The sequence below is a fragment of the Cupressus sempervirens genome, chromosome 9 (assembly GCF_028749045.1).
Source record: "Cupressus sempervirens isolate cs-2001-9-10 chromosome 9, ASM2874904v1, whole genome shotgun sequence".
Lineage (NCBI taxonomy): Eukaryota > Viridiplantae > Streptophyta > Pinopsida > Cupressales > Cupressaceae > Cupressus > Cupressus sempervirens.
This window is the reverse complement of record NC_143126.1, coordinates 154,519,174-154,591,262: the sequence shown is the minus strand read 5'-3', so window position 1 is coordinate 154,591,262 and position 72,089 is coordinate 154,519,174. Positions and strand designations below refer to the sequence as shown.

Below are 72,089 nucleotides of genomic sequence, written 5' to 3'. Positions count from 1 at the left end.
GAAGATTGACTCGGAGAGGTTCTGATACTCGGCATCCACTATCAATGCTCGGCATCATCATGCACTTGGTAGACGTAGAAGCTTGATCCATATTGATCACTTCCAAGTAGTCTTGAACTTGATCTACACTGGTGACTTGATAGATACTGTGAAACTCATCATATAAACTAAGTCTCTTGATTTACATTGTATGACTCGGTGAACACTATCAATTTGAGCTCGATATAAACTGAGTCTCTTGATTAACACTAAGTGGCTTAGTTAATACTGGACTCACATCACATACACTACAAACTTGATGAACACTGCATAGCTTGGTTTGCACTGGTAAACTCGGCATACACTAAGATGCACGATTTACACTGCTGATCTTCACTATAATTGTGGCAGCCTGGTAACCACTGGAATTTGTCCAAAGGTCTCGGTAGCAACTGTAGAACTTGGCAACAACTAAAATACTTGGCAAACACTGATAGTTGTACAAAGAGCTTGGTAGCTATATACAATCTGAATAAGTGTGTGTCACTAATAAAACACTTGACTGATATGTCAACAATAACTAATTGGGGCTATTACAATTGTATCAGAGCTCTCTTGCAAAGTTTTTGATGAAATGTCAAACAATTGAATTAGAGAAGAATTTGGTGTTTGATGAAGTTATAACCGATTGGGGTTATTACATGGAGATAGAAGGAACAATAGAAGAAACTTTGGAAATAGAAGGAATGATGGAGGAAATGTCAGAAATGATAGAAGAAACCATTAAAGGAACTTAGGAACTAGCAAAGATAATGAAGATCAAAGAAATATAGTTAGTGAACTTCAAGAAGAACTTAATGAGGCATTTGTGAAGGGATTGAATATTTCTAAAGAAAAGTTAGATGATGTAAATATAGCAAAATTGAAGTTAGTAATTGAGTTTGATTCAACTAAGTTCACTTAATTTTAATCACCGGACCAGAATTTGAAACTTCATTTAGAGATCAAACTATGGGTAGCGAAGTTGGGAAAAGGTGTATAAAGATAAGTTTAGACTGTAGCTAAGCTCAATTACAATTTGGAGCTTATTAGAACTTGTTACGAAGGAATTAAGAATTACTATTATAATAGAGAAAGTTGATTCTATAGCAGAAGATGAAAACTATGTTTTTATAGTGAATTTTGTGGAGCGAAGTTCCTTGGAGCATTCTCATGATGTAAGGAAGCTATGGTAAACCTCGAGTAGCATTTGAAGATCGAATAAATATTTTGAGTAGATATTTGACTTCATAATGTAATTGATAGATTTTTCATGTTTACAAAGTATGCAGTTAACGCAAGTTCAAATTGAATGAATAAAATGGAGTACAGACTTGATTACCACTTCATTGCAATCAAATAAGAAGTATAGAGCACTCAAAAGTGACTTGACAAGGCAATTTTGAACTAAACCCTATTTTAGAAAGAGGTATTCTATCATTTCTCTATAGAATTTCTTCGATAAAGTTTATATTTGATAAAATCATGGATATGTCAATAGTTCATAATGTTGAGAATGAGGAGAGACCGAAAGTTGAGAATGAGGAGAGACTGAAATTGAAGGTTGTTTCCATAAAACTCATAGAAGGAAACCCTAATTCAATATTATCTATTACTCTGAACAACATAGTGTATTTAGAAGATGTGGGAAGTTATCTTAGTAGCAAGTTTGAAACTTTTGGGAGTGAGTATATCAACAAAGATATGGAAATTATCTTTAACCATGATATGTTAGTTAAGCCCAGATTTGAACATTTGAAAGAACTAGACCTATTCAAATATCACTTCTACCGAGAATTGGATAGCAAAGAATGGACTCAGATCATACTAAGTAGAATACATCATGGTAAATTATGGATGGAAGAAAATGTAGTTGACATTTTAGCTGACATTATTCATGAGGTAATTGGTCTTAGCAAACAAGGTAGTGTACCTATAGGTGAGAAACTAGTTAAGAAGAAGGTGGAGAGCTACACTAAGGCAGTTTGTAATGGTAAGGCCATGGTGATTAGCACCATTAAACAAGATGATGTAAGATTACTAAGAAAAATCATTTCCTATTCTATTTGTACAAGTTCTAAGATTAATAAATTATTAGCAGGATTCATCTATGCCACTTATAAGATTTGTGTTGAGAAAGAACAAGTTAATCTAAGTGAAATTCTAAGAGTGAAACTCCTTGAAAACTTAGAGAAAATCAAAAGGACCAAGAATGGTGTATTTAGATTCCAGTCATTGATCAATCATATATTCTTTCATGTACTTAAGTGATTTCCATACTTATCAGTTATAGAAATTGTGAGTAGTGAGAGATGTACCATAGAAAATATTACAGATGTATCTAGAAGACATCCAATAGACAAAATCTTGGACAATGAAAATTTGATCATGAAAAAATTTCAGAATGGGATGAAACAAAGATTCAGATTTGCACCTACAATTGTAGAAAGATTCAAAATTGATATGTGTTATGGTTGATATAGATTTAAATCATAATCAAGTAGTAGAACCTCAGGAAATATTCCTTGATCCCTTAGGTTATGAATTAAGTGATGATGTAGTAATTATATATATTGATCTATTGTTGAACTATGTAAAGAACCAAGATGAGTATAGATCTGGGACATATGAAGAGATTACTTAGTTAGCTTATTAACCATCCTTAGAGAAAACATCTCACAAAAAGATTGAGACAATAATGAAGAAATCTCTAACTGAGGCCAATATGATAGAAGGTGAGTCATAGGTAGTTAGGAAAACAATGAAATAAGGAATAATGTATGTGCAACCATTATTGGTTGGGCAACCATCTGGTGTGTTAATTGTAGAAACTTCTTTAGAACAGATCATTTAGTATGCTACAGTTTCAGTTGAACAACCATGTGAGTTGAAGAGAAAATTTGAAAGATTAGTAGAAGCTATGACTACCAAGACTAAAAGAGTCAAGCAATAGGCTACTATACCAGGATAAAGACAAAATTCATTGTTAATAGTTGTGGAATCCAGTAAAGAAGAAGAAGAAGAACAAGAAGTAAAATAGGCAAAAAAAGTTATTATTTCTAAACAGATACCAAGAAAAGCAAGGCAACCTTGGAAGGAGAAGCTTGAGAAGATCAACTCAACCATTTCAAATGAAGGGAACTTTGTTCAAATGAAAAAATTCTATGATTTATATAATGATATTGAGAAATGTTAGATTGACATCTCTACTATGAGATATATGATTGCTAACAATTTGAAACTTGAGGATATTGAAGGTAAAGTAAATCAGAAAGTCTATGATAGACTTATAAAGAAGAAAGCACCAGCTGGGGAAGAGGATATGAAACTTCAGAAGTCTATGTTAAGAACTATATGCTAAACAGATGATAAGGAAGAAGTCAAGAATTTGTTGAACAAGCTGGCATCCTAATTGAGGAACAAGATGAGACCATTTCTATTTATGGCAGGTGAGAAGAATAAAACAAGGAATGAAATATCTACAACTATTAGTTAGATGATGATAGAGTCAAAGGCAACACCTACGCCAACACCTAAAACTTCGAAAGTGTCAATAAGTGGTGACACTATGCAAATTGACCAGACCAATGTTACTATCAACATTGATGACACTAACCCTTTTGAAAGTTTTAATCAGCCTGAATCTCAGGCCAAGGTCATTCAAGATTAGTTGAAACAAATTGAAGAAGAAAAGAGGCAATTAGAGGTAGAAAAGAGAAAGATCAAAGAAGCCAAGAAGAAATTGCTTGAAGAAGAAATGAAAATGAGAGTAGAGGAAGAGAAGAAGAAAAGAGTAGAGGAGAAAGAAAAGAAAGAGAAGGAAATAAAAGAAAAGAAGGGGAAAGAGAAATAAGAGAGAAGAGCTAAGGATGTAGTAGAGAAAAAGAAAAAGAAAATGAAACTAAACCATCTGGTTCATCTACTCCACTTTCACTTGCTAGCCTAACAAGTGATGAATATGATCAAACTGACTTGATCTCATCTCTGACAAAACTGATTGAGAAGAACAAAAAAGTAAAGAGCTTACAAAGAACCTTAATGTAGGTAACTTATAGATTATACAGTACTATGGTAGTCAAGCATATAGAAGCAGACCCTAAATAGAGGGCACAAGTAGTGTTAAAGTCTTTTAATGAGGAATTTACAAATTTGTTGAATGTTGTAGAGTCTAAGGCCCATATTTCTCATGATGCTGATCTGTTTAGCACCATTTGTCAAAATATCAAGAATTATTTGCCAACAAGATGGAAATGTATTGTACCTTAAGTGTACTTTATATCATAAGTTGACCAAGGATTTTGACAGCAAGATTGAAGGAAAGCTAAGTGAGTTAGAAGCTCTAACAAACTAGATACAACAACCTTCCAACAAAGTTTAAGGCTTTGAAGGACAAGTGGTTGATGTTCACAGTGATATCAAGAACTGGAACTTGAGAAAGAACAAATTTTGAAGAGATTATCAGAATTCATAGAGTATTTCTCTAAAGATATCAACTATTGAGAGATAGTTGGAGGAATGTGTCAAAGCCAAGGAAACCTATTTTCTTATACTCTGATCTCAATGCAGTTGAGATTACATCATATGCTCTATGTGCAATTCTCACTTCTGCTAAAATAGCCAAGGACACATGGGTAAAAAGTTTGAACACTCTCAAGGTAAGTTTTCACAATTGCATGAAGATTTTCTCAGCTTAAGGAAGATGAACAAAGTTTTTTACAATAGATGAACAGTTTTGACAAAAAAAAAATTGGACATTCTAAACTTTCTCATTGATATCAAAGGGGGAGAAGATGCATAAGAAAATTGTAAGGAAAGTTATGAAATCATATTGAAAGGGGGAGCATGTGTGAGATGGACTAGTTGTAAAATATGATTAATGTATTGATACTGTAATGTTTTGGACAAGTTTTTGATACTTGGCCATTTTTTCCTATTTTGTTGCCATCAATGCCAAAGGGGAAGATTGTTGACAATTGGCTAATGAAGATATGCAATTATTGTCACTTATGGCAACACATGATGTACATGGTATGCTTGTAGAAAACCTCAAAAATAAAGTTACTTAGCTTTTGGTACCTAGAAAATTGTCTAAGTATGGAATTGGTTTACAATAGTGTATTGCTTTGTATGTAACTTGTTGCTGACATCATATAATGACTAGAAAATTTAGATGGTGATAGTATACATATTGATGATGATGTTTATAACCTTAGACATTAGTACAGATAGTACAAAAAAGAGATATTCATGTTTTACTAGTCAAACAGAACAACATAATTAAAGGTAAAGGAATTATTTTGTTTACAAAATAATTACTTAACCAATTAGGGCCAACATCCTAGATGTTTACTCTAAGTTGGAAAAGTATATTATGGTCTTAGTTGACCTAGTAGAAATTTGTGAAAAGGCATGGTATTTATGCAAATGACATCGTGTGAAAACAAGTGTGCAATTGTATTGTAATATGTAATATGTGAACTTTTTGTGAAGCAATATATGCAAAGTTTTTGAGAACCTAATTTTGTGATTTGAGATGGAGCTGAGGTTAGAGATCAATAAAGAAAGAAGTTATAGCACCTATATACCTGAAGACTAATTGCTTGTTTGAGCAGTGAGCTCTTCTTGTAATTGGAAAGTGTATGTTTGGGCAGTGGACTCATCTTGCGTCTACTATACTACAACTCCTACTAGGGTTGGAATCTCCTAATAGTGGTTCAAAGTCTCCTAACAAGGACTCTTTATACTAAATTTTCTCATTGACTCCTAACAAGGTTTATCCTCTAACAAGGAACATATATATCAGTATATTATCTAGTGGGTATCATTCCCACCAGGGTTTTCTCTTGGCCAGGGTTTCCCTAGTTAACAAAATATGGTGTTATGAGTTCTCTTTATGCATGGTTATTATTTATGTTCATCATTACTTTTTTACTTTCTTATGCGTGGTTAAAAGTAATTAATAATATCTAGTTGGTGACAAAAGTTTGTAGAATACTGATTCACCACCCCCCCCCTAGTATTCCATATTTCTAATACGGTTTCCTCTTTAAAATCTTGGTGTCAATTATGTTCACACTATTTCTTTTATATGTTTGCAACTAAATTAAAGTAACATCAATCACAGATAATATCTTAAGATTTTCATGTTAAGCATTTTTCAAGTTATTTCAATATTTATCGATTTATAATATTTTTCGTGTGTGTTTACCGAGTTACAATAGAGTTCAATTTTGATTTATATTGACATCTAAGGGATTTTGGAATTATTTTAGTGGTAACTAATTCACCCCTCTCAGTTACTCCTCTTATATTTCCAACAATTCATGAATACAATTAAGTTGATATTGCTGCTTCTAAATATTAATATGATTGTGATCTCAAATTTATAAATGTTAATAACTACTCTCATTAGCTGTGAGGCTTTACAATTGGATTAAGGGTTGCTAGAATCTGTGAAATTAAATTAAATATTTAAATAAAAATCTATGAAATTCTTTCAACCATAAACTATGGTCAAAAATAAATATTAAATTTTTTTATCAATAAAAGGCCGAAGCCCAATAGATTATATTATTATAAAATATAAAAAACATAAAAAATAATTATTAATTATTAGTTTTAAAAATCATATATATATATCTTGTTTCTATCTTTTGAATTTAAAATTTAAAAATTACAATACAAAATTATTTAAAAGATACTTATCTAATTTTTATTTCTATTTAGATTGATTTTTATGTATTTCTTACTAAATATGACAAAAATAATGAAATTAGAATAAATTATTTATTTACATGAAATAAGATTTTAGTTTTAAATATACATAGAATCTAAACAATTTTTTTATATTCTATTACTTTCTATTGCATGCATGTGTGAAATTTCAATGAAATAATTACTTTTTTAAATATATTTTTTGAAAGAATTATTTTCTTAATCATTCTTTTTTTTTTTGGAATTTATTACTGTTTTTAAAGGTGATTATCTAATTTTTATATCCATTTATATAATTTTTTATAAAAAAATAAATATTAAAATAACATATAAAACTTTTCTCATTTTTCTTGATTAGTACATGAAATTAGAATTTGCTTTCAAAATATAGTTAAATTATAAATGAAATTAATTGTTTTAATATTCTTTTCAGTATATATTTGAAAAATTGATTCAAGTTTTAATATTATTTTAATGTGTGAAATAAATGATCATAGCATAAAATTATTAGACACTATATTTAAATTAATATTAATAAAAATACTTGGATATTTGCTCAATTTTTTATTAAAGAAAAAATGGCACCCTCTTCTCAAAAAGTGAACTATGCGAATGTCAATTCAATCTAGAGGGAAACTTAGATGAAATCTCGAAAACCCTTGTGTGGATTTGCAAGCACTCAGGCCTCCCTCCTCCAGAGAAATTCCCCTATTTTAGGCACACAAATTCCTTGCCAAAATAGTTTCAATATCCTAGCAGGTCTCCATGCAGACAAAGACTATGAAATTAGAAGACCATGGAAAAACTCCAAAGAAACCAACAAGGCGACAATAAACCATAATGAACATCAGAATGACAAAGGTCATGAAACTCCTCTAAGAAATGAATGACATATATTGAGGAAGAAGAAAAGAAATCAACTTAAATATGTCCAGAATGGGAAGTTAGGAACTAATCGATGGCTTTGCAAAAAGCCATAAAAGGATCAAAACCCCAAAACCACATCAAAGAGCCAAGGTTAGAGAAAAATCAATAGTTCAAAGGCCAAGATTTTCAAAATTAGAGAGGTGCTTCCCATCCTCTTGAATTAGTTTGAATTCAAAAGCAACAATCTCTTTTCTCCAGAACCACCTACATCCTATATCATAATGGGTATCTCTGGAAAATTCCACCTTTGCCCTCCCCAAAACCTCTCCTAAAACCACAAGAAAAAGCCACTCATCTTACGCCTTTTTCAACCTTGGATCCTCCAAAACCAAATGTTTTATTTGTAGAAAACAACATACCAATAGGAAATAACCCTAATCTGCAACAAATCCAACTATCCTAGATCAAACTCCAAGCAAGAGCTTGATACCAACCAAATCTCTAACCCACAGACCAAATAGATCCCTAATCTTTTGAAACCCCTCTATCAAAAAAGTAGCAAATCCTCTCAATCCCCAACCAACCAAACCCAACCTTTACATTCCTCTCCACACAAAAAATCTCACCTTTGTCACTCCCTACCCAAGGTAGATTCCCTCAAATCTTAGTGCCAATGAATCTAGGAAGATCATTACCATAAGCATCGCCATTACTAAAATAAGATGGCGAGAATGGATTTATGCTTACTAGAACAGTCCAGAAAATAGAAAACAAAATCTAGGGGACTGGATTCGATCCTTTGAGTTGGAGCAAGTATCTTTTCTCTCTCTCCTAGATTAATTTATTTACACTATGAGAGTAAATTAGTTAGAAATGAATTTTTTTCATCTCCTCCTTATTTCTTTAAAGGATATTTGATTAACTTTATCAAATAAAAACCAAACTTCACTAAACTCTCTACCTAGTCTCTAAATCTTCCAACTTGGATAGCTTTCAAGGATATTCCAATGGAAATCCTCAACTCTCACGTGTTGGAAAGATTAGGCTCAACCCTACGCAATATTCTTTGTATAGATTTGGATCAAAGCAATCTTAAAACAAGAAAAAAATGAGTTATCTGAGTTTACAAGTCAAAACAAATGGATCAATAAGAATCATAATAAATAGATCAATTTATGATCTCCAATATGAAAAGTTTTAAGGCCACATTAAAAATATACCCCTCCTTAAAAAGCCTCAACCAACAAATCATTCAAAATTAGAGTTTATACCCCTCCTTAAATATCCACAAAGTAATCAAAGGGCATCCTTCAAATCTATCTCAACAGAAAGTTGAACACATGGATCAAAAAAATGGAAGGAAGATTCAACTACAAAGTATTATAACTTGAGTAGAAGAAATCATAGAAGAGGGTGAACTACTAGATAGAGAGAAAGAAATAGTCTTAGATGAAAATAAATCTCCTTCAAAAGAATTAATCCCGAGAAATGATGAAACACTTCAAGAATCAAAAGGAGATGAAGAAGGAGACAAAAAACTAGAGGACTACCTTAATTTTCTAAGCTCTAAGCATGATGATGGAATAAAGAAATTACAACACTGTGAACAATGTGTAGAACACAATATCTCAATTGAAGACATTAAAGATAATCTGCAAAAATATAATCAGCTAATAAATGAGTTCCTTCAATTCCATAACAATAAAATAGACCAACTAGTCTTATGGGAAGAAGCCCACCCTCCACCAGGAAAATAGAAAAAAGATTCTAGACTCACCAAATAAAAGAGAAGAAAAAATAGTAGAGGAAGATATGGGCTTAAGGAATAGTAATCCAATAACTATGTATGATAATAATTAGTATATTTAGAGCAACTCTCAAGATCAAAATCAAACTATGAATCAAGATAAAAGGAAAAAATCCCAAGGAACTCTTACACCTATGGTTTTAGAATCAAACAAAGATAATAAAATCAAGGAATCTAGCCAAGATAACCCAAAATCATGCAGTGAGAAGGAGAGAAAGGACTCTTAAGCAACACAGTTAGAAGCTAAATCAAAAAGATCAAAATTTGTTCATAGCCAATCAATAGACAACAAAATGAACCAAATATTTTAAGAAGATAAAGTAGCCACAAATTAGGTTGCTTCCAATGAAAATAAGGAAATAGAATCATTCACAAATATGAATGAATACCAAAGAAAAGTATCACAATATCAAAGAACCCCTCAGAAGGAAGCTATAAACTAGCAAGATAACCCTAAAGTTGCACATAGAATCAAGTATAAATTTAGGGAGATGCTAGAAAGTGGAAAAGATCCCTTTGCAATAATGGACAAAATCCAACAAGGAGTTGAAGAAAGGTTGTCTTCTAATTTACTCATCCCACTGGAAATAAAAACTCTTGTAAACAATTTACAAATTCTTAATAATGAATCTAGTAAAGATATAAAGGGAATAAAAAATTGGGAAGAATTTGGATTGGAAGAGCTCCAAGATAATTTTGAGGAAAACAATAAGGAACTTTCTCCTCAAACCCAACAATGGAGCAAGATGAGGAGAACATAAGAGAGAAATTGTTAAATGAATTCCTAGAAGAAGCAAAAGACCCTTCCTTACCTTAAATAATCTAGACAAAATAGCATATAAGGAAATTGGAGATTTTGAATTCCTAAATAAAGAAGGTATTGAAGAAACTAAGGAAGGCATGATTACTCTTAATTGTAGAAAAATAATTTAAAAAAGAGGAAACAAATCATTAGTAGAATTGAGGGTAGCAATAGTCAAAGATGATAGTCAAAGGAAAATAAATAAAATCATAAATGCAAGGAAGGGCAAGAACCTTCACACCCCACAATGAAGATCACCACATGGAATGTTAGGGGCCTCAATGCTTCTAACAAGAAGCACTTGTTCAAGTGCAATCTAATTTTATTTAACTCATAACTAATACTAATACAAGAAACAAAATTTAGTAAAGAAGAGGCCAAATTATGCAAATCATTAGGAATTTGGAGAACTGACCCAATAGAATCAGTTGGAGCTTCAGGAGGAATTAAATTAATATGGGGTCCAAGGAAAATAGACTACCTAAGATTAACATCATTCAAGAGATGGATGGAAGGAAAAATTCAAAGAGACTTATGGAAAACAATAGAAGCAACAAGAAATTTAGGCTATATTCTTAGAGAAACCAATAATACCTTCTTAACTTTGATCCCAAAGAAAGAATTAAATGAGGAACTAGGGGACTAGACCCATTGCCCTCTGTAACACACTTTATAAAATCATGTCTAAGTATTTAGCAAATAGACTTAAAAGTGTCCTATCAAAAATCATTTCAAAAGAACAAACTGGATTTGTCCCAGGAAGATCAATTTTAGATGGAATCTCTATTATCCAAGAGACAATGCACTCAGCTCAACTTAATAAAGAATCTTGTATGTTAATGAAATTAGACATCTAGAAAGCATATGATAAGGTAGACTGGAGATTCCTATACAAAACACTCAAAGCCTTCAAGTTTTCACACCAATGGATAAACTTGATTTTCAACTGCATATCCTCTCCAAAATTATCAACTATTTTCAATGGAACTCCTTAAGGCCTTTTCAACATATCTCGAGGCATCAATCAAGAAGATCCAATATCTCCCTTTATTTATATCATAATGGACTAAGCATTCAGTAGATCATTAAAAAAAGAGGAAGGAAAAATATAAGCTATTAAAGTAGCAAAGGGAATTCCCAACATTGCCATCAACTATTTGTAGACAATACCATTCTACCCAAAGAAAGTACAATGGGAGAAGCAAGAAGTTTCAAACAAATAATCAAAACATACACTAAAATCTCCAACCAAATTGTAAATATAAACAAATCCAAAATCTTCTTCCTTAACACTAAACCAAACAATGAGAGAAGAATTTGTAGTTATATCGGATACAAAAAGGGAACATTCCCTTGTAAATACCTCGACATTCACCTGGGAAAAAATCAAAAATCTCAAATTTATGGGAACACACCCTAGAGAAATTAGATAAGAAAATCAAAAATTGGAAAGGTAGATGGATGCCAAAGGCAGGAAGATCAACAAAAATCCAAGTCATCCTCTCATCAATCCCAATCTACCAAATGTCATGCCTCCCTCTTCCTAAAGTAACAAAAAGGAAAATAGATAAGAAAATGAGGAACTTTTTTCTCAAGTGGTCTAGAAGAAAAGAAAAAACAAGCATTCATAAAATGGGAAAAATTGTACAAACCCAAAAACCTAGGCAGTATAGGAATTAAAAACTTAACCTAGTGAAAGGAAGCCTCAGGGGGGGAAATGGTATGGAGAATGTATTAGGAACATAATAGAAAAAGGGCCAAAATTTAATATCATAAATATCTAAACAAGAATGATCTAATATCTCTATTCAGAACAAAAAAACTTCCTAAAGGTTCACAATCCTAGAACTTCGTGATGCAATGGAAAACCCTAATTAGTAAGAACCTAACCTAGGACCTAGGAAGGGGTGAAGATGCTCTCTTTTGGGAAGACTCCTAGGATGGTCTCCTCCTCCAAATAGTTATTAGCTTCCAACCAACATTATTGACACTTTAATAAACACCTAGGGAAAGAAAATGAGTGATTATATGGAAAATACAAATGGGAAATGGGAATGGAAAATCATCGAAGATTTGAACCTTTCCTTAGAAGAGAAGTAGTCCTTCACTAACTTCATCAAAACTAGACAAGAAAAGAAAAAAGAAAGGAAATATCAACTTATCTGGAGGGCATCCAAAGATAATAAGTATAGTGTAAAAAGATGATATGAAGCAATTATAAACTCACAAAGTTGGGACAAATTGGAGATCCCCCTAAATATTTGTAGGGATAAAGAATGTCTCCCTAAAGTTGGAATCTTCCTATGGGCCACCATGCAAAAAAAAAATTTAACCATAGATTGATTTACTAAAATGGGCTTTGAAGGATCATCCAAATAAATCCTCTACAAAAATAATGAAGAGATTTTTTACCACCTCCTTTATCACTGCCCCGTTGCCAAAGCATGCTGACAAGAATTATGTAAAAAGTTAAATTGGAAAATAACACTTCCAGCAAACTTGAGAGATTTCCTCATTAGGTGGCCCAAATCAACTACTTCAAAAATCTAGGATAGCTTCTAGAAAATATATCCCTCTATCCTTTTTTGGGAGATTTGGAAAGAAAGAAACATAAGAATCTTCCTCAATAAGACATTTCAAAAGGCTCCCTAATGAAAAAATAAAAGCAAGCATAACAAAACTAATGAAGAACAATTTCAGAAATGTATATAAGGAAGAAGGAGCCTTTAGTGAATGGGATGCAGAAATGAAAAATAATTGGCCTAACCTCTTATACCCACCCCTTCTACACATCAAAGAAAATGTGCAAGCCAGGAAGGACTATAAGTGGACAAAACGTCCTCCAAGATGGGAAAATTTAAATTTTGATGGTATTGCAAGAGGCAACCATGGAAAAGTAGGTCTAGGTTGCATTATAAACTTAGACAAAGGCATTTGGATCGCCAAAAGTTCAAAAAAAAATTGGGGTAACCTCAAACAATATAACAGAGCTAGTAGTGGTGATTCAGGGTTTAAAACTAGGATTACAAATCAGAATTAAAAAGCTAGTAATCAAAGGAAATTCTCACATTATCCTTAATGCAATTAGAAGAAGGAGTACCCCAAACGAGAAACTAAACTCTCTACTTGAGAATTCTCTCCCTCTCTTAGATAAATATGAAGAAATTAAAATCCAATACATTTATCGAGAAGGCAACAAGCTAGCAGATCACTAATGCATCAACTTCTGGTAGTCATAACTTTTGACTCGGATATGTGTTTTGGCTGAAATTTTACAAGTAGTTGCGTGAGAAGGAGTTATTTGGATTGCCTATTGAGCTTAGCTTGACAAGTGGCCATTTTGACCTTTTTTCAAGAGCCTGAAATTTCATCTTAACCTCCAAAATTGAGTTTTTGTGTTTTTTTCCAATTTTTTAGAAAGTTTTTTTTTTTAATATAGCCGAAATCATACTCTTGATTTCATAGATTAGTTGGCAATTCATCTTCCCTTAGTTGGGAGCTTTTCCTAGGAAAATTTGAGATTCATAGGATGGATTTTAGAAATTACCAAAAATGGAAAGTTCTATTTTTTCAAAAATTTGCCAAATATGGTCATTTTCATAATTGTAATAAGTAGGCATTTTTTCATTGTAAGATAGAATATAGTTGGAGAAGTTGAATGAAGAATTTGGTATTTTGAAAATCTGTGTTGTGTTATTATTTTCTTAGTATTATTATGAACAAGGTTTGGGCTACATTATTTAGTATCAGAGTGGGAAGATAGCTGGGAGAGGAAGAGGAAGAGGAAGAGGAAGAGGAGGTCTCACTCCAATGCAAAAAAAAAAAATGTTGGATATGCAAAGGCAGATTGAATGACTAAATGAGAGAATGGATAATCAAGGAATACCATTAGCACAAGGAGAGGATGAATCTTATGAAGAGGGAAATCGAAGAGGTGTTAATCAAAATGAAAAAAATGAAGAAGAACCCTTAGAAGAGTTGAGCTATAAAGATAGAGTGCTTCGGGCTTTAGAAGGGAAAAATGAAGGGATCAAGATCAAAGTCTCAAAATATGTTGGTAGTCTTAAGCTAGAAGAATTGATAGAATGGCTAAATGAGATGGGTAAATTTTTTGAATGGAAACCAATGGTAGAGGGAAAGAAGATGAAGTTTGCCTACACAAAATTAAAGGGACATGCAATGATATGGTGGGATCACCTCTAGAAGGAACAAACCAGAAAACAAAAGGAAAAGATCAAAACATGGAGCAAGATGGAGAAAAAGCTTTAGGAAAAGTTCTTACCATTAGACTACTCACAAACCCTATTTCATAAGTTCCAAAATTTGAAGCAAAATTTATCTTTTGTACAAGAGTACACAAATGAATTCTATAAGCTATCCATGAGAATAGAGCATCAAGAAGATGATGAGTAGGTGGTTGTTAGATATATGAATGGCCTTAAATTCTTTATCCAAGATGAACCAAGCATGCATTGTGTTAATATTATGGAGGAAGCCTACCAATTAGCTCTAAAGGCTAAAGAAAAGAAGAATCAACAGTACAATCAGAGGAATATAGGAGGAAGAAGGGGTTCCTCAACTCCATTTTGAGGAGGTTCTAACTACAACCAAGGAGAATCCTCCCAAGGATTTAAAAGAAATATAGATTCCAGACAAGATCTCACAAAATAGCAAAGAGGAAGGCAATTTCAGCGAGGATGAGGTTATGGTAGCGATAGAGGATGGGAAACCCAATGGAGGCCTTTTACCTGTTCCAGATGTGGAGAAGAAGGATATAGAGCCTTTGAATGCTCAAATTATAACATGCCATAAAAAAAACAAGGAAGATATCCTAGAGTGAACCTGGCTAAGCCAAAAGAGGAGGAGCAAGAAGTCTCACCAGATGTGGGATAAACCCTCATGATGAGGAGATCAATGATCATCCCAGAAAAAGATGAAGTTCCTGCAAAGAAATTTGACGATTTGTGGCTCCAGACCAACATTTTTAGAACTAGATGCACTTCTAGTGGAAAGGTATGTCAAGTTATTATTGATGGGGGTAGTTGTTTAGAATATGGTATCTAGTGAAATGGTAGATAAATTAAATTTACAATGTGAGAAGCACCCTCGCCCTTATCGTATTGCATGGTTTAAGAAAGGAAATTAAGTAATAATTGATAAAAGATGTTTAGTTGGATTTACCATGGGAAAATTTAATAAGGATCAGATATGGTGTGATGTTATGCCTATGGATGCTTGCCATATGTTGTTGGGAAGACCATGGTTGTATGATAGGAAGGTCATGCGGGTGAAAGCACAAACTTGTGTCACCATTTGTGATATTTGGAGGCGTTACGGCCGAAATAGTTTCGGCCGTAATGGTTATGGCCGAACAAGTTTCGGCCGTACATATGTGGCAAATTTTTTTGTCGACGTGGCACGCACAGTTACGGCCGAAACACTTTCGGCCGAAATAGTTTCGGGCATAACCCCCATGTTTCAAATGACTCAAAATATCATAAGAATAGCCAAAAAGTGATTGACGATAATTTTATACGCTAGGGGGTTACGACCGAAACCCTTTTGGCCGAAACTATTTCGAGCGGAACTGCCTATGTGGTATCCTAGGTGGCAGCCACACAAGCAAAAATAAGAACTTCTGCAAACTTCTAACTTTGAAGGCCAATTTGACTTACTAAATTGAAGTTTTTTTTAAAACTAAAAATATAGTTTTGTAGCTCTCGGAGTCAAGATTATGATTATATAATTTTTTTTAAATTTTGATTAAGGATAATATGTTATAATTTGAAAATAGTACAAGTAGGTATTTTAAGATTCAGGAAGATGTCTATTCAAAAATAAGAAAAAAATAGTAAATCATGTTCAAAAATTATTATTTTTTAATGCTGCACTAGAGGAGAGAGTCTTCTTCAAGAATATGTAATTTTTTTTTAAAAATATGTAGATTTGATGGAAAAATTTTGATGGGAGAAAAAAACTGTCAATTTCTGATAACTTTGACTTTGACTAGTTATAACTTAAAAAATATTAGTTGAATTTCAATTTTTCTTTTTTGGTGCACTAGGTATACATGTTGACTCTAACATATTCCAAAATTAGACCAAAATATGAACATTTTCATATATTTGTTTGACGGGAACAAAACTCTATATTTTGCAGTATTTAAAAAAAAATTAAAAATAGACTTTAAAAATTAAAAAATAGATAAAATTTTCACTCAATTTTTTTCAAAAAAATTACAAACATAAACTTCATCTAATTTTACACATTTCATTAGTTTACATCATCTTCAAATTCTAAGCACAAATGCCACTTTTATGTCATTAAAGTTAAAGACTTTAAATTCTGATATCACTTCTCCTTTATAAAAGGTGACACAGGTTTGTACTTTTACCCATGCATGACAAGGAGAAAAATACTCACACATTTTGGAAGGATGGCTCTAAAGTGTTTTTTTTGCCTCTTAAGGATGAATGAAACCATGTTGTCTACAAGAGAAGTTGTCAAAGAAATGAAAGTAATAGTTTGTAGTTATGCACTAGTACTAAAAAGAGGAGAAGAACAAGAAAACGTGGTGCCACCCAAGGCAATGAAGGTGCTGGAGGAGTTTGTTGATGTTGCTCCTAAGGAACTACCTGATGGTCTTCCACCCAAAAGAGATATTCAACATCATCTTGATCTTATTCCTAGAGAAACTTTTCCTAATCAAGCAGCCTATCAGTTGAATCCAACACAACATGCAAAGTTGAATAAACAAGTGACAAAAATAATGCAAAAGGGTCTAGTCAGGGAAAGCATGAGTCTGTGTGTAGTACTTGCATTCTTGACTCCAAAGAAGGATGCCACATGGAGGATGTGCACTGATAGCAGAGCAATCAATAAGATTACCATTAAGTACCAGTTTCTTATTCCTCAGATAGAGGACATGATGGATGAATTAGTGGGGGCTAAGTACTTTAGAAATATTGATCTCCGAAGTGGCTACCACCAGATCCACATTCAAGAGGGAGATGAATGGAAGACAACATTTAAGACAAGAGATGGTTTGTACAAATGGATGGTTATGCCTTTTGGGCTTTCAAACACACCTAGCACATTCATGCAGTTGATGAATACAATGTTGTAACCTTACATTGATAAGTTTGTTGTAGTTTACTTTGATAATATTCTAATCTATAGTAGAAGTAAGGAACAACACTTACAACATCTAAGGGTCATATTGATTGTCTTAAGGAAGGAGAAGCTCTTTGCGAACTTGAAGAAGTGTAGGTTCATGCAAACTAGTTTGACCTTTATTGGCTTTTTCATTTCTCAAGCTGGTGTCAAAATGGATTCAGAAAAGATAAGAGAAATCCTAGAATGGCCTAGTCCTTCCAGTATAACAAGAGTATGAAGTTTTCATGGATTGGAAACTTTCTATCGAAATTTTATTTGAAATTTTAGCAGTATTGTAGTAACCATAACAAACTATAGCAGAGGAAGGGAGTCCATATGGACACCAGATGCTGAAGAGAGTTTTAAATTCTTGAAAAAAAAGGTAACTAAAGCTCCTATGTTGACACTTCCAAATTTTGACAAAGTTTTCAAAGTAGAGTGTGATGCTTCACATGTTGGGATAGGTGTTGTTCTTAGCCAAGCATGTAAGCCCGTGGCCTTCTTTAGCAAGATATTGAATGAAGTAAGAAAAAATTATTCTACCTATGATCTAGAGTTTTATGCAATTGTTCAAGCATTAAGACATTGGATGTACTATCTGGTCCCACATGAGTTTGTGTTGTTTACTGATCATATTTCTCTAAAATATCTCAACACACAAAAGAAGTTGAATAGCCGACATGCCAAGTGGGTATCTTTCTTACAAGGATACATTTTTGTCTTGAAGCATGAATCTAGAAAACAAAATCAGGTTTTTGATGCCTTGAGCAGGTGTGCTACACTATTAATCACAATGGAAATTGAGGTCACTGGTTTTGATGCTATTACAACCTTGTATGAAACTGATGATGATTTCTGAGAAATTGTAGAACAGCTAGAGGCTTCATCTTCTAGTAAATTGGATCATGTGAAAGGTGACTATTTTATGCAGGATGGATACCTCTGTAACGGTAAACAACTATGTATACCAAGTGGATCTACGCGAGAAAACATTATCAGGGAATTTCATAGTGGTGGACTAGCTGGACACTTTGGAAAGGACAAAAAAATACACTTGGTTGAAGATAAGTATTATTGGCCCAAGATAAAGAGGGACATCACTAAATATGTGGCAAGGTGTAGAATCTATCAAGTGGCTAAAGGACATTCATAGAATATAGGATTATACATGCCTTTACCAGTACCCACTGAACCATGGACTGACATGAGTATGGATTTTATATTGGCTCTCCCACACACTCACTAGGGTAATGATTCTATTTTTGTGGTTGTTAATCAATTTTCAAAAATGGTCCACTTTATTGCTTGTAAAAAGACCAACGGTGCAACTAGAGTAGCAAAACTTTTCTTCTCAAAAGTTGTTTGTTTAAGTGAGCTTCAAAATACCATTACCTCTGATAGAGACACTAAGTTCTTGAGCCATTTTTGAAGACTCTTTGGAGGAAATTAGGAACACAATTACAGTTTAGTAGTGCTTATCATCCTCAAACAGATGGACAAACAAAGGTAGTCAATCAGAGTCTAGGAAATGTGTTACACTACATTGTGAGGGAGAAGCCTAAACAGTGGGACTTGGCACTGCCCCAGGCAAAATTTGCCTATAAAAGTTATGTTAATAGATCCACTAGAAAAACTCCATTTCAAATTGTCTATGGTCAAAACCCTTAAGGTGTTTTGGATCTTGTGTCACTTCCCTTGGGAGACAGAATTAGTGATGATGGAGTTGCTTTTATTGAACACCTTCACCAGCTCCAACAAGATGTCAGACAAAAGTTATAGGATAGTAATGTAAATTACAAGATTGCTACAAGTGCTACTTGGAGGCAACAAATATTTGATGTTGGTGACTTGGTGATGGTTTACTTGAGGCGTGAATGGTTTCCTATAGGCACCTATCATAAATTGAATTACAAAATGATTGGCCCTTGCAAAATCATCAAAAAGATTAATGATAATGCTTATGAGGTCAACTTACCAGCAAATCTTGACATTTCCCCTATTTTTAATGTTTTTTATTTATACACATTCCATCGAGATGTTCTCAAAATAGATGAGGGCCAGGGAGTGGATTGGCAACATCACCCCCCCAATAAGAAGAAGGAAAAGATTGCCAAAATTCTTGACAAGCAAATTACCTCCACAAGGCATGTTTATCATAACAGATACCTCATACAGTGGGATGGGTTACTTGAAACAAAGAGTACATGGTTATCTGAGTGGGAAGTAATATAGTTAGATATAGTAAAATTGCAGCAATTCATAGATAGTCACTTGTAGGAGCTATGTTTCTTTCAAGAAGGGGAGAATGATGTATCAACTTCCAAGAGTCATAACTTTTGACTTGGATATGGGTTTTGGCTGAAATTTTACAGGCAGTTGTATTAGGAGTTATTTGAATTTCCGATTAAGCCCAACTCAATAGATGACCATTTTGACATTTTTTCAGGAGCCTGAAATTTCATCTTGACCTTTGAAATTGAGTTTTTGTGTTTTGTTTCAGTTTTTTAGAAAAAAAAAAATTAATAAAATTTGAAATCATACTCTTGATTTCATAGATTAGTTGGCAATTCATCTTGCCTTAGTTGGGTGCTTTTCTTGGGAAAAATCAAGATTCATAGCATGGATTTTAGAAATTACCAAAAATGAAAAATTCTATTTTTTCCAAAAAATTGCCAAATATGGTAATTTTTAGAATTGTAATAAGTAGGCATTTTCTTTCATTGTAAGGTACAATAAAGTTGGGGAAGTTAAATGAAGAATCTAGTGTATTGAAAATCTGTGTTGTGTTATTATTTTTTGAGTATTGTTTTGAATGGGGTTTGGGCTACATCAATCACCTAGCAAACAAAGGAGTAGAAGGAGATAACCTCATCTTAATTAATAAGGAAACAATATAAAACTAACCCAAACAACTTAAAACAAATCTATTGAGCATAAACTATCCCCTCTCATACTTTTTATCCAATCCCAATTACTTAGCTTTATAAGTTGAATCAAATGCTCATTCCTCGAAAATAATTAGAATAAACCATTCTAATTGCATGCTATTCTCATCCTTAAAACAATCCATTAGCATAGATAAGGATGAATAACTGCCTTCCAAACATTTCAACCAAAATAGTTTAAAATAGACCAAAATCCTAAGGGTTGATATTTCTTGATAATCAAAATCCTTGCTCATGATTTCATGATAACCTGGCCTACACAAATTCGCATGCCTAAAGGATCAAATTTAGGGAAATAATTTCTCATCATATCCACCAGTCCTCTAAAAATTATTAAATAATTGGTAAAGCTAACAATAAGCCTCACGATCTTGCAGCCATATTAAGCCTAATATGAAATTTCTTTTCATGACAGAAACCTATAAAGTAAGGAGCAAGAAAAATAAATCATTAAAGATCTTTACAATCTATTATAAATTGGAAGTGACAAGCAATAATGGACCTCTAGAGATCCTGAGAAACTTCTAGCAATTCTTAAACTAAATAAGAAAAAGAAACAGTTTGGTATTAGTATCTGCACCCCTCTATGTATCCCCAATACCCTACTCTCAAATGGAGCTACTTGTCATTATGTTCCATTCCTATGAAGACAAAACTATGGCACTCTCAAGAATGGTAAAGCAAGAATGGTTTTTTTCACATTTAAAATCCAATCGCTTGATAGTATAGAAAAAGTATAAAAAACGAATACTCTGAAAAAGTTCCCTAATCACTTGAAACTAGTAATAAGCTAACAATATCCACTTTGAATATAATAACTGATATCCCCTTTTAAGTTTTACTTCCTCTAACATTGTAGTTCAAACCTTAGGTTGCTGGAAATTAATGAAAATAACTTAATACTATGCCCAGAGTAATTTTCAAAGTAGTCACCACAATGATATATCATAAATAGGTAGAATTGAGTTGAACCTTATCTAAAAACCCAATAAATTGACCAAATTAATTAGAAATCAAAATCTCTACTGGAAACTCATCCAACAAACTTAGACTTTTATTGAAAATTAAGTTAATAAGCATCTAATTTGGCAAGCATTAAGATATTGATTACTGATAATTAACGAGGGAAAGAAAATGATTTGAATAAGACCAATTGATAAGGATAATAATAAAGATGAAAAAATTAACATCTAGTTGTAATCTTGGAAGGATTATTTAGGCAAAAAAGATGGATTCGATATTAAAATACTGACAATTTGGTTTTTTTCGCTACTAATCCACAGATCAAGAAAGGAACCAAAAAATCAGATCAGAGCTCACTCCGGATAGGAAACAAGAACGAAAAGGACTGAACACAAAGATTTGCATGTAAAAATCATTAATGATATGAACAAAGAGGGAATGCCTTCCTAAAGTCCCGCAAAAGGGCAATTGTAATTTGTGTACAAGATCTTGGTCATGTGCTATACCGAGGGATTTCTTGCCCCCATTCTTTTTTTCCTGGTGCTCACAGTTGAATGAGGCAAAAATGTGTAAAGCTTTTTTTAGAATAATATATTACACATGCTCTTGCCTTTTAGCGATGTGTGTGTGTGTGTGTGTGTGTGTGTGTGCACGCGCGTGCATACGTGCGTGCGTGCGCGCGCGCGTGCGTGTGTGCGTGCGTGCGTGCGTGATACAATAATATCTAAAAATAAGTGACATAATCATCATGCATTAAATTTTGCCTTCATTTTTGTGTTTTGCTTGGTGAAAATATTTGTTTATTTAATATAATATATAATAAAACAGTACATATTTTAGTGCTGAAAAAAAAAAACACTCTTCTATCTCAAAATGACATGTTGTTTGATTCATCCAACAACTATTTTATCCTTGAAATCTCTTGTACTACTAATCCTACAAGTGAATGACCCACATTCCCTTTCAGAGCCCTATACTCGAGTTGAATTTAATATATCCTTCCTATGACACTTCCCACTTCACCACCCTGTTTACCCCTAGCTTGGGATTTTCCCCATTAGACTCGTTAATAGGCCTATTTTTGTCTTCATTTTTAATACAAAATCTATATGTGCGCTTTTTGAATTGATATTTTTCAATAAGCAATGTAGAATTTGCAATTTAAATGAGAGATAAAGGTAGAAAAGGAAAAGAGAGATTTGTTGACACTCAATCTTCACAAACCACCTTTATACAAAATTTATTACTTTCGAATGCAAATGTAGGGTTGATATGGGTCAATCATCTGGCATTATAAAGATCATCTTTGATGTAATCAATTAAAAAAGATGAAATGTTCTATACTTAAATCATTAACTCCTTTCTATCTAGCATGGTATCCCTTCCATTATATTTGGTAAAAGGATGCAAAATTCATCATTGACCAAAACATTTGGCACAAATCAATGATGATTTTAGTTACTCCATAACACAAAATAGAATGAATAGTATCTATCAAACCTTTGCTACCATGATTAATCTTGAAATTATCAAAATCTTATATGTTAAAAGTGCAACGATATGCTCAAAAGTTAAAACATAATGTGCACTTGAATTTAATTTCATCAAAATCTACCAACTTTATGCAATATTATAAATGAATTCTTTTCCATATTTGTCTCAACTTAAAATTCTAATTATAAATTACACAAAACTTATCATATACACAATCATTTATAAAACATACAAATTTATATAAACTATTCATTTCCTGATAAGTAGGAGATGATTTCCACAACTAGTCAAATTGTGATGTGAATATCAGGTTTTAACTGTGTGATTTTTGAGTCAAACTCGATGACCCATGTTTCATGAGTAGTGATTCAACATGAATCCATCTCTCATGAGAGTAAATGGAACACTTAGCACTCATTGGATCTAGGTGATGCTCACAGGGGTGAAGCACCGGGACTTCCCAGGAGGTCACCCATCCCAGTACTACCCCAGCCTGAGCGCGCTTAAAAATCACATGGGTCATCGAGTTTGACTCAAAAATCACACAGTTAAATCCTGATATTCACATCACTATTCATTTCCTTTTAATAATTTATTACCTTTATTTTAAAATTGCTTCCAATAAACTTGTAAATGTACGTCTACTTCCTTTTTAATATACTATCCATCAATCAATAAAATTAATGAATATTTTTTATAAAAAAAATATATATATATATATTATACTTAACGAATCAATATAACAAATACAGTAAACCAAAATTTAAAATATTAAACCGACAAACTTAAAACAGAAAGGTTCCGTTAGATTGCCACATCAACATCCAAATATTTGTTTTATTTTTAACAAAATCCAAATATTTTATGAGACTGATTTTTGAGAGCTCTTTTTTACAACGGCTATATTCGGTTATTTTGAAAATTCTAACGGCTATATTTGATTATTTTGAAAACTCGAATCGCTCTCACCCTGTTTCCTACAATTCCGAGGAGTCACCATGGCAAAGGCTCTGCTTCAGATCTTTAAATAACATCGCTACACGTCTTTGCTTGAATTCCATCTGTTTTTGTGAGAAAAGAAAATCATGATATTATGCTTTAAGATCAATGTAGGGCTGTAAAATCGTGATGTTGTGCTTTAAGATCGATGTAAGGGTGTAAAATTGCAGGTGCTCAGATCTATTGATGCCCATTTATGAGTGTGAACTCTGAGAAAGCAATGCAAAAATATATGATCATATCATGGTTGGAGGGGGTTCAGCATGGGAGGAGATGAGAAACTGGTGAATAATTCATTTACATGGCATTCGAGAAGTGGGTGTTGTTCCATAAAATGGGTTTATAATCCATGTCAAGGTCAAGCATGTACAGGTATGTCTGCAAGGGTTGTTAAATTCTTTTTTTGCTTTGATTTTGCAGTATTTCGATGGGGTTTTAAAGTGTAAGAGGAGTATGTAACGATTCAGAGTAGGTTGGAGGGTTTCTAGGTTTACTTAGAGATGATTTATTATTCATATTGAATCGATTGGTTTACTTCATATTATTCTATTTCCGACAGCTGCTGAGATTGCAGAGGCTATGCTGTGCCCAAGGTACCTGCTGGTAATACTCCATATGTCAAGGCCAAACATCTACAGGTATGCATGCTTGTTTTTTTTTGTGGGTTTCATTTCTTTAGAAGTTTGTAAGAGAGGGTTTTTCTTTTCCTTTGATTTTGCAGTGCTCTGGTTGGATTTTTTGTCTTATAAGAATGGGTGCATCTTTTTCTTTTGTGATTTGTGATACACATTTAGACTTGTTGCAGATGTTATCTTGAGCTTTGAGATAGAAATAACTCTGCTCTGGAATTTTGTGTACCTTAACTTCTTTTTTCAATCTTATATGAATAAATAGCCATATGCAATGAATCTTTTCTGAAAGAATATGACTCTGATCTGATCTACCTGATAAACCCAAATTTGTAATCGGAATGCAATTCTCATAGTACTTTTTTGAGTTGTCTTGTGGCCTTCATCTCCATTTTATCTCATAGTACTTTTTTTTCAGTTTATGGTATGTTTTGGTTGGAAATCTCTCCTTTCTGAGGTATACCATCACTTCATCTGTTATCACAATATCTATGTCTTTTGGTTTTCTATGCTTCTTGTTTGCATTCATCATTCATTTTCTCCAAGTGGGTTCACATTGCTTCCTCATCCATTCTGCCTTCGTGCCCCTGTTTTCTTCCTTACCAATATCTCTTACTTTTGATATGTTCTTCCTACGTACGATTTATGGGATTCAATCCAGAGTCTCTAATCTGATAAGTGAAGATCAAAGAATCCTTGCACCTCTGAAGATCATGACCTGCAATGATTTGATTATCTCAATTTTGCCAGATTTTTTGATCCACCCCTGTAAAACTTGATATTTAAGAACAACTTTTCCCGAATTTTTGCTTTATGTTTGTGACTATCCTGTCCGAACAAATCCTTTTCCAACCATACAATTTCAAAAGGGACCAAAGTCTGACTTACGTCTGTATGCAGCACCATGTATAAAAGATCTCGTCTCAATTAATCATTTTTATGTTTCATTTCCTTAATTATTTATGTGTTTACTTGTGCTACAAGCTCAGGAAATAAATTCAGTTGCCATATTATGGTCTCTTTCCAGCCTTAAATATTATGCTAGAATAAGCTACAATTTAACATTAATATTTCTTCATATGGCTATCAGATCACACTTTTCCTTTTTCAAAACTAAAAACTAAATATTCTATGAGATCCTACAGGCAATGATTTTGGGACATAACATGATTATATTTTCATAGGATGGGATATAAAACTATTTTCAGTGCACTAGTTATCTATCCACTTATGAGATACAGTAATAAACATAACATAAGAGTAGATATAATTCTCTAAAGTTAGTGAATGTTTCGTCTGTATCAAAAGAAAAAAATGCAGCATATGCACCATTAAATACCCATTAAACAAGAAAAAAATGCAGCATATGCACCATTATATACCATTATATTTCATTATGTAGCCACAGATTCAAAAAATAGGTAAAAGATGGCAGTAGGCATATAAAATCCCACACCAAAAAAATTATATTCTTGTCTGGTCACACTCATTGTCTTCTTGATAGAATAGCTAAAAGCCCACCTTGATTCTTGTCTGGTCAAAAAAAATTATTTCTAATAGCCGCGGCTTAGATCTATTGCTCTCTTTGGGCCTAGAAATCGCCCCTTCTATCATTTGCCAAACTAAAAATTTCCTTAAAATGCATATGTTTGTATATAACTAGCATGCATTTTCACAAAAGTACAGCTCTGAATTAAGGCGAAAGATTTATCAATTAATAAAGAATTTTAGACATTTTGATTTTAAACTGGATATTGATCAAGATTTGATTGTAGTATTGCCAGGATTAGATTATGAATTTTGTGGTTGAAGCATTTATTATCTTTCTGATTTTTCCATTAATGTCACTCCATAAAGTAAGTCCTTTTATATTTGTTATCACATATTTTGTGTTGTTTCTCTAAATTCAACGTATTTTTGTGTTGTTTCTCTAAATTCAACGTATTTTTTTTCATACGAGGATATATTTCAATAGGTGAAAAAGACTGACAATGCAATAGCTATGTCTTGGGCTGAAATTATTGCAGGAGAGCTAGTAGATAGTGTTCTAAAATACATGGCACATGAAGCCAATCAAGTCAATGAGGAACTGCTGCATGGAGGTAGGTAATCCATTATAGATCTTTTATTAATTTGCTCTTTTCCCTTGTTTACTTTTAAGTCAATCATACTTAAAGTGATTGCATTTTATTATTTTGAATAAAAAAATTCTATTTTCTTTAAAAATGTATCAATGATTTGTCTCTTTTCATATTCAAATATAATAGATTCAGTTCTATTTATTTATAAATTTATAAGGTAAATGATATTTTCATAAATTATATCATTATTATTCACTTGTTACAAATTTTGAAATATATATTTGATATTTGTTTCATACATAAAAGTTTCTCTCTATTTCCTTCTAGATTGCAAATAGTTCAAAAGGATTATGGTACTTCATAATCATTTCTTAAAAACTAATGCAAAAAAGTGCAAAAATAACATTTATCTTTTATAAAGCTTGAAAACATATTTCCATTGAGTTCTCCCTAACATATTTTATAGAATGCTTGTTACCTAATTCATGCTTATTATGTCCTCATAAGTTAGTTATAATCTAAAGTTGGTAGACTAATTTGTTTTAACTAGTTTATGAAACTTTCTTTAAAAATTGCATGGTTATGCTCATGCAATAGTGAGTCGATAGGACCATATTATTATTGTGTTGAATTATAAAATACAGTTCATCAAGAATGTGTGTTCAAGAGCAAATGAGAACAACGTATGTCTATTAGAGGAAATGATGAGAACAATCTATGTAAATATAATTAAGTAACTCATTCAAATTTGTGTCATTGTTCTTACTTGTATTCAATAAATGAATACAAGTAAAAATTTAGCTAAGAGACATAATTACATAAATGATGAGTAACTTATTGTCAAGACAGGAAAGGCAAATTAAATTCTCATGAGTTAGGTAGATTCCAAGACAGGCAAGGACATGGGTTCTAATGCCTTGAGGAAAATAATTCGAAGAAGGGTGAGGACATGGATTCGAATACACTAATGAAAGAGTCCAAGATGGGTAAGAACATGATTCCAAAGCCTTGAGGAAAGAGTCCACGATGGGTATGAACATCCTATGACAATGACAATGAAATTTCTATCCTCTAAGAGGTCATGAAAGAAGAAAAAAGATTTAAATCCAACATGCTAAATTGAAATGATCCATAAAGAGACATTGAAACTATGAAGATAAATCATATCATATCAACAAAACAATGCCTAGGATTATTTGGTAACTCACCAACTTCAAGATTACGAAATCTATCAATCATTTGTCATTGTATGTCATTTAATCATCACACTCATAGATTAGTATATAGCATCCTGTGATAATGAAATTTCTATCATCTAAGAGGTCATGTAAGAAGAAAATAGATTAAGTCCACTATGCTAAATTGAAATGATCCATAAAGAGACATTGAAACTATGAAGATCAATCATATCATAACAACTAAACTATGCCTAGGATTACTTGGTCAACTCACTAACTTCTAACATTATGAAATCTATCAATCATTTTTCATTGTATGTCATTTAATCATCAAACATAATAAAATGATCACTCATTATGCTCCATCAATCATTTGTCATTGTATGTCATTTATTCATCAAACATAATAAAGTGATCACTCATTATGCTCCATCAATCATCTTATGTTACCCAATTTAATTAGCAAATAAATAATCAAAGTGACTTCACTTATAACATTCAATCTACTTAATCTTTCAACTCTTGCTTATTATTAAATTTAAATCAAATAAATTAAAAAAGTTGTGTAATATAAAGTTTGTTGCTATCAAACCCATCAAATGAAATTTGTAATTGCTTGAGGACAATCAATTTTGAGAGGGTAGGACTATGATATCCCCCTAATAAAGAAATTAAAATTAAAATTGATATCTATAGTCAATTAATAGAATAAATTAGATTATATAATTAATTTTTTTAATAAACATCAAATAGATAAAATTATAACTCATTAAATAACTCTAAACTAGATTACAATAGATGAATAATACATTAACAAAATATTAATTTATATAGGTGTTAAGAAGTGAAATATATTTACACCTTTGTTAATATATAATACATATTCAAGTATTTATTACATATAATTTTATACATACCTTTTTGATGGGTCATGAACCCCTTGGGATATGTATATATTCCTTATTTTTGAATTAAAAAGCAGCCTAACAAGGGGGTTGGCCCTTACAATAGACAAAATAGACAACTACCAGCAAAAAATCAGCAGTAAAAAATACCCCCTAATGCATATAATCCCAAAAACATCACCCAAAAAGATCAAAATAAGAGTTTTAGCAAGCATCAAACTACTATAAAAACATAAATTATAAAAGTATTTAAACAAAGGCATAACCACCTTAAAACTAACATAGTTCTTGAACTAACAAACTAAAAACATAGAAAACGAGGAAACAACCCTAATTAGGCTTCTTCTCATCCTTCCCTTTGAGGAGGATGTTAGCCCAGTCCTCAGCCAAGAAGTCGAACAATATTTTGGCATCTTCGTTGGTCAAATCTCCTTCCTAGTTGTCCTTCAGCAGGTGCAAAGTAGTAGCCACAGCATGAGTCACCTTGATTGTTTGGCCAAAAGTCTCATTCTTTCCTTTGGGGCATACACTCTCTCCCTTAGCTCTTTGCCAGCCAATTTTTGAGCCTCTTCAATGTCCTCCTATTTTCCACATTAATTATCATCCACTAAATCCTTAGTGACTTCCCACAAAACTAGGGGTTAGAGATAACATTGTCTTTTGTTAAAACCTTAGCAGGTGAGGACATTGTCATGGGGGAGGGCACTCTTTCCATCATGTCAGGGAATTGGTCTCACATGAGGTCCATGCATCCCAGCACAATGGAAGCCGAAACATGAGCCGTCTCTTTCCCACCTTTAGTCCCATCTCCTAAGCCAAACATTAAGGAGTCTAAAACCTCCACCTCCTCCTCCATATTTGCCCCTCCAAAGCTCAAATTCGTCTATTTTAATCTTTGTTTAGGGTGGGACATCTCCTCTGAATTAGAATCCTCCTCCTGCAAGGCCCTAGACCTCAACTTCCTTTTAGCATTGGACTTAGCAATTCTCTCAGACCTCCTCCTACCTCCTCTCCCCTTGTCCTCTGAATCCTCCTACTCTTTCTCCTAACCTATCTTCTTCCTCTCCATAGGAGACCCACTATGTGAAGGATGGGGGTTAGGGGCTCTAGGTCCAATTATTTTAAGTGGGATTTAGTGGGAGCGAGGGTTAGGGTGAGCTGGGATGTCAACCTCGATAATCTTGGGGGGTAATAGAGCTAGGTGGAATTGATATAGGCAGAACATCAACCCTTGATGGAGAATAGTATAATTAACCCCCTTCCTCATTTTATCCTTAACATCAGCAACCGTATCAACCAAATTGTGTAATAGAAAAAATGGAATAGAAATATGATCACGATGCCAGAAATGGTTCAAAAGAGGGAAGTGATAATATTAGCAAACACCATACCTCCCTTGAAGCATTAAATACTTCATCAGCACCATGCAGACTTCATTCCACAACTTTGAAAGCTTCTTCCTCATAAACGCTCCCCTGTCAAAAATGGGTTTGTTGCCCTCCAAGAAAAATTGATTTAGGCTTGCCTCATCAGCAACCCTCGTCACCTTCTACCACTTCTTCCCCTTCACTGCAAGGCTTGTAGCCAAAGAGATAATTTTCTCTAAAATATGGAATGAATCCCATTACCAGTAACCTTTCTATCCTCCCAAGAATTAACAAATTACAGAGAACAACTTTCATCATATCCGTTCAGCGCCTCCATGAACAAGATCAACCCTCCCTCTTTAAGCATATACCCAACTAGTGATTTGTAAGCACTATCCTCAACCATCAAAGGCTTAATGCACAGAAGATCACCACCCATCTCAGCAACTTTCACCAAAAAACTCTCCTTAAAAAACCAGAGGCAATTACTAACAATGTAGTCACACTTAAGTGAAAAAAATGGTGGCCTTAAGTATTCATAAAAGGCCTTTATTGTTATGAATAGTTTGTTAGAGTAATTATTTGTTTGCACTTATTAATTAAATCACTTTGATTTAATTAATTAATTTGCCTATTACTCTAGTTTTCTTAAGCTATCTTGTAGGTGCATATAATTAATATTTTATTAATTATATTGTGCAATCTAGCTTTTTAGTTTAGGGTTTCTATCTCACCTTTATAAGGATGAGCATTGTACTTTCTTCATTATCTCTTATGCATTTTTCATTTGAGAGTAACTTTTCTTCTATCTCCATTTTTTAGCAAACCCTTGCCTCTTCTCGTCTTTTTCTTCTGTGACAGGTTTTTGCATGCAGGGATTCGAAGGCTTTGTGGATTTGATTGGCTTATTTGCTCAAATCCTACATGGTATCAAAGCCAGATCTGCTGTAGCTTGTTCGATGTTTCAAGAAAAAGGGAGAACAAGGGTTTGGCAGATCAGATCTGGTGTTTTTTCGGGCTTTTTCTGAGAAAATAGGGGGGTCACTAATTTTCAGAGCAGTTTGAGGCCAAACAGACCTCACGGATGGATTCAGAAGGCGTCAAAACCCCCGTTTTGATATAAAATTTCTCCGATTTGGACAACGTTGATCTGGGGGGCAAATTTTTTTGCCGTACAGGGCCGTACGGCCTCCTGCACACGGATCGAGGCAGAAAAATTATAAAAATCGCAAAAAAATTCAATTGCGGCATTTTTTGGCTGCGACGGTTAATTAACCGTAGCGGAGCCGCTAGCGGTCACCGCTGATGGCCACCGCTAGCGGTTACCACTGGCAGTCCGCCAGCGGCCCGCAGCGGCTCCGCCAGCGGCTCTGCCCAGCAGCGGCCCTCCACCCTCCCACTGCCCGGTCGCCGCTCCGCCGGTGGTGGTGATTTTTTTTTTTTTTTTAAATTATTTTTAAAAAATAATAATTTTTTCATGCATTTCAGAGGGCCTGGTGGTTTTTTCTCCGTAACTTGAGCATACGAACGTATTTTTTCGATCCGAAAAATGCACCGGAAATCTGGTTTCGAGACGGAGATATTAGTGTAGGCTTTTTTGATTTTTGATGTAGTTTGGTTACCTATTTTGGCAGTCAAAGCTGAATGTTCTGCTTTGCACTCCGGGAGGCGTATCTTGAGCATCCGATCTTCGATTTTGGACTTCTTTATATCGCTGGAAAGATCTTTCTGTGCTCTTTCCAGTGATGCTAGTTGTTGTTCCAGATTCTATTCCAGGCACATCTTATTCAGTCTTTTGCGTTTTAGCATTCTGGTGGATATCCTGTTTATTTCAGGTCCGGGGATCGATTTTGTTGCTTCAGTTGCTTCGTTTTGGGCTCTACCTTCTGTTGTTTTAGCCTTTGTCTTTTCTGATCATTATTGATATTCATTGTAAGCATTTTTATGCAACGCACTGAGATAAAGTGCCACTCTTGCGTTTCGGGATCCTTTTCATCATTGTGATTTGTTGTACTCGCACTATTTTATAAAGTGCCATGGGGGGATAGTTGTTTGCCGCTTATAGGCCCTCTTTCTCTTTTTTTTTCTCATGTAGTTTCGATGACACGTGCCTTTATTGGTGTCTGTACCTCACTCTCGACGTGTCTGGTTCCTATGTTGTAGGAGATTTTTTGGCCCACCTTTTCAGCTGCCTGTCACCTCACCTACCTTAAGGGGAGGTTATATTGTTGTTCTATGCTTATTTGGTTGATGGTTCGTTGGTGTGAGCTATGTATTCAGTACTTGATCCTACATGCTAGGCGATTGCAGTGGCTGGCTACCTATGCATTTCGGTGAGATGGATCATCTACCATATAGACACGCTCGGTTCGTGCCTTCTATTTCCATGGAGGTTCTACAGATCAGCATTTTGACAGAGTTTTGTGGTTCTTCATGCTTCAATGATTCTCTTATGATCTCTTTGTTCCTTCTTCTGGAACATTCTTTGCTATCTATTTTTGGAGTAGGGTTTTTCCCATGTGGTTTTCTCTATTTCTCCTCTTTATAGAGATTTTGTTGTAATTGGGTACCTGATCAGGCCTTGTTGCTGGGACCCAATTCTACTTTCATATCTGTGCTAGGTTAGCTTACCTCCTAAGCTTCGCTTAAGGGGGGGTGTTAGAGTAATTATTTGTTTGCACTTATTAATTAAATCACTTTGATTTAATTAATTAATTTGCCTATTACTCTAGTTTTCTTAAGCTATCTTGTAGGTGCATATAAATAATATTTTATTAATTATATTGTGCAACCTAGCTTTTTAGATGAGCATTGTACTTTCTTCATTATCTCTTATGCATTTTTTCATTTGAGAGCAACTTTTCTTTTATCTCCATTTTTTAGCAAACCCTTGCCTCTTCTCATCTTTTTCTTCTATGACAAGTTTTTGCATGTAGGGATTCGAAGGCTTTGTGGATTTGATTGGCTTATTTGTTCAAATCCTACATAGTTGCATTCGCATCTTTGTTGAGTTGTCATGCATTAACTACCATTGCCCCAACTCTAATATTTTCCATCATTCCCAATAAACCCATACCTTTTAAAATTTGAACTTTTACTCAACACCAAGTACGAGGACATGTACAATAAAATTATTAAAAATGCACCCATATCATACTTCGACATCCTTTTCCATTTGAACCATGCAAAATAAGTATCACACATACTCCTTTCTTCATACCCTGCCATCTATCCATAATGATCCCTCCACTTTAGCCCACTCAACAACGAGTTGTCATTATTAATCAAAAAAACTCCCCAACTAATGTTAGTCATGGCTTAATGTCTTTGTTCACTAAGATTCTTACCAAGTTTGGTAGGACTCTAAATTCTCTCCAACATCGTAGGCCCTACATGTTTAGTCCTATCACCGTCATCCCATCTACCACCCCATTTCCCTCTTGAAAAATATGGTACAACTCAAATCTTTTCAAAATGATCAATAAATGTTTGATATCTTCTACAACCCTTTTGATTGCCCAACCTTCGTTCATGATGCCTTTCACAGTATCACTTATAATTATTGAGTCACCTTTTATCTCCACATTCTCCCATCCAACATTGATTACCATTTTTAGACCCCATAACAAAGTCATAGCTTTTGCAACATTATTCAAGACTTTCCCTAGGTGTCCAACATAGGCTAGAAGCATTTTTCCCTCATTGTCTCTTACTATTCCCCCTCCAGTCGATCCCTCCTTCCTCCCAACTCTATCAAAATTAAGTTTAACCTAGTTCTCCCTAGAGGGTCTCCATCTTGTCCTTTTCCTAGCAAGTTACTTGGAATTATCTATCTTCAAAAATTGTTCTTCAAGGTTTCAATTACTAGTAATCCTTTGTTCCATCTGATTGGGGAGAATCACCAATTTCTTTCACTTGTTGCTCTTCATATTTTCCACCAGAAGCTTGTATATAATATATGTAACAATCCCCTTACTTCTCTCTTCATTTTTGAAAGCTCTCTTGTTTCTCTCCTTCTAAATACCCCAGCAAACATGGGGTGGATTACTTTCTGCATTTGGATAAGGAGGGGGTGGGTAAATGTGCATTGCCAACTCTTAGCAAATTGGGCAATCCCATTAGTAAACACCAAAACCATATCCAACTTATGTAACAGCCTACCCCATATGTTAATAGCATAGTTACATTCCAAGAATAGATGAAGAATATTCTCTTCCACTCTCTTAATTTAAACTTGAACCCATAAAAATTTCACCACACATCCATCTCAAACATTCAATGGGTAAAATGAAATAACATGTAAAGCATATACATCTAAATCACGTAAACACATAAGAAATCATACACATATGACACCAAATATGATTACCCAAAAATGCTCCAAGTGAGAAGGTAAAATTGGGGTGGCAACGACACCCACAAATCTTCACTACTGCAGTAATAAAGTGTATCCAATGAAGGTTACAATATTTTGACCTTGAAAAATGATCTACCCTGTTAAAGGCTTACAAAGATTGTTAGGTCTCATCTTGTTAGAGGATTTAAACACCCTATTAGAAGTGTGCCTTGCTAAAGGAATTTAACTTACAACTAAGTAAGCACCTTGTTAGAGGACTTCATACAGCTTGTTAGGATGACATTGTTAAGAGATTTTGACTAAAATCGCCTATTAGAATGTCTCAGCTTTGATCATGTGGTTAGCACTTGATTGCTTGATAAAAAATCACCTCTAAACAATTTCTTCTTGATCTTTCTCGATCAGATGTTTCTTTGATGTATCCTTTTCCTTTCCTCTATTATGCTCTAATTGATTCTGCAATGATGTTTCACTTCATAACTTCTAAGCCACCATGAATGTTATGTTTGCACATGTAAACTTCTCTCTTCGCTTCTTCAATTCCTTACACACACACTAGAGAGTTTAGGGTTTGTCCTCCTTAAGAAGACTCAGTGACTTAGGGTTAGGTATGAATCTACAACTAAGATTCATTCATTTTTCCAATTAAACCTTCCCTTTTTCTGATTGGTTCCATGTAATTGCATAGGGAATCCAACTAGAGATTTGTCCTTATGTCTGAAAGATCAAAATTCAATCTTAAATAGGCTCAAAAATAGTTTACATGATTGTTTGTGCCTTTACAAACAAATATGCAAAACTATCTTACTTGACATTTAAAGTCTCTAATGCTTGGCATACACAAATCACTCCACTATGACTTAGCACTTGTATTGCTCGGCATCCACTATATACTCCGCTCCTATGTCACTCGACATAGACTATCTGCTTGGCACTTGAGTGACTTGACACATGAGTGGCTCAACACTCACTATGACTCGGCATGGTCTAATATATACATGTTGTGCTCGGCATATACTACTAGTTCGACATGAACTAAGTAAATAACTTAAGTGTGTTGACACTCATTTGTCAAAACCAATCTGAGATCAACAATCGTATCATGTATGGACTCTTTTCTAAATCCACATTAAATGCAACTAAAGGATTTTGCAACTTCTAGGTTAACTAACTTAACACTCATCAAGATGTTTTTGTGAAGTGGTACCTAGGTGAAAGCACCTACCTTTGGAAAGATAGTGTCATGCGAACAAAATGAAAATCCCCTTAATGTTCTTTATCTTACTATGGATGTTATGGAGTAATATCCTTGTTTGGGATGGTATATTTATCTTCTTTTCACAAGCATAGATTAATTGATCTAATTCTAGAGAAAAGAAGTTGGTTCTTTTTTTATTTTATTTTCTCTAGAAATATCCTAAATTGATCTTTTTAGACTTAAGGAATGGGTAATGATGAGAAATCCCTCCATTTGACACATAAATGAGCATCTAAAAATACTATCTAGATATAATCCTTAAATATTTGCTCCAATCCCATTGCAAGATCATTGTATCCTAATGAAGATTTAGATCATTATGTAAGGGTGGATTTTTAATCCACGAGTCTTCCAAAAAAGAACTTTGTCTCCAACTTTCACAATCCAAGACAAGAAAGGAATGAAATTCCACATAGTGAAGTCTTTTCAGGGGTTAAGAATAGAAAAGGGTCTCTTAGGATGGCTCTCATCTAAGTACTTGGGTTTGATGATTTGAGCCCATAAAGGGGTGATATTTTCATAGACACTTCAAGCTAATTTGGCTCCAAAACTTAGGTTCCTCTCTTTTAAGCATACATCATTTGTGTCACCTTCTATTTTAGATTTTCATATACCATCCCAAGATATTAAGGAAATTTTCTTCTTATCATCTAAAGAAAGTATTTCACTTATTTTTTGATAGTTTGAATAACTCCTCTCTGGGCATGAAGGACCGACATCACATAATTGAGAGTTCCACTAAGAACTGATTTAGTTAACAAGATCCTTCCCACTAGTGATAATCATTGTGCTTTCTATGAATATATCCTATATTTAATGGATGTTACAATGGTATTCCAATCAAGGATATTTTTTAAGATTCTTGAAATAAAGGGATTCCCAAATCTTTCAAGAGTTAAACTTACAATCTTTAGTATTGAAAAAAAATATTTTTGACTTTTGGACACTAAGCTTATGCCTAGATGTTGAACAATACTCTTCTAAAGTATTTCACTTATTTTTTGATAGTTTGAATAACTCCTCTCTGGGCATGAAGGACCGACATCACATAATTGAGAGTTCCACTAAGAACTGATTTAGTTAACAAGATCCTCCCCACTAGTGATAATCATTGTGCTTTCTATGAATATATCCTATATTTAATGGATGTTACAATGGTATTCCAATCAAGGATATTTTTTAAGATTCTTGAAATAAAGGGATTCCCAAATCTTTCAAGAGTTAAACTTACAATCTTTAGTATTGAAAAAAAATATTTTTGACTTTTGGACACTAAGCTTATGCCTAGATGTTGAACAATACTCTTCTAAAATCATCTTACTAATTTTAGCTTATATTTCAATAGCCTATCCAAACAAAAATAAATCATTTACAAATAAATTGTGTCTAAAGTGTAGGTTTGAGTTTGGAATTGACACCCCTTTTCATAGACATATTGAGTGTTTGAAAAATAAGTCTACTAAGGTCTTCTACTAATACTATTGAAGAGAAATGGTTACAAGGGATCTCTATGACTAAATTAAAGTTGAGATGATGAGGAAAACCCATATGGAATGCCATATTGAGAATTTTGCTCTTGAGATGCATGAACTAATCTATTTGCACTACTTACTATAGAAACCCAATCTTAATGAGAAAGCCTCAACTAACTCTACTATATGCCTTCATCATGTCTAACTTGAATACTATTTTCACTGTCAATATGTACCGAGTGGAGAACTTCATGGAGAACTAAAGCACCATTTATTATCTCTCTACTCAATGCAAAACTCCCTTGATAGATTAAATAACAAAAGGAACAATGAAAGCTAATTTGATGGAAATTACATTCATATAAATATTTTATAAAAGCCTCAGACCATGATTTTTTAAGGAATGACAAAAAGCTTTGATCACTAAACCATATTCATATGGAGCCTCAGACCATAATTTTTTAAAGAATGACAAAAAGCTTTGATCATTAAATCATATTCATCCTATTTTTAAAGTATGATCTATGTCTAAAGGCTAACAAATTTGAAGGAATGATATGCTCAAAAGAAAAATGATCCAAACTTATGACTAGAAAGATTATAGAACTACAACAACTCTTTTCAAACATCCATTGAGAATTTAAGAAAATCTATCTAATCCCCAATGTGCATAAATTATTTCCTTCTATTTGTTTAGATGATCTTCTCATTTAAAGGAATATAATCAAATAAAAAATTCTTATTTATGAATTATTTGAAATCTCGTATTATTTTTTAGGGCATAGAGATACCTCAAATGTCCCTTTTCAAACACCCATTGAGAATTTTAGAAAACCTACCTAATCTCTAGAATGCATTAATCCTTTCTTTTTATTTGTTTAGATGATTTTCCCTTTCAAAGGAATATAATCAAATAAATAATTCTTGTCTGCAAATTCTTTGAAATCTTGTATTACCTTTGAGTGTACAAAGATGCTTTATATATTTACAAACACTTATATATATTTATAAATATTGATATCTAAAATTACCTATCTACAAACTTCTATAAATATTTATAAATAAGTATAAATATTTATAAATAAATGCAACAACAACTTGAGGCTTTGGTTTGACCAAAAAATCTCTAGCATAGTGACCAAACTTGTCACATCTAAAACATTGAACTTTAGACATATCCCTTTTCTTTATTTTGAATTTAGGAGCTAAATCTGAACCTTTTTTTCTAAGCTTTTAAAACTATCTTTCTTCCATCTTCCTTTTGAATTGTAAGAAACAAGAACGTGATCATCCTCATGAGTATTTTTGTCAGAATGACCTCTAGCTTCAAGTCAACATTCTTCCTAAATGCAAGATCATCTCTTCCACAAATTCTTTGAATGGATTATTACCAAGAGTTTTCAAGACCATTCATAGCAAGTATAACTGAATCTTTGTCATAGTTTCTCCAATGACACCTAGTTGATCTTTGATTTCTACAATTTTCATAAAATATGTAACCAAAAATTCTCATTTACTCATCTTAATATGCAAAAGTTGTCTCCTCAATGCTAGTGCTCTACTGGTATTATTGAATTCATATAGATCTTTCAAATTCTAAAATATCTCCCTACATGAGCCTAAATAAGAGATAACCAGAACTAAACGATCCTTCACAGAATCAATCAGAATTTTCTTGGCCATAGTCTTGTTCTTCTTCCATTTTTCCTTATCATCATTATTAGTTAGTTCCTCCATATCAACATTCACAAAGTCAAGAAGACTATTCTCTTCAAGAATAATCAAGATTCTGAATTTCTATGGAGAGAAATTAGAGGAATTGTCTAACATATCTTCCACCTTTAGCCCATTCACCATTGTAGCTTGCTAGAAAGAATCAAATAAAGAAGACCACTGCTCTTAATTGAATTCTAATTTTGGTTCAAAGAATCTCAAAACTTGCTCTAATACCATGTCAAATATGGAACCAGAATCATTGTAGCAACACTAACTAACAAAATAGATACAAGAGACACATGAAATTATCTTGGGAAAACCCTTTTAGTTGAAGGGAAAAACCCATCCACACAACAATGTTGAAAATTGAACTAGAATCACATAGCAGCAAAGTACATAGAAAAATCAGAATTGCATATGAACAAAAGTCACATGTATTTATCCTAGGAAAACCCTTCCTCTTGAAGTAAAAAACCTAGCCACACAACAAAGATAGTTCCTTTATTAATTTCTCAAAATAAGTACAACTTGTATAACTTTATATGTTCAATTTCACTTACAACTCCAATGGTTTATGATACAAGAAGCTCCAATATATAAATTGGAAACTTTAATTAATCAAATACAATGTATTATAGTTGCCCACTATGATTAGATAAGATTAGTTACCCACTATAATAGATGCCCACTAAGTCTTATCTTTATAGTTGTCCCTTATGATAGTTGCTCACTATCATAGATGCCCACTAAGTCCCATCTTCATAGCTACCTTATGGTAGTTGCACACTATCATAGATGCCCACTATAGGCTTATCTTTATAGCTATCCATTATGATAGTTGCCCACTATATCATAATTGCCCATTATCATATTTGTCTACTACAATAGTTATCCTCATAGTTACCCATTATGATAGATGCCCACTATCATCATATGGCAGGTTTCATCTATAATAAGCATTCTACATTTGATGCTAAGATCTCTATCATAGTTGTAATTTCAACACTCCCTCTCAGCAAGAAAGAGATCTTCAAATAACTGCCTCAGAATGAATCCACTTAGCTACAAGTAGTCAAATCTAGTTCATAATCTCATAATCTCAATATGCATCATGTCATATAAAAGAATTCACCATAGCTACTCCTATAGGGTGAAGATAAAAGTACACATAAGTCAGTAATATTCATAACAAAATTTCATTCACCATAGCTACTCCTGGAGGGTGAAAATTTAAAGCGTGTATAATTTAACCAACAAGTGTTATTCATCATAGCTACTCTTAGATGAAACAACAAAATGCTTATGAAAGTGACTCATAGAATCACACACGTGTCTTTCACCATGGATGCTCCCAAAATGTGAAACAAACTCAACATCTCCCAAAGAAGAACATAATATCATGGCTAATTCAATCATACATACTATTCATCATTTTCTATCATCAAATTCATATTGCACAACTAGTTTAATCCATTTCTATGATAATCACCAAAACATGTGCATATCCATAATAACAAAAGTATCAAATCAACATGTTTAAACAACTTGGGTCAACAATCACTCGACCAAGTTCATGCAAGTCAAACATGTAGCATTATTACTAAATCATAATAGATATAACATATCATAGTTTGTGCAATTAAATGAGGAAAATATCTAATTATATCATCAACATCCTCCCATGTAGCACTAGCAAAAGAGAATTGGTCGCATTGGACCCTATACTACAATATCTCTCTGTTATGTATTGTGGTGGTACATTGATCAATGATGCAGAAAGGCTCCACTAGTATCACTCCCATATCTTGTACCTGTAAAGCATGCCAATCTAATATATGAGAAATATCTAGATGGTAGGGTTTTAGAAAAGACATATGAAACACATTATGAATTCAAGAAAGAGTGGGTTTATATGCAACAGGATTGATGACCTCCAAAACATTAAAAGCCTAGGTGCAAGCTTAGAAGCCTTGCCAAAAGATATGGAACTCTTGTGTGACCTCACATGTAGAAAAACTTTGTCCTCTACTTGAAACTGTCTAAAAGTATATTTCTTGACTCCATAGGTCTTTTGTCTATCTGCATCTTCCTTTAACCTTCCTCTAATGAGAGTCATATGTTCTACCATCTCCCTTAACAAATCAAGACCAATGATGATTCTATCCTCTACTCTATCCCAACTAATAGGAGTTTGACACTTTCTTTCATAAAGTGCCTCAAATGATGTCATCCTTAGAGATGCATGGCACAAGTTATTATAGGCAAACTCTACCAAGGGAAGATATTCCTCCCACTTGTATTGCAGATCCATGCAATACATATGAAGCAAGTCCTCAAGTACCTGGTTAACCCTTTCCATTTGTCCAGCTGTCTAAGGGTGATAAGTTGTACTGAAGTTCAAATGTGTACCCATTGAAGTATTTAAGGTCGTCCAAAACCTCGATGTCATTCTAGTGTCTTTGTTAGATATAATAGTCTCTAGTACACCATGTAATCTAAAAATCTCTTGAACAAACATCTTGGAATGAAGTGAGCTATTTTGGTTAGTTTGTCAACTATAGCCAAAATGACATCATGTATTCAAATTCAAATATTGGCAAAAGATGCCCAACCTTATTTTTTAACCAATTAGAAGCATATAAGTCATACTAAGTTTCCATTTAGACAAAATTAGAATGTTAAGTTTAGGATGAGTCTAGATGGCATTATAAGAGTCCTAGAGTGTTCTTTTAGTGAAATTAAGTTACCTGCATGTTAGTACCATATATTAGGGCCTTGTTAGCCTCTCAAAAAAATAAGGATTGGATCCACTGAGAAACTCCAATTAGGTTATGAAGTGCATCCAAAAGATTCTGATTAGGGTTTGGAGGTGGGTTAGATAGGGTATATGATCCTTTCTAGACACCTGAACTTCCCACTCTATCTCAACATTTGTCAAAGAAGAGGCATTTTATCAGTCATTTTTTAAATTATTATTATTATTATTTTTAACTATTATTATTATCTTAGAAATATTTAAATTGAATAATAATAACCTACATCAAGTTAAAGTCTTTTTTTTTAAATAATTTTTTTAAAAACTTTTTAAATTATTTCTTAAATATCTAAATCAACTAGAAACGACTCACATCCTACGAAACTACTATATTTTTTTATTTTTTTATCAAAGTATAAGGATTAAAAGAAAATTCAACATAGTCAAGGGTTAAAGAAAATTTTGACATAATACATTCAAATACGCACAAAAGAGGAATGTGGTTGGAGTGGGGTTTGAACACTTGACCTCTTACACCTTAAGGTTTTGACCTACTCCCTCTAACCAACTTTCCATCTTTCACTTCTTGTATTAAAAGTACACAAATCTTTCATAAGGGGTCTCCTTCCAATTTTGGGTCAAAGAGTCAACCTATGAGTTTATTTAAAATTGTTATTTGAGTTATTTCTCCAACCCTAATCCTAATTCAAATTTAGAGATTGGGTAGAATACAAAACTTGTACGTATTCTCCCTATTTTGGGGTTGTTCTTCACTTTTCTTCCTTGAGGTTTCAAAGCTTCATGGACTTGTTTGTTCTTTTCTTTTCATTTCCTTTCGTGCATTTTCTTGTACAAGTTGTAGATCAAGCTTTCATAGAAAGCAATGGTGTATATAGGTTTCCATAGTTTATTTCTTAGCCATGTGATAGCTATGAAGTGATGGTTGACATAATTTATAGAGTTCGTTGAGCAGCCCTTTGAGAATGATGACAATATTGCTGCTATTGTAGGGAGGCTGATGTGTGGTATTTGCTAGTAGATCTACATGTAACAATGTGAGAAAATAGGTCTACAACGATACTTGCAAGGAGGATGTGATGCATGAAGGGTGTGGAGGTCTAAATGCCACAGTGTCTGCCATGAGAGTAGTGGTGGTTGGGAAGTGTTTTTGATCCTATGATCCAACTCCAAATTTCCTTATTGTTTTTTTTGTGTGTATGGCTCAAAAAGATAAATCCTCTTTGTGTTTTGTGGCTACAATCTAAGACACAATATAGAGGACTTTACACTGCAAATTTATCTCTACATTTTGCTTGCATGTTTCTTGAGAAAATACAAGACTTTGCTAAAGATCAACATGGTATGGTTTGATTTTGTTTGATATTTTCCCATTAGTCTAAGGATGTTTCTTGTACCTATGTACTTTTAGAATTATGTAGCACATTTTATTTTTATGATAGCTTGACTAATGATCTTACATTTTGATTTTCCTTTGAGAAGTTTTTGTTAACTTTTAAATATGAGTTCAAATCTAATCTATACTAAAAATTTATCTTTCCTACTTCACTATAAAGAATTATGACAGCAAGTATGTATAGTATTAGCAAAAAAATTTAAGTTCAACATTTTGGAATAAGATATACAAGACTTTTATTTAAACATCAAGCATTTAATTTCATATCTATGTAAAAACCTAACAACAAAGGTGTAGGATTTTGAGGTAAGTTGTATAACAATAACCTATTTTTATTAGGTATAACTTTCTTGAATAATACAACAAAATTTTTTTAAAAAATTAGATTTACAACTAAAAATGAAAGATTTACAAATATACAACGTTCTCTCTACTATATAGCCAAGGAGTGCATACTCTCTACTATATAACCAATAGATTTAAATTTTGTTTTTCTTTCCTCAATTCAAGAGAAAAACATTATGAGCCTAGGTCCTAGTATTAGAAACTTGGCATTATTTAAATCACATTATTTTGACAATTATTTATGTGATATTAGAGCAGGTTTCATTAAAAAAATTGGTACAAAATGTGTTTATCTTTAGTGTAGAAAAGAAACTAACAATTTATCATATTTCTATATGTTTACTTTCTGAGTTGAAAATTGTATTTTACAACACCTTCGAATTGGAATGTTAAATCTATTAGTAATGTTGGAAGAAATTAGAGGAATGAATTAAAGCATTTTCATTCCTAGCTACAAACCCATAAGTTAGAAAATTAAACAGATTAGTAAAATGCTTAAAATCTACACGAAAAAAATGCATGGGAAGAATTTCCATTAGAGACCTACATGGCTCTGTCTTTTGTATGGGAAATAAATTATATTCCTGTCAAGAAAGTTACAAAGAATTATCAATTATTTCCTTAAAAACTACTCATTTAGGTGGAAGTGGAGATTCTAGTTGTATTTCCACTACCAACCCCACTTATACGCAAATCACCATCATGCACCAGTATACCATCTACACCTAGCAATGAGTACTGCACTAACCATTTCGTACGTCCACTGACTATACTACTCTGTCTGGAGCTATCCTCATCCCCTCAATATATTACAATATTTAGAATTGAATTCTTTAATTGTTTTATAAATTAGATGTATTGGAATAGAATGATACAACTCATTTAAGGGGTTCCCCTCTGTATCAAGATTTATAATTTTAAAAAAACCATGTAGAGCTCACCTCCCAGCCTAGGCCTTTAAGAGACCACCCACCAAGCTTGGAGAACCAAGACCAACCGAGTAATAAATAGGCATCACACGTATTACGATAATTACAATTACAATAATGAACTCCCTTTTGAGCTTAACACAACGAAATACCATAGCATCTCAAAGATGGGTGAATGATGCAGGAGCATCCTAGGTATAAGAGCAATCTTACATCACCCAAAAATATTTATTTTCAATTGTTTCAATAAGGGTTGTCTTTATGCAGAGTTGTTGTCTATGGAGGCTTGCTACTTAGTAAGTCATTCATATTAGCTTGGAATATTCTAATTTTAGAGGTGAAGGTTCATTTTAGATATATTAATTTGTTAGTGGAGTTTAATGGCCAAATTATATATATTTGTGAAGTTATTATAGATTTTAGGTGTGTAATTTTGGTATAAAAACTTCAAACTCAATTTTGAAGGCCTTAGAGGCCTTGGATGAAGCCCAAAAACTCAACAGATTGGCACTTGCATAGAGTCGAGCTTGTAGATTAGGAGCTGAGGTTTTCAAAAAGTGGTTATAATAGCCAATCAGAGCAACGGTTCAAGAGTTATGGCCTTCCAAAGTTGGCCTACCCAAAATTTCTACAATAAATGGTTGACTCTATATGTATTGTTAGGGTATGTTAGCCCTAAGTATAAAGTTTGAGTGTCTAAAACCTTCTTAAGTAGCATAAAATTGCCTATTTAAAAAAGGCTCGAACATTGTCTAGAACAACTTTGGGTGATAGTTTGCAGCTTTGTCTTGCAGATTACTGAAATAAAGGTGCTTATGAGGGTTAGCATGTTGTAATTGTAAATTTTATAATTTTGCATTTGTAACGATTAGAAGAATCTCATATTTTATTTTCATAAATTGTTGTTGTTTCTTTGTTTCTATTATGTGCTTATGGTATTAAGGAGAGCACCCTTCATCAAATGGTATTAGAGCTAGTGTTCTTGAGTGTGTGGATAGATTGTCAATTGTGAGGCAATTCACACTAGAATCATAGTTTGGGTTGTGCATGTAGAGAGATCACCCACTGTGAGGTAGTTTGCATTAGGGTTTTAACAAAAGCATGAAAATACGTCCATTATAAGAACAAATACATAGAGAAAAGAATCTTTCCATAAGAAATGATGAAAGCAAAGATGAAAGAGAAGAAGAAGGGAATGTAGACCAAGTCATAGTAGAAGTTCTTAACCCAGAGGAGGTGAAGCTTTTTAATGTCATTTTCGGTATTGGAAAAAGACCTAAGTTTGATGCTCCCACATTTTTAAGAAATCTCAATCCAAAAGAATTGATCAAGTGGATCAATGAATTAGAAGAGTACTTTGAATATGAAGATATTGAAGATCCAAATAGGGTCAAGTTTGCAAAGGCCAAACTGAAGAGTCATGCAAAGCTCTAGTGGCAGGAGACCCAGTTAGACTAAAATAAAAGAGGAAATGACAAAATCACTAGATAGGATCAAATGGTAGTGAAAATGAAGCAACGGTTCATTCTCGTGGATTATGAGCTTGATCTATTAAAGAATATGCAAGAGTTAAAGCAAGCAGGAAAATCTATTCAAGAGTATATCGAAGAGTTCTACCGAGTTTTCATTAGAATCGGCCATGCAGAAGATGGTAAAGAGAAAGTGGTCCATCATCTTAATGGGCTAAGGAGTTGAATCTTGTTCAAGTAACTAGTATTAAGGAGGAGTACTAGTTTTCCCTAAGAGTTGAGGAGAAGCTAAGAAAAAAGTTTGATAACAAAAATAGTGGTAGAGGTCATTATGGAAGATTTGGTGGATGGTCTTATGGAGGCTGAATTGATGATCAGAAGAATAAGGATGAGGCTAGAAGTAGCAATTAGAATTAGAGAGGTAATAATTCCAATTGCTTCCATGACTAGAATAATAGAGATCAAACAGGAAGAGGAAGAGGGAAAGGATCTTGAAGAGGAGGTTTTTGTGGAAAATGCTTTCACCATAGAGAAGAAGGGCATAGAGTATTCAAATATTCCCAATGCCAAGGAAGGACTGATCGATGAATAGAAGATCAGGCCAAAGTTGTGCATGTTGATAAAAATGTTAGATCATCACATTCTAAAGATGTTGAAAAAGGAGAAGTCCTAGTTGACAGAAGAGTTTTACTAAGTGGCAAGATTGAACCTAATCAAAGAATGAGCTTGTTTCACACAAGGTGCAAATGTGAAGATAAGTGTTGTGAAGTAATCATTTATGATAGAAGTACTAACAATTTGGTGTTAGAAATAATGGTCACAAAAGTGAAGTTGAAGAGGCAGAAACACCCATACTCATATCATATTGCTTGGGTGTAAGATGACCAAAAGGTCATGGTTAGTGAGCAATGCTCAGAGAAGTTCAAGATCAGAAGCTACCAGGATGAGGTGCTTTGTGATATCATACCTATGAACATATGTCATAAATTATTGGGTAGGCCATGATAGTTTGGCAGACATGTTGTACATGATGGGTGAGCAAATATCTACACTCTAACAAAGGATGGAGTGAAGCATAAGTTGAAGTCATTGAAGGAGAAAGAAGAAAAGGTATGTAGTACTGCTAGAATATGTTTTATTTATGGAAAAGAGTTTCTCAAAGGTATGAAGCATGAGCATATGTATTTTGTTGTAATTTCAAAAGATGGTAAAGAAGTTAAGGAGGTATTTGGGATTTGTAGTCTCAGTAGAAGATCTAAAAATGGACTTGGAGAAAGTGAAGGCTATCCTTGAATGGCCTACTCTAAAGAGTGTTACAGAGGTAAGATGATATAGAAGCATCCTAGGTGTAAGAGCAATCTTGCATCACCAAAAAATATTTCATTTTCAATCTTTTCTATTTTAATAAGGACTAGTAGACAGGGTGGTTACTATTTATGAAAACTTGTTATTTTTAGTAAGTTTTTCATATGAGCTTGGAATGTTCACATTTTCTACAAAAAAGTTCATTTTAGAGTTGTAAGTCTACCATAAAAATTTCATTGCTCAAGCATAAGTATCAAAGAAGTTATTTGGATTTTTGGTAAAAATATTTGTAGAAAAATATTCAAGCTCACCATTAAAGGCCTTAGAGTGCCCAGATGAGCCTAAAAACTCGAGGGACGGGCGATAGCACAATTCCAAGCTTGTAGATTAGGAGCTAATGTTTCTGAAAAGTGGTTATAATAGCCAATCAGAGCAATGATTTGACAGTTATGGCCTTCCAAAGTTGGGCTACCTGAAATATCTAAAATAATTATCAAAGATGTATTTGGCCGACTCTATATGTATTATTAGGGTCTATAGGCCCTAGGTATTAAGTTTCATTGTCTAGAACCTTTCCAAGTGGCATAAAATTGCCTATTTAAGAAAGACCTGAACATTATCTATGATAGCTCTAGGTGGTAGTTGGTAGCTTAGTCTTGTAGATTACTCTAATGAAGGCGTCCATGTGGGTTAGCAAATTGTACTTATGAATTCTATAATTTCACATTTGTGGTACAAATAAGAAGTTCATATTTTATTTTCACATTTTTTTGTTGTTTCTTTGTTTGTGTTATGAGTTTATTGTATTAAGGGAAGCACCCTTCATCAAGTGGTATCAGAGCTAAAGTTCTTGAGTGTGGACAGATCACCAACTGTGAGACAGTTTGCACTAGGATTGTGGTTTGGGCTAAGTGTGTAGACAAATCGCTGATTGTGAAGTAGTTTGCACTAGGGTCTCAGTGGAAGCGTGAAAATGCCTCCGCGAAGAGAGCATGGTGGAACAGTTGCAGGTATTACACCTTATGTGCTTAAAATGTGAACACACTTCTATGAGTCATTATATCCAAGATTACTCAAAAATGAGATCTCGAATGGCAGCTCATAGCTCTCTATTCATGGAGTACAAAGGTTTGTAATAAAGGTCCTCAGTTTTGACCTAGTTTGTGCCCATGCAAGTGCACCATAAAATGAACTATTCAAAGATCCAAAATGCATGCAAATAGAGATGAAAGTTAATCTCTACAATAACAATGCAAGATCTAAGTTATTATGAAAATGCATGGATGAGATATGATAATGGAAGCCATGGATGCATGAGAGAAAAAGACTAGAAGATTAAAGTTCTCTACAAAAAAATTAGTATTCAAACTCTTTCAAAAATCACTCTCCAAACCTACAGCATAACAATAGCATAGACTGTGTGTATGTAAAATAAGAAAAGGGCTCTCCCCTTATAAAGAAGATTAGATGATTAAGATTAAGAGGCAAAAAGCTTTAATCAAGGGTGGAGAAAGATTGATCCGTATGAAATAAAGATCCACCAATAAAAAAATAAAAAAATAATTAAATCAAATCCCACTTAAAAATATGTGCATTTAAGTGTAGAAGAATTTTTATTTTTAATTTATTTTATTTTCTCTTTAAATGGAGATTTATTTAATTAAAAGGGAGCAAGTTCTTTTAATTAAATAGAAAATATTTAATTTAATTAAAAGAGAAATTTTTCTTTTAATTAATTAAATGTGGATTAATTATTTAATTAAAAGAGAGGTTGTCTTTTAATTAAATGGAGACTTATTTTATTTAATTAAAAAGAAGATTTTCTTTTAATTAAATAAGACTTACGATAAAATCATCAACCTTAGAAAATATTGAAATAATCGAATTTAATCAAAAAAATTGATTTAAATTGATTTAATAAAATATTGCAAACTATTGATTCAAGAAATTGATAAATTGAATAATGGGGGCCCATAGTCTAGGTGACCATTTTAGGGTGCATACATTCACCCCTCTTTAACTAATGTGTGATCGACTCGGGAATACATGTAGTCAAAGAAAGAAATTAAAGTGTGAGGTTGATTCGGGATCACAAAACAATCCAGATGTGTGGTCAAAATTGATAAAATTGAATCAAGTATTAAGTTTGATAAGTACAGACCCCTCGTGATCAAAATCGAAATGAGAAAAAGGAGAAATAGCAAATTGATCAAATTGAATTAAAGATAAGGTTCTTGATGTAAGATGAAAGATATAAGAATCACAAAACCAAGGTAGATCATCAAACATGAAATATTATGCCCTAAAGTTGAATTAGAAGAAAAAATGTGGGGTAAAAGCAAATGGAAGATAGAAATTTGGAAGATATGGAAAGAAATAGAAAGAAGAAAGAGAATTTTCCTAAGAAATGGAATGCTTCAAAATCAATCAACTGTTTAAGATAGAAAATTTTGATTGAGATTACGAAAGAAGATAAGAAAATGAAGATCAAAATGTGACCACAGTTGATTAAAAGTTCATAAGAAAGATGAAAAGAAAACCCTCTCAAACTCATAATGCAACTTTAAAATGCAAACTAACATGAAGCCTAACAATGCAAGTTATATGAAAATGCAAAGATGTACTTGCAATATAACTACTATAACATAGGATTTTGAGTTCATCATTTATTAGAGAATGTAAAGGAACTTATTTTCATCATTGGACCATTATTAACGAGCATCAGAAAATCACACAATCATCACTAGTCACAAACGCAACTATGAAGATATGAATGTAATTTATATCAAATTAGAATGTGGAAAGATTTTAACATAAAATTTTAACATAAGATAAAGAAAAAAGAAGACCAAGAGTCATTTTGTGAAATTTTATACCATTTGAGTTCATTTGAATATTGAGTAACATGTAATAGCACTTGTAACCAATATAAAAGAACAGGTAGTAGTTGATAGGATAACCCTAAGAAACGTTGGTACCAAACTAAGATAGAAAAAGCACTCACTTTTCCAAAAGAGAAATGATAAGATAAAATATTGTAATAAGTGTAAACCAACACTATCACAGAGGTGCCCACAAATGTGAGTGAATACCCTAACACATATGGATTAGGAGAATGATTTATCAAAATTATAATTAATTGAAAAAATAGGTATTAGTTGATAGATAGGATAACTTTAAAAAACATTAGTACCAAACTAGGATAGAAAAAACACTCACTTATCCAAAAAATAATAATAAGATAAAATATTGCAATAGGCGTAAATCAACACTGCCACAGAGGTGCCCACAACTTTGGGTGAATACCCTAGCACATATGGATCAAGATGATGATTTACTTAAATTATAATTAATTAAAATTGAATTTTGATGAAAGTGCATGAACAAGAAACTACTAAGACTCTTCAAGCATAATATCAAACATTCTATGGTATATCATTCTCAACAAAAATGGTCTCTAACTCACCAACTCCAATAAAGGTCACTTGTAAAATCAATGGTTACTAATTCAAGAGATCAAAGCACAATAATCTAAGGTGCAAATAAATTTTTAACAATAGGGTAAGTAGCCTAATCTGAATCAGATCAACCTCATGAGATTGGAAATAATAAGACAACAAAGCAATTTGATCATACTGTTTTGACTCAAGAAATCAGATTTTATTCATTTTAAATGTTCAACTAGGTGTATCAATAGATTTTTAATCATGAACTAAGCATTCAAGGCAACAATCAGAGATTTCAAGCGAATGTCTTCAAATAATGAGCAAAGGACAAAGCAACCTTGCACATGAACAAGAATAATGTCGTAGTTTCAATCTAATCCCTAAAACCACTACTCTGTATGTTCTCAAAATATTTTTCAATCACGCACATAGTTCTAAAATAAAAAAATTTGGCAGCACTATCTTTCTTAGTAATGGTCAACTCTGTAGCTTTTGCAATCTATAGGGGGCAAAATCTAATCTTGGTGTATCAAAGTTTTAACATATTTCTAGAATTTAATCAATCGGAGATACTAAAAAGATCTAACAACCCAACAAAAGACTACACTCGTGAAGATTTCTTCTACAAAGACATTTATATAATGGTTGCTACTACCATGTTAAAAATAGTTATTACCACTTGAGATTTCATTCACATGGTTGACCCAATAAAGGGAATGTTCTCTATGGTTAACCTTCTCTAATCAAAGAAGACTCACAAAGTTGTACTACATAGAGACTTGGTTTGGATTTAAGAGTTCTAAGTTTTTGATGTGCCTAAAAGGGAACAGAGCATACTCCTCTAGCCTCTTCACTTTAACCAAATATAGCAAACAAAATTCTTTGACATGCTAATTTGAAATTACCTTACCAACCTTTTAAAAAATCCAACAACAAACACTACTAATCTCAAAAGAGAAAGTACTAATAGATGTTGAGGACAAATTCAAGTGAAATACTGAGATTATAACAAATATCCTTCCCTACCTACAAGAGGATCTGTCATTAAGAGGAGTTTCGTAGGTAAAGCAAGCGAATAAAGTTTAGTCTCTCAAGGTCTTTCAAATAGTGTTCATAGGGTCTAATTACTATGTGAAATATAAATACATGAAAGCAAATCTAGATCTAATTTTAGATTACCAAATGAAGTGTAAATCTATGAAAGCATGTAAAAGCACTCAAACCAAACACATGAGATGTTCATTTTAGTTCCAAATCTAAATATTATCGAGATCCAAAAAAATACCTGATAATCCTTGCAACACATATTTTTTCTATTGTACTTTTTGTTTATGCTTCAATGCTCGCTCGCAACAAATAAAATAACAATCAAAACAAGTAAACACAAGATATGCAATATTTATCCAACTTATGCAAAATTAGAGTTAGATCAGAAAATTTAATTTTTAATAGTGATAATAATCAGCAAATAACCCAAATGAAATCTCACATCATGTATTGATCCATTGTGAGAATTAAATGTAAGTTATTCATTAAATGTCCTTTTTTAATATTGATTTTTGACCTAGTCATCAAAATTGGACTTATATGATATGAATTTTGATCCAAAATCCTAAGTATAGAAAAGAGACCCTTATCAAAAATTAGAGAGCTTTCTAAAAAAGTTAAAATTTTGAAAACATCTCTTCATTTGTGTCTTAGAGAGTTATTTTACCAAAATAAATTATTTTTTGCAAATTGAATTATTGAGTATTAATATGATCTCTAAAATCAAAACACAGAGAACTAACCTTATTTAAAATTTAGAGACCTTTTGAAAAATGTAATTTTTTCAAAAAAAAAGTGTACTAATTTGCACCCTAAAATAATTTTTCATAAAGAATCAAGAAAAATTATTGAAAATACTTTGAAAAAATTTTAAAGTTATGCTAAAGCTTCTTTGATGTGTTGCCAACCTTAAAAAAAAAAAAAAAAAATCAAACCAAAACACCAAGCCGTTTGGAACATATGATCAAATCTTTAAAATTTAGAGTTTTTCGTCTCTAAACAAATCCATATAAGGCGATTAGATTTAAAAATACCCAAAACTAGCAAGTAAGGTGAGTTTTTCTATGGTGAGCACCAAAAAATGTATGCTAAAATATAAGCACAATTTTATGAGTTATTATATCAAAGATTGCTTAAGAATGAGGTCTCGAATGGTGGCTCATAGCTCCATATTCATAGAGTGGAAGGGTTTGTAATAAAAGTTCTTAGTTTGACCTAGTTGTGCCCATGCAAGTACACCATAAAATAGATATTCAAAAATTAAAATATTAATCCAAATGAAGATGAAAGTTAATCGATATGATAACAATGTAAAACAATACAAAATCTAATCTATTAATGCAAGATCTAATTTATGAAAGTAAAATTTAAGCTAATATGAAAATGCATGGATAAGATATGATAATAGAAGCCATGGATGTATGAGAGAAGAAGACTAGAAAATAAAAGTTCTCCACAAAAAGTTTTACTATTCAAATTTTTTCAAAAATCACTCTTCAAACCTGTAGTAAAATATTAGCATAGAGTGTGTGTATGTAGAATGAGGAAAGGGCTCTCCCCTATAAAGAAGATTGGATGATCAAGATTAAGAGGCAAAAAAATTAATCAAGGGTGGAGAAAGAATGGTCCGTGTGAAATAAAGATCCATCAATGAGAAAATAGTAAAAGAGTTAAATAGAATCTCATTTACAAATATGTGCATTTAAGTGTAGAGAAATTTTTAATTTTTATTTATTTTATTTCCTCTTTAATTAGAGATTTATTTAATTAAAAAGGAGTAAGTTTTTTTAACAAATCCCCTCTTTTAATTAGATAAATCTTCACTTAAAGAGGAAATAAAATAATTAAAAATTAAAAATTTCTCTACACTTAAATGTACATATTTCTAAGTGAGATTCTATTTTCTTATTGGTAGATTTTTATTTCATATGAATTATTCTTTTTTCACTCTTGATTAAATTTTTTTATTTTTTAATCTTGATCATCAAATCTTCTTTATAAGATAGAGCTCTCTCATCATTTTACATACACACCCTATGCTATTGTTATGTTGCAGGTTTGAAAAGTGATTTTTGAAAGAATTTAAATACTAAAACTTTTTGTGGAAAACTTCTATATTTTTATCTTCTTCTCTCATACATTTATGGCTTCCATTATCATATATCATCCATACATTTTTATATTAGTTTAGATCTTTCTTTCATAGATTAGATCTTACATTATTTTGTATTGTTATCATATCAATTAGCTTTTATCTCCATTTGTATGCGTATTGGATATTTAAATCTCTCATTTCATGGTGTCCTTGCATGGACACAAATTAGCTTAAAACTAAGAGCCTTCATTATAAACCCTTGCATTCCATGAATAAAGAGTTGTGAGCTATCATTTGAGACCTCATTCTTGAGCAATCTTGAATATAATGACTCATAGAAGTGTTCTCACATTTTACACACATATTTTTGGTGTCCACTATAGGGCAACCCACATTTACTTAGTAGTTTTGGACTTTTTCGATCCAACCCCTTTGTATGGATTTGTTTAGAGATGAAAAACTCTAGATCTTAAAAATTTGATCATATCTCTCACATGGCTTTGTATTTTAGTTTGAATTTTTTTTACAAGTTGACAACATATTAAAGAAGCTTTAGTGAAATTTTTCAAAAAAATTTAAGGTATTTTCTATTTTTCTCTTTATTTTTAGTGAAAAATAATTTTAAGGTGCAAAAATTTACATTTTTGAAAAAGCCTTTGAATTCTAAATTGGGTTGGTCCTTTGTGTTTTAATTTTAGATATAATATTGAAACTCAATAATTTGATTTATAAAAAATGATCTATTTTGATAAAATGGCTCCTTAGGGCACAAATGAAAAGATATTTTTAAATTTCTGACATTTTTAGAAAGCCCTCTAATTTTTTATAGGGGTCTCTCTTTTTTAATTTAAGATTTTGAATTTGAATTCATATTATATAAGTTCAATCTTGATAACTAAGTCAAAAATCAATATTAAAAAATAGCATTTAATAAATAGCTTGCATTTAATTTTCACAATGGATCGATGTATGATGTGAGCTTTCATTTGTGTTATTTACTGATCTTATCACTCTTAAAAAAAAAAAATTCATATCTAATCTTAGTTTTACATAAGTTGGATATATATTGCATATCTTATGTTTATTTGTTTTGATTGTTGCTTTATTCATTGAGTGCAAGCATTCAAGCGTAAATAAAAAGAATAATAAAGAAAAAATACATTGCAAGGATTATCAAGTATTTTGTTAGAGCTCTATAATATTTGAATTTAGAAATTAAAATGAATATCTCATATGTTTTGCTTGAGTGTTTTTACATATTTTTATAGATTCACAATTCGTTTGGTGCTGTAAAATTAGATCTAGATCTACTTTCACGCATTTATGTTTCACACAGTAATTAGGCTCTATGAACACTATTTGAGAGATTTTGAGAGACTAAATTTTATTCACTTGTTTTACATATGAAGCTCTTCTTGACAACAAATTCTCTTATAAGTAGGAAAGGATATTTGTTATTGTCTCACTATTTCGCTTAGATTTATCTTTAACATCCATTAGTATTTTCTCTTTTGAGATTGGTGGAATTTGTTGTTGGATTTTTTAAAAATTTGGTGAGGTAGTTTCAAATTAGCATGTCAAAGAATCTTGTTTGCTATGTTTGGGTAAGGTGAAGAGGCTAGAGGAGTATGCTCTATTCTCTTTTGGACACATCAAAAGCTTAGCACCGTTGAATCCAAACCAAGTCCCCATGTGGTACAACTTTGTGAGTCTTTTTTTATTAGGAAAGATTAACTGTAGTGAATATTTCATTTATTGGGTCAACCACGTGAATGGAACCTCAAGTGGTAATAGTCATTTTTGATGTGGTAGTAGCAATCGCTATATAAATATCTTTGTAAAAGAAATTCTCATAAAAGTAGTCTTTTGTTGAATTGTCAAATCTCTTTAATATCTTTGATTAATTAAATTATAGAAATATGTCAAAATCTTAGTGTGTTGGGATTGAATTTTGCCCGCTCTAGATTACAAAAACATATTACTAAGAACTATAGTGTTGCTAAAAAAAAAATTTTAAGACTATATGCATGATTGAAAAATATTTTGAGAACATATATAGTAGTAATTTTAGCAATTAGATTGATACTATAACACTACTCTTTTTCATGTGCAAAGTTCATTTGCCTCTTGCTCATTGTTTGAAGATATTTGCTTAAAACTTTTGATTGTTGTCTTGTGTGCTTAACTCGTGATTATAAATCTATTAATACACCTAGTTGGACATTTAAAATGAACAAAATATGAATTTTTGTGTCAAGATTTTATGATCAAACTACTTTGTTGTCTTATTATTTCTAATCTCTCTAAATTGATCTGGTTCAAATTAAGCTACTTACCTCATTGTTAGAAGCTTGTTTGCACCTTGAGTTATTATGCTTTGACCTCTTAAATTAGTAATTTTTTATTTCACAAGTGATCTTGCTTAAAGTTAGTGAGATAGAGACCATCCTTATTGAGAAAAATATGCATTTGAATCCTTTGATATTATACTTGGAGAGTCATAGTAATCTCTTGTCCATCCACTCTCATAAAAATTCAATTTCAATTGCATAAAATTTGGGTAAATCATCCTCTTGGTCCATATGTGTTAAATTATTCACCCAAAGTTGTGGGCACTTCTGTGGCAGTGTTGGTTTATGCCTATTGTAATATTTTATCTTATCATTTTTATTTTCGACAAGTGAGTATTTTTTCTATCCTGGTTTGGTACCAACATTTCTTAGGGTTATCCTATCAACTAGTACATTTTCTTTCATGTTGGTTACAAGTGCTATTACATGTTGCTCAACATTCACATGAACTCAAATGGTATCAAATTTCACAAAATGACTCTTGGTCTTTTTTTTTCTTCATCTTCCATGTCTTTCTAATTTTTCATTTTCATTCTTCATCTTTTTTATGTGTTCTTGATTCTTTACCTCATATTATCATATAGTATGCCTTCTTCTATTCATCATTTCTCTTCTTCTATGCTTGATTATTCTTCTTCTAAAATCATAGATCATGAATATCTTGTTAGGGACCCTCATTTGAGCATAGATGAACTCAACCTCCTTATTGAATTTGAAAAGTGTCATTACTCCAATAGATATATGAATGCTAACCTTGTGACAAAATTGATGGAAAAAAGGAAGAAATCAGATGTTCTTGCTAGGATCATATGCAAGATCATATCATGATATCCTTCTTTCAAATATCCATGCACTGAAATAAAACATCAATGCCATAAGAGTTCCTCTTCTAAAAACTCTCATGCTAAAAATAAAGATTACACTATTGAGCAAGATCATGTTAATGTTGAACCTTTGTCTTCTAATGCTCCCCTTTCATCTTCTACTTCCTCATTATCCATACATCTTCTAAAGATTCAAAGTCTTTCAAATCTTCTACCAATCCTTCATCCAACAAAGATCCTAATATTTTTCATGTGATTCTCTATAGTTATCCTCAAAGGCTACCTGTTAAAGAAACTCAAGCTAACCTTCACTTGGCTACAAATATTTTTAATAATGCTAAACCTAAAGAGCATAAGAATTCGTGCACTATAATACTTACTTCAGCTAGTCCTTCATCATCTATTTCAAAGTCTTTTGAACAATTCTAACATTCTTCCATCTCCTTAGGAGTGGCTTCATGTCAAGAGGACTCTAAAACTGATAAAGAAAAGAATATAAAGAAAGATCAAAATCAAAAACCCTCCATGTTGAATCTAATTATTTTCACGATGTCTTTGATCTATTTCATGGTCCTTTTGATATTTTGTGTCCTTCCTCATTCATTTCACCATATCTTAAGTCTTCTCCTAAACAAAATCAAGCTACTACTTATACCACTAAATTTATTAACAATCAAAATGATCTTAATATAGTTGTGTCTTCCAAAGATGATACTTCTATTAAGGTTATTAAAAATAGTGTTGTTACTTCCAATGTTGAGCCTATTGAAAATCAAGAGAAAAACTCCACACTTATACTATCCAAAGATCTTTATCAAGGTCAAAGTCTTCCATCTTCTTGTTCTACCACTCCATATTCTCTTTCATTTTCTACTCTTCCTATGTCTTCTCAAGCTTCAAGTACTCCTATCAAAGAAGTTGCTCCTATTCAAGATGTTCATGATCTTATTAAAAATCTTAATACTCACTCTAAAGAGTTGATATCCTTGATTGTCATATAGATGTTGATGAACTTATTGATTACCCTTTTGCATCTTCCACATCCATCCTTGGACCTCCCTTACCAATACTAAATGTTTAACATCTTCCTTCCATCTTGGGTCATTATGTCCATTCACTTTCCCCTCCCAACTCTCCTAATTTATCATTTATCTTAGATTTTTATGTCCCTCCCTCTCATATCTTTCCTCAAGATCAACATAGATGCATATCCTTGAATACTTTTCATCCACCCACTCACCTAAACCAATCATATCATCCTTCTTCTTCCACAAGTCCCAAGTCTTTTGGAAGTAACCTGAATGTTCTATACAAGAAAAAAAATTAATTCAAGAATTCATATAAAAAAGAAGACCGCCATGTCTCTTCTAATTGACATGGTGGCATAAAGTCAAAAGAGATATCTAAGAAAAACTTATAAGACAAGTATGGGTTCCAAAATCTATCATTAAAGATTTGATCTCTAAATTATTAAAAAGAAATGAAAAGAGGCATATAGCTATATGGATTCCAAAGTCTCTCTTGAGAGATTCTAATATTGAACAACAATTGAAGTTGACATTCAAGCGTTCAAAGAATTCCACTTCATCTTCTTCCAAAAGCATTTTTTCATTCCATGCACCTAAACAGCAACCTCTTCTATCCACTCACCATATTCTTTCACGTATTCCTTCATTCACATTTTCTCCATCCTCTTGCCACCCTTCAAGATTTGTGTTGATGTTGATCTTGCCTTCATTTTCATCTTCCAGTCTCACTCGCTTTGCATAAAGTCATATCCTCCATTTTTGTCTTCCATCTTCCTTTCCCTATCAGCATCTTTGAGCATATCATTTCAACTCCTTTACATGTCATGGTTTAAACTTTCAAGGAGCATTATCGAAAAAAAATTGACTTCTTCCAAAAAATTCAAAAAAAATCAAAAAATTTGAAAAAATAAAAATAAAGAAAAAAATAAAATTGTGAGGCCTCACCCCGACCCATCTTAGCATCGATGATACATTATTATTTTGATACTCATGTCTCAATATGTCAGAACATTATTTGATGCACTGAACATTTTTATGCTATTTATGATGTGTGATGCTTTACTTTCAGATATTTGTTTTTGTCATTTAATGCTTTATAAACATGTATGATAATGAAGTGAATGAATGCAAAACTAACACTTTGATTTTTTTGATTTTAATAAATAGAATGAGATGAACAATTGATTTGTAGAAAATGGATGTTTTAATTGACATGAATTTCTTGATACATATTTTTACATATATACATGTGTTTCTTAAATTACTGATGTGTGCAATGAGTGTGCAAGAAATTTAGTTGGAAAAACTCAAGGAAAGACAGCACTAAACCCCTTGTTAAATTGTGCTATCTTTACATTGTCTTTCTTTGAAGATTGTTAATTGATCTTAAAATTCGCCTAGCTTTTGTTGGGTTTTATTAAGTTTGTAAGGCCTAAAAACATTAAATTTAAGCACTTTAAGGGTAAGGGTATCGGTGGGGAGTACTTTCCACCCCTTTAGCCTCCTTGGTTGACTTTTAGGGTCTCTCAAAAATCCTACTTTTGGTTGATTGCAAAAATTGATTGTCTCCTTACTTGAGTTGGTGACCCAAAACTCCATCTTGAGGTTACTTGAAGTCTAGTTGAGTTAAGGGTCATACTTAGAAGCATTTTGAAGTAGTTTTGGTTTTGTTACCCAATCTCTAGTTTTGGAGAAAGTTTGAAGATTGAAAGAAGAAAAGGGAAAAGCTCTTCTCAACTTACCATTTTACCATAACATTTTGTGAAGGTAGGAGTTCTTCACTCTTTTGGAATTGTTATTCATGTTGTTCTTGCTTGAATCATGCATAAGGCATTGTATTTTTTTTGTATTGCTTTCTTGTGTGTTGGGGTTGATTGGGAGGGATCTTAACTTTTCCTTCTTTTGATGTTATTCTCGTGTTTGCTTTGATGTTTTATGTTTTGAGGAGATTTCATGAGGATTGTTTTGGCATCACTCACCCTTGGATAGGGAAAAAGTGGTCATGTATGGGGGAAGGGCCTTAGTTGGACCTCAATAATGTAGAGTCTCCTCTCATGGTGAGAGGAGGGAAAGAGGGTAGGGTGTATGGGCCCCTACTTGTCATCTTATATCTTGTATGAAAGATTGAATTCTTGAAGAAGAGAAGGAATGAACACCCTTGTTATATTGGCCCTGAAAGGACAATTGTAAAAAAATGAAAGTTCTTGAATTTTAGTCCTGAAAAGGCTATGTTATGGTACGGTGATTGACATCTCCTATTGAGAAAATCCACCTCCCCCCTATTTTGGTTCATTGTTGAACCTATTGTGCAAAATCGGGTTGGGAATGCATGCTTGAATTGTTCATCTTATTGTGTTGTTTTACCTCCATGTTGGTTCTTGTCTCCCCCAAGGTTTCCTTGATGCATTGAAGACTTTGGTAAAGATCTCTTGTGAAAGCCCTTGAAGAGAATTCAATTAAATTGTAATATTTGTAAAATTGTAATTTAAACTTTGATGTATTGGAAAAGACGTCGAGTTTTCTTACTGGTTCTTTCCCGATGGAGTCTTGAACCAGGTTAAATAATAGAGAAAGGAAAAGATTGTGAAAACCTCCTTGTATTACTCTTATGTGTTTTCAAACTATGCATACGTATGTGAGAAAATAGATTAATGGATAATGTTATTGAATTATGAATTTCAAATTTTCAAATATGTTAAGGATGAGTAAATTGGGTATGTTGAAATTTTCAATTCAATGTTATATGTATTAAGAGGAAATGAACAATCCTACATTGTGAACAACATATTCATTTCTCTCCTTGTTAAATTATATAATTGACAAAATCAAGTTGATCAAGAATTATGCATCACCTTAAATTCTGAAATTTTTAAAAAAAAGCATACACCTTGTTATATGATGATTGATAAAACATGAATTATAGGAGAAAAGAAAAGTATAATCCTATGCACAAACTTGGATTAGTATATTGTTCATAGGAAATCTATGTTGTCATTGGGTTAGAATTCACTCTTAAGAAGAAAAAAATATATACATGGCAAGAAACAAGATATATCATCACTTAGACAAAATTGGCTTTCAAAAAAAAGTGCACCTCCAGGGGTTAAAAACCTCTCTGGAAAATGTATGGGGAAAATTTTAATTTCCCCCTAAGTCATAGAGAATATTCTCTGAATTATTCTCTTGTATTGCAACCAAAAATCAATGCTAAATCTTTTTAAAAGGATTATAAATTAAATGTATTTAAAATTTAAAATATTTAATTGGGCATCTTGTTTACATATCTCAATAACAAAACTTTTGCATTAAACTCCTAGTGGCTAAGGGGGCACGGCACTTGCTTAGGCCATCATTTCCATTTATTTTATTAATCAAAAATAAATAAACTTACCCTCTAAATTAAATTCCCCCCCACCTTGCAGCAAGTACATGTGTCAAATCGTATGTGGGGAGGGCAAGAAAGTGTTTTAATATTAAATATAAACTAACTCAATGCACCCCCATATTAGGAAGGGCAAGTGAATATATATATATATATATATATATATATATATATATATATATATATATATATATATATATTCATATTCATACCTCCCCATGCCTTTCCCTAAACGCAGGCCTCCTGCGTGACATCTCCCCCACGCAAGGACAGGGGACAGGCCTATCATGCGCAAGCCTTGGACAACGCATGGGCAGGCCTAGGTAGGGTACGGGGGGGTAGGTGTAGGTAGCTAGAGTGGGGGGGTAATGCATATTGTTTTTTTTTAATATTGTTTTTGTTTGTGTAGTGTGTGAGTTTGTAGACTAGGTTAGTAGCATAGGGTTTTATCTCTATTTTTAGTATTATATATCTTTGTTAGTAAATTGTTAAGTATTAGTTAATATGAAGATTTAGGATAGCTTATTAAATGTTAAGATAAGATTTAAATTTATATTTAAAATTGGAATAAGAATAACATTAAGACTCTAGTTAGATTTGTAGATGTTTCATGTTATTAGAAAGTAGAATAATATTTTTAAGTTAGAATAGGATTTGTTAATATTTTTAATGTGGTTTTTACATAATGTTAGTATTTTAGGAACTTGATTATAAGTTAATTTAACAATGATAGTATCTTAATTATTAAATTTTTTTTTTAATTAATTTTAGATAATTTTATTAATAAGTGTTAAATAAGATTAGTTTTAAATTGTTGTTAGATTGGTGACTTAGTTATTAGGTTATTTTTTTAGTTCTAATTCAAAAGTTTTAACTTGAAGTTTGAATTTTTTAATTAAAATAATTTTAATGTTTTATTAATTAGTTTTATACTATTGTGAGCATTGTTAGATTGAGTTTACTATGGGCTTTATTAATGTGGATTTAAATTTATGATAGTTTCAAATGAAGTTTAGATTAAATTATAGATTTTTGAATTTATTCTAGACATCAATTTCAATTGTAAATGATAAGTTAGTTTAGGTTTTGATTAAAGTTATACATGTAGTTAGCTTGGTTGAATAGTAAAATTTTATTTGATCTTCTAGAGTTTCGGATTCTCTTATATGTTTAATGGTTTAGATTGTAATGTCAATCAAGTTATTAAGTTAATAAGAGGGACTAGCCAATTAGATCATGTAATTTTACTTATTTGCAAGCATTCGATCCTTATCCTCGAAACTCGATATCAGTTAACAATTTACTTTTTAAACATAAACACTTGATGTTTGAGCTATGTCATGATCTTTTCTTTGTGTGCTAACTATTATTGATTTTTGTTGAGTGTCATTGTTCCTAAGTCTTTCTGAGATGCATAGCTAGAGGACTTGGGGCATGAGGCATATGTTTTATTTGCTACATTAAATTAGGTAAGCTAACATCGAAGTCATCTTGACCTTTATGTCTTTGATGCTTATGTTAGAATCTCTCCACATTTCAAACCAATATAAATCACATTCATATCTTTATAGTTGCACTTGTGACTAGTGATGATTGTGTGATTTTTTGATGTCCATTAAAAATGGTCCAATGATGAAAATAAATTCTTTAACATTCTCTAATGAATGATGAACACAAAATCCTATGTTACAATTGTTCTATTGCAAGTACACCTTTGCATTTTCATGTAGCTTGCATTACTAGACTTCATGTTAGTTTGCATTGTTAGGCTACATTATGAGTTTGAGAGGGTTTTCCCTTCATCTTTCATATAGACTTTTAATCAACTATGGTGGCGTTTTGATCTTCATTTCCTTGTCTTCTTTCATGATCTTCCAAATTTCTATCTTCTATTTACTTTCACCCAACATCTTTTCTTTTGATTCAACTTTAGGGCATAATATTTCATACTTGATGATCTACTTTGGTTTTGTGATTCTTATATCTTTTATCTTACATCAAGAACCTTATCTTTAGTTTGATTTGATCAATTTTATCAATTTGTTATTTCTTCTCTATATCATTTCAATGTTGATCATGAGGGGACAGAACTTATCAAACTTCAATCCTTGATTCAATTTTATCAATTTCGTCCTCAACTTTTTCAAGTCAAAATTTTTTTGTATTTTTTGTCTTGATGTGTTCCCAAATCGACCTCACACTTCAGTTTCTTTCTTTGACTATATGTGTTCCCGAGTCAACCACATTATTCAAAGAGGGGCAAATGTATGCACCCTAAAATGGTTGCCTAGACTATGGGTCCTCATTATTCAATTTATCGATTTATCAATTTCCTAAATCAATGGTTTGCAATATTTTATTAAATCAATTCAAATCAATTTCTTTGATCAAATTCAATTATTTCAATATTTTCTAAGGTTGATCATTGTATCTTAAGTTTTATTTAATTAAAAGAAAATATATCTTTTAATTAAATAAAATAAGTCTTGCAATACTTATCAAACTTCAATCCTTGATTTAGTTTTATCAATTTTATCCTTGACTTTTTCAAGTCAAATTTTATTTGTATTCTTTGTCCTGATGTGTTCTCGAATCGACCACACATTTAGGTTGTTTTGTGATCCCAAATCAACCTCACACTTGAATTTCTTTATTTAACTAAACGCATTCCCAAGTCGACCACATATTAATCAAAGAGGGGCAAATCTATGCACCCTAAAATAGTCGCCTAGACTATGCACCCCCATTATTCAATTTATCAATTTATCGATTTCCTGAAGCAATGGTTTGCAATATTTTATTAAATCAATTCAAATCAATTTCCTTGATCAAATCCGATTATTTCAATATTTTCTAAGGTTGATCAGTTTATCCTAAGTCTTATTTAATTAAAAGAAATGCCATGCCCAAACTACGAGGGCAAAAACACACAATTTTTTTTTTAATAATAATAAAAATGCACTAAGGTTTAAGAGTTGAATTGCAACAACAGATTTACTACGTTCATCAAAAGTTTAACATCTTGAGAAGTGATCCATTTCCATAGTTAAATACTCGTTATTAAAATTTGTAACAACTTTTGGTTACGTTATTTCATTAAGGTTACAACGATGCTTGAAATAGTTTTGGATAACAATATATTACTCTAAATTTAAAGTAAGTAGAATTATTAACATTGCTAATAACTCATATTTTTAAAAAACATATTATTTACTTGCAACTAATACTTAAAACAATAATTAAACTACTACTAACACATACTAACTCCAATTAATTTAACAAAAACTTTATTACTAACACTCCTATATTAACAAAAATCTAAATTAACTACATACTTAATACTAATAATTCATGACTAAACTAAAACTAACTATACTTATTAGAACTAAATACACTGAAAATTTAAGATTCATTCTAAAATAACAATAACATTAATAATATAACTAACATTAAATAAAACAAAATCTAAACTACATTTCGTTAGTAAAACTACTAACTTAATCTAGAGCTACTAAAAAAGAAAAAATTTAAATTTGTGCAAACAATAAATCACTAATGTGTTAAAATATTTAAAATTAATCTATACCTAACAAAATACTATCTATATTTTAAAACTTTAATTAAAAACCTTAAACTAACCTATCATTATCTTACTAGCCAATAAACAAACATTTAAATCTTTATTTAAATTACTACTAAAATTAAAGTTAACTAAATTAAAAATTTTACTAACTAATGTAAGCTAAATTGGAAATTAACAAAACTAACTTTAATTAACATAACACTAAAAACAATTAATATTATTAACATGCACTAATATATAAAGAAAGACATACTAACAAAACTTTACTTGACAACAATTAACTTTTAACTTTACTATCTAACACTAATTACATAAAATAAATAACATTGCTAAATAAACGTATTAACTATTATTTAAAAGCATATTAATTACTAACAAACAAATAAATAAATAAACACAACTACCTACTAACATTACTTAACAAAATAATGCTACTTAATAAAACAATTAATTTACTAGCATATTATTACTAAAGAAAAACTAACTTAGTAAGAGCATACTAATTACATTTTAACACTTCATTTAAAATACTAATTAAGAACATACTTAAAATAATACTAAAACTATCTAATCTTAAACTATCTTAAATTTATAAAATTCTTTATTTAAAACTACAAACAATTCTAACTATCCCACCCATTAATACTTCTAACTACCCCATACTTCAAAACTCACGTACTCCCCTCCACCTCACGCTGACCAAGATGTAAGAAAAACGTAGCCCCATGCATTAAAAATGTGCGTTGGCCTAGGAAAAAGTATATGAATAAAGGGGAGGATGAGTTTGAAATATTAACCAGACTATTTTTTTTTTAAATCTGCCCCACTCTAATTTCATTGATCGGTACTACTGATATGATAGTCCTCTTAAAAACAAACTCATAAAAAACATTGAATGCAAAGCCCAAGTCAAAAAGGCCTGCGCCTAGGAAAGATAGAGGAAATTATGTTTTAAAGCAAAGTTGGTAATTTCAACTTTGATAGTTTAGGATAGGATTATTTTTTCAGAAAATTAGATATTTATTGATATTTATTCTTTTTTTTTTCTTTTTTCTTTAATTAGAATACTTATGATGAAAAAGAGATATTTTAGAGTTCATCTTTCTAAGATGCTCTATTCCAAAAGAAGATTTAATTTTTTCCCATACAAAATCCAGTGAGCTTTTTGCTCTAGGATGCAAATTTATATTTATTTCTTTTGTCTTTATTTTACTAAGTATAGATTTTCAAGTTGATTTATTTGCTAAGAGGGGTTATATTTTTTTTCAAAATAATTCTAATAGAACTTGTTACAAACTAAATATACCAAGAATTGAATAACTACTTAAAATAACATTGCAAGATTGATTTTTGGTTTACAATAATCACAAAACTGAACCTTCATTCATAACATAATCTTTCATTTTTTCAACATATATGAAACTTGAAATTTTTTTCTTGATTGAACATCATCATTTCATCTTTTTTTTTTAGGTGCATCCATATAACTAAAAATTATGATTAAATCTCATGAGAAGCAAATATACTCAACCATTATTTTATTGGCTAACCTGATTCAAAGGCTCAGCCAGGAAAGAACCAGGAAGAAAACTCAGTGTCGTTGCCATTACAACAAAGTGATAAATACAAATTTCATAGGATTTCAATCCCGAATTTTCAACAATCAAATAATTTCCTTCATGTCCCTCATCAAGGGATCCATATCATTTTTTGCAATACATTGCTAAGATCGTGGAGAGAACAGAATCTGATCAGGTGTCAAACAAGCATGACCAAGAGACAAAATCAAACATGCATATTCATAGTAGGTCTTCACAACAAGATTCACAATGAATCAAAACTAAGGAAAGGTGGATTTTTCCAATAGGAGATGTCAGACACAACACCAAACCAGGTGCCCAATCGAGGCTATAACTCAAGAACTTCCATTCTTCCATTCTTACATGCCAAAACTCATACGTGGTTTGTGCTAACAAGTAGGGGCCCATAACACCCTACCCTCTCTCCCTCTTCTCATCTTGAGAAGAGACTCTACACTGTTGGAGTCCAACTAAAAAGACCTTTCCCAAAATTGGCCACTTCTGCCCTCTCCAAGGGTGAGTAATGCCAAAACACCCATACAAGAGAACTTCAAAATTCAAACGAGAACATGAAATAAAAGCATTCAAGAAACATGGTTTCAATCTTTCCCAAAACATACACAACATATATATGAGCATACCAATAACAATACAATAGCATAAGCATGAAACAAGCATGAAAAATCTGAACAAGGGAGATGAAGAACTCCTACCTTCACAAAGGGGTTATGGCCAATGATCAAATTGAGAAGAGCTTTTCCTTCCTTGCCTTCAATCTTTCAAGACTCCTCTCTAAAATTAGAGATTGGGTAACAACCAAAACTACTCCAAGAAGGGCCTCTAAATAAGATCCAAATTCAACCACCAAAAAGGGCAATAACTTCACCCACTCACCTACAAATCTAGAAGTTTCTAACTCAACCAATCCTAAGGTTAACCACTAAGTGGAGTTGAGGTCATGCAACTAATGGTAACCACTTTCAATTTTCGCACAAAGGCAAAAATAGACTTTTTGAGTGACCTCAAAAGTCAATAAAAGGGGCTTGGGGGTGGAAAATACCCCCAACCCATACCCATACCCCTTGGGTATAAAGATTTCATGTTTTAAAGGTCTAGGAATTGATTTGGAACCAAACAAGAGCTAGGAAATAATTAGGACCAGCTAACAACTCCAAAATGCAGATTAAGCACTAATCTATAGGGTGACTAAACTCGATTAAGAAACAAATTAGCAAAAAAAATGACACTAACTTAATCTAACTTAGGTCCAAAGATTACACAATTAACCCTAACTAGCTTGCTAGAATGTGTATGAAATTTCACGAGTGTCAAGCGACACTAAAGAACACAGTTATGAAACATAACATTTACTGATCACAGAAAGATACGCTTATACATCTCACAATAAAATTAAGTTACAAACAACAAGGTTTCCACAAATGGCACATAAGGATCAGATTCGTTCCTCCGTCGGGTTTCTCGACTAAAATATCCTGCACACTCATTGCACACATTAGTAGTCCCATAAAATCACATGCACATATGTATATACGTATCAAGAAATCGCATAAATTAAAACATACATCTATAAATCAATCAGGGTTTCTCTCATCCTATTCATATTCTTAATCATTAAAATCTCTTAATCAAAGTGTTAATCCTGCATTTACTTATTTCATCAACATACATATACATAAAACATTAAATAATGAACATCAAACATCTGAAAGTAACATCACACAACATGAAATAATATAATATGTTCAAAGCATCAGATAAAGTCTTGGCATCTCGAGTCATGAGTATCATAATAATAATAATGTATCATTATGCTACGATGGGTCAAGGTGAGGCCTCACAAGAAAATCTTCTTTTTAATTAAATAAAATAAGTATCCATTTAATTAAAAGACAACTTCTCTTTTAATTAAACAATTCATCCACATTTAATTAATTAAGAGAAAAAGTCCTCTTTTAATTTAATTAAATATTTCCTATTCAACTAAAAGAACTTGCTCCCTTTTAATTAACTAAATCCCCACTTAAAAAAGAAATAAATTAAATTAAAATTAAAATTTCTTTTACACCTAAATGCACATATTTCTAAGTGGGATTTCATTTAATTCTTTTCCTATTTTCTCATTGGTGGATCTTTGTTTCACACAGATCATTCTTTCTCCACCCTTGATTAAATCTTTTTGTCTCTTAATTTTGATCATCCAATCTTCTTTATAAGGGAGAGCCCTCTCCTCATTTTACATACATACACTCTATGCTATTGTTATGTTGCAGCTTTAAGGAGTGATTTTTAAAAGAGTTTGAATACTAAAACTTTTTGTGGAGAACTTTTATCGTCTAGTCTTCTTCTCAAATGCATCCATGGCTTCCATTATCATATCTCATCCATGCATTTTCATATTAGCTTAGATCTTGCATTGTTTTGCATTATTATCATATAGATTAGCTTTCATCTCCATTTACATGCATAGTGGATCTTTAAATCTCTTATTTTATGGTGTACTTGCATGGGCACAAATTAGATCAAAACTGAGGGCCTTCATTACAAACTCTTGCACTCCATGAATAGAGAGCTATAAGCCGCCATTCAAAACCTCATTCTTGAGCAATCTTGGATATAATGACTCATAGAAGTGTGTTCACATTTTTAGCACACATTTTTTCAGAGATACATCAAAGCACCTATTGCTAGGTTTTCACTAAGATGATCATTTTTTAAAGACATTTTCCAATTTTTAGAATTTTCACAATATCTCATTTTTTTTATTTTTTAAATATATATTTTTTTGTATTTTTTAGAATCAATAAATATATACAAATAATATACAATGCCCTCAGACAAAAACAAGTACCAAACTCTGAAACAAGATCACGTCATGCAATCCCAATGTCTAGTAAGGTGGAGGACATGAGTGATTAGCAAGCTAGTCGAAGAAATAAAAGACAAGAGAATGAAGGAGAATAAAGAGAAGAAATCCTCAAGGAAAAACTTCTCAACAGTACCCAAGCTAGGGGAAAATTATCATGTAAAGCACATTTGGACAAGAAATGAAAGGTCAGCATAGGATAATCCACGAAAGCATAATGTAAAAGTGGGAAAGATGCAATCCAAAGGAGTAGACATGTCAAGAGACTTCATAGCATCATATTTTACATTTTTTTATTAAATCAAGACCAAAGGGGTAAATGGGAAAAGGATAGCGAAAGAGTAGAATGAATGAAGGAAAATAGATATGAATGCTAAACATGAAAGAAATGAAAACAAGATCCATTAGGATTAAACCACGGACAAAAATAACAATTACATACAAATATAACCAATATCAAAAAATAATAGATCACACATAAAAGAACACAAGACACCAAGATTTAATATGGTTCACCTAATCCCTGGGCTATGTCCACCAAATAGAAAGTCTGATATTATTATGATCTAGTGATTATAACCTGATTACAATTTGTAATCCCTTATAACTCAATACTACCGCAAGAACCAATTTTTGCATCACAACTATGAAACAATCCCTAAGCCTTTTTATATAAGTATTTTTATCACTTTAGGGTTATAATTAATAATTACATGTCAGCACAAAATTCTGATAAAATAGGGCCCAACAAAAATTTTTCCTAAGCCCCAAAGAATTTATGAAGTATGTACAGTACTTTCCTAATCAGTCACCCCAATCTAACAATCTCCCACTTGGGGACTAATCAGACTCCACGCTAATCAACAATCTCCCACTTGGAGATTGATCATGTAGCTATGGCGCTACTCCGTGAGGCTCCCACTGGATCAAACCACCCTGGACTCTAATGTTTATTTATTTGTTTATCCTTATTACTATCTTTGTAAACATATCTGCTAGATTGTCATTTGTATGTATTTTGTCCAACTTTAACTATCTATCCTCCAAAACTGACTGAATGAAATGGTACCGCAACTGTATGTGTTTGGTCTTTGAATGTAAAGCTAAATTCTTTGCAAGATGAATAGCACTCTAACTATCTACAAATAAATAATTATCTCTCTGAGGGGTGGAGCTATATCATCTCCTTAGCTGCCTCTAGAGCAGCAACATACTCTGCCTCTGTAGTGGATAAAGCATTAACCTTTTGTAACCTAGAAACCCAGCTCACCGCTGCTCCACCAATAGTAAAGACATAATTTATAGTACTCCACCTAGTATCAATATCTCCTGCCAAATCTGAGTCAACATAGCCCTGTAAATTAGTAGTAGAGCCCTCAAAGTGTAAATACTTATTAGATGTTCCTCTCAAATATCTAAGAATCTATTTGACTGCATTCCAATGCTTAATTCCTAAATGACTCATATATCTGCTAACAACTCCTACTATATGTGCAATATCTAGCCTGGTACATACCATAGCATACATCATGCTTCGTATAGTTGAAGCATAGGGTACCTTAGACATCTTATTCTCCTCTACTTGTGTCTTGGGACACATCTTCTTAGTCAATTTCAAATGACCAGGTAAAGGTGTGTTGACAGCTTTAGCTTTCTCCATAGAGAAATGTTACAACACCTCAATATAATCAAGCTAAGATAGCGTCAATTTTTTGTTCTTCCTATCTCTATAAATTTTCATACCAAGGATTTATTTTGCTGCCCCCAAATCATTCATAGCAAATGCATGTGCTAACTGGCATTTTAGCCCCTTAATATGATCCATGTTAGACTCAGCTACAAGCATATCATCAACATATAAACATAAAATAATGTAGCTATCATCATCCAACCTCTTAAAATAAACACAATGATCTAAATGACACCTACTATATCTATGTTCATGCATAAAACTATCAAATTTCAGATACCATTACTGAGGTGCTTGCTTCAAGCCATATAAACTTTTCTTCAATTTGCATTCTAAATTCTCTTTACCTTTGACCTCAAATTCCTATGGCTGAGCCATATATATCTCTTCATCCAAATCACCATGAAGGAAGGTTGTTTTAACATCAAGATGCTCTAAATACAAATCTTTAGTAGCCATAATATTTAAAATAGTACGAATAGAAGTCATTTTAACAACAGAAAAAAATATCTCATCAAAATCAATGCCATTTTTTTATGCAAATCCTTTTACAACTAACCTAGTTTTAAATCTTTTCTTACCTCCATCATCTTCTTTTAACCTGTAAACCCACTTATTCTATAAAGCTCTTTTACCTACAGGTAACTTGCATAAATCGCATGTCTTATTCTTCAGCAAAGATTCTATTTCATCTTTCATTGCAGACTCCCACTGAACCTTAGTATCCACCTGTGTGGCTTCATCATAACATTCAGGTTCACCAACATCTGTTAATAAAATAGAATACAAAGAGGGAGAAAATCTTTCTAGAGGTCTAATTTGCCTTGTTGATCATCTAACATTCACTGGTGTATGTGGTATTTTCATCTAACATTCATTGGTGTGTGTGGTATTTGTTGTTATGGTTGTTGCACATCATGAGGAATGGCTAGAATATCACCTTTTGGAGTATCATCTAGCACTACATAATCATCTTCTTTCTTCTCATGTTGCTGCAACAAATCTTTGTAGAACACTTTCTTATTGAATATGACATCCCTACTTCTTACAATTTTATGATTTTTAAATTCCAAAGCCTATAACCAAATTCATTAATGTCATATCCAACAAATACACATTTATTTGACTTAGCTTCTAGCTTAGTTCTATTTTTAGAATCTATGTGAGCAACTGCTTCACAACTGAAGGTTTTGAGAAAAGAATAACTCACCTTCTTACCAGTTCATGCTTCCTCT

General features: G+C 32.3%; 1 protein-coding gene across 2 annotated transcripts; it reads left to right on the top strand.

Annotated features, from left to right (window-relative positions):
• Positions 1 to 24,024: 24,024 nt before the first annotated feature.
• On the top strand, positions 24,025 to 42,863 carry LOC149537971 (uncharacterized). Of its 2 annotated transcripts, XM_089802285.1 has the most exons (4): positions 24,025 to 24,136; positions 24,324 to 24,402; positions 26,421 to 26,495; positions 42,493 to 42,863. In XM_089802285.1, the coding sequence occupies exons 1-3, from the start codon at positions 24,028 to 24,030 to the stop codon at positions 26,434 to 26,436; spliced, it is 204 nt and encodes a 67-aa protein (XP_089658411.1). In that variant the 5' UTR covers positions 24,025 to 24,027; the 3' UTR covers positions 26,437 to 26,495; positions 42,493 to 42,863. The 2 variants fall into 2 exon arrangements, with proteins under 2 accessions (XP_089658411.1, XP_089658410.1); XM_089802284.1 differs by lacking the exons at positions 26,421 to 26,495; positions 42,493 to 42,863 and having other exon boundaries at positions 24,324 to 24,687.
• Positions 42,864 to 72,089: the final 29,226 nt, after the last annotated feature.

Bases quoted from the DNA above. Each gene is read 5' to 3' on its own strand.
- LOC149537971 (XM_089802284.1), top strand. From the start codon at position 24,028: ATGGGAGGAGATGAGAAACTGGTGAATAATTCATTTACATGGCATTCG. The intron at 24,137-24,323 runs GTATGTCTGCAA...TATTTCCGACAG, and splicing joins TCAAGGTCAAGCATGTACAG to CTGCTGAGATTGCAGAGGCT.